This window comes from Adiantum capillus-veneris, chromosome 8 (assembly GCF_014529385.1).
Source record: "Adiantum capillus-veneris isolate H3 chromosome 8, ASM1452938v2, whole genome shotgun sequence".
Taxonomy (NCBI): Eukaryota; Viridiplantae; Streptophyta; class Polypodiopsida; order Polypodiales; family Pteridaceae; genus Adiantum; species Adiantum capillus-veneris.
The window spans coordinates 96,505,266-96,577,354 of NC_140938.1; the positions used below are offsets into that span (position 1 = coordinate 96,505,266).

Below are 72,089 nucleotides of genomic sequence, written 5' to 3' on the forward strand. Positions count from 1 at the left end.
ATTTCAATTTCTTCTTTTCATTACGTACCCCGTACATAAGAACTTTATCACCAACCTTGATGTCTTTATCCTTTAAATGGCTATCAAACCACTTCTTTCTCCTATCCTTCTCCACTAGAGAATTTCGCACAGCTAATTGCCTTTCTTCATCTAGCCTTTCCAGGATATATAATCGCTCCACTAAGGGGTTACCATCCCAACCTTCTTGAGAAGCTACTCGAAGACTAGGAATGACAAACTCCCATGGCATAACTGCTTCTTGGCCATACACCATCTTAAACGGTGTGCAATTAATAGCAACTTTATACGCAGTACGATAAGCCCATAAAGCTGATGTAAGCTTTAGGTCCCAATCAGTGCGATGAGCCTCGACTGTCTTTGTCAAAATGGAGATGAGAGTTTTGTTGGTACTCTCAGCTTGGCCATTTGCTTGGGGATAATAGGGTGTAGACTTGTGGTGAGATATCATGAAGTTTGATGTGAGTTCTTTTATTACTTCATTTATAAAATGAGTTCCATTGTCACTCACAAGTTCAAAGGGGCATCCAAAACGTGTGATAATGTTCTCAAAGAGGAACTTAGCTGTTGTTTTTGCATCCGCCTTTCGTGTTGCTTTTGCTTCAACCTATTTGGTTACATAGTCGGTAGCGACAATGATATATCGTGATTGCGTGTTACGTGCAGCCGGACTAATCGGTCCTACAAAGTCTAAGCCCCACTTTTCAAATGGTTGGGTTACCTTGATGGGATGTAGAGGCATCCTATCCCTTCTTTGTGGCTTGTTGAAGCGTTGGCATTCATCACATCCCTTTGCAAAAAGTGATGCATCCTTAAACAGAGTGGGCCACCAATAGCCTGACTGTAAGATCTTTCGGGCAGTCAACTTTCCTGAAAAGTGACCACCCGCTACGCCCATGTGTGCCTCTTGTAGAATATATAAATACTCATCCTCGCGGGCACAGCGTCTAAGAACATCATCTTTTCCTCTCTTATAGAGAGTTCCAGCCAGTAAGCAATAGGGTTCGCATTCCTTGATTAATTTTCGAGCTATATCTTTTCGCAGTTCTTTGGGTGGAAAACCATTAACTAAGAAGTTAACAATCTTTTCACTCCATTCAGGCATTGTCTCAACAATGAACAAAGGAGTATCAGGCAATTCATCATCAACCCCCGTAGGAGCTTCGCCATTAGGGATACGAGATAAATGATCCGCCATGACATGTTTCCTCCCAGGCCTCACAACAACGGTGAAGTCAAACTCAAGAAGAATTAACAACCATCGTGTAATTCGACCTGTGGAACACGGCTTGTTTACCAAATATAGCAATGCTTGATGATCAACATAAAACACAAACTTGGTAGCAAGAAGGTAATAGCGAAATTTCTTTACTGCGTAAATCATAGCTAGACCTTCGCGCTCTATAGTAGTGTAGTTCATCTCGGCATCATTTAATTGGCGACTTGCAAAGCTAATAGGGTATTCCAATTTATGTTCTCCTGGTTTAGTTAGAACACACCCAATAGCAAAATTTGTTGCATCAATATGCACATGAAAAGGTACATTCCAATCGGGTGTTCGCAGGATTGGAGCACTTGTTAGGGCCTTCTTTAATAACTCATAAGATTGATGGCATTCTTCCGTCCAGTGAAACTCGATAAGAAGCTTGTACAATGGATGCGCTATCTCGGCAAAGTTTAAAATAAACCTTCGATAATAACCAACATGGCCCATAAATCTTTGAACTCCTTTATAGTTAGTATGTGGTGGCAAATCGGCAATGGCTTTAATCTTACTCTCATCTGTGGATATCCCGTTCTTGGACACTATATGCCCTAGAATGACTCCATGCTTAACCCAAAATTGGCATTTGAAAGGGTTCAATGAGATGCGATAAAATCTGCACCTTTCAAATATTTTTCGTAGATATAACAAATGCTTCTCCCAAGAAGAATAAACACAAAGGTTATCTAGGAAAGCTTCACAAAACTCCCTTAGAAATTCTTTAAACACAGTGTTTATTAATCGTTGGAATGTAGCAGGGGCATTTGTTAAGCCAAAAGCCATAACACGAAATGCAAACACTCCAAACTCTGTGATAAAAGCAGTTTTAGCTTGGTCCTCTAATGCAATTGTGATTTGATTGTAACCAGAGTACCCATCTAAAAAGCTATAAGCTTCCTTGCCCGCAACTCTTTCAAGCACATGTTCTGAATATGGCAAGGGATAATGATCTCTCCTAGTGGTTGCATTAACTTTCTTGAGGTCCACGCACACTCTTAGTTTCCCATTCTTTTTTGGCACAATGACTATTGGAGAAACCCATTCTGAGTGCTCAATAGGGTATATGAATCCACATTGGATAAGTTTTTCAATCTCCTCTTGTACAATTTTGGCGTACTTAGGATTCATTGGATAGGGTCGTTGCTGGACGGGTTTAGCAGTGTTGATCATGGGAATTGTATGTTGCACCACAGAAGGTGGAACGCCCTTCATGTCAGGATATGTCCAAGCAAAGATATCCTTGTATTCCTTGAGGAGCTCCTTAAGTACAGCCTCTTCAGTTTCGGTAAGTTCTTGAGCAATAAAGACTGGTTTAGACTCCTCACCTGGTTCTGCTAATTCTATCTCTTTAACTACTGCTGGACCATCATAGACTCCACTGCTTCCATTGGTAGGTATTCGTTGGGCTTTGGCATACACAACCTTTCGCTCCCCCGTGGTATAAGATTTAAAATGTTTAGGAGCCGTATGTAAGTCAGCAGGCTCTTGTCCTGACGGAGACCTTTCTTTTAGTTCTGCCTCCTTTTGTTGTTGTGCTAACTCTCGGTTTTGACGTCTTATTATAGTTCGACTCAATTTCGGCTTTGTAGCCTCCAATTGAGCGAGGTCAATGGGTCGCGGGCTGCACCACATGACACTTTGGAGATGTTCACCCCAATTGTCTACTAGCTTTCGATGAGCATCACATGCCCCTAGATAGCTAAGCCATTCTGCAGTAGATCTTTCCTTGTTTATCCTAGCTCTCACATTTGCTCGATATCGTCGTCTCTTATATGACCTTTGTTTCTTGTTAAGGGTTTGATTTTGGCAAATGTTTGAACTCGACTCGCTTGATAGGTCTTCGCTTGTATCTTCTTCACTCTCATATAAATTACCATAGATGGTCGTACTAGACCTTGAGTGTTCAGTTTCTATACTTGGCTCACTCGATGTTTCTTCAGGTTCTGAATCCATTTCTTTTTGAGATTTCGTTTTCGATGTGTATTTGCCTGAAGCCTTTGAGGAATCGTCGGTTTCACTCTCAGGTAGGTGTGCCTCTTTCTTATCATCGGATGTTACATGCGCTACACCTAACATGTTTACTGGTGCAATGTGTGGTATCTCTTCCCCATCTGGTGTTACCCAGGTTGTTCCTCTAGCTCCCCATGTATCTATAGTTGCCGCTAGGTGTACCCAATCAACATTGTCTGACTCAGCCATTCCGGGTAGGATATCCATATAAGGAGAGTTCTCCCCAATATCCGTGTCTTCGTTACATGTGTAACAATACTGTAATGGAGATGAGTGAATTGTTGTGTTTGATCGATTATCAATGATGAATTTATTTCCTAGAGGATGCGTTCGACCACTTAAAAGATCAACTCGAATGACAGAGTCTTGGAACTGTAAGTAGACGTGGTTTTTGGACCATTCATGCACCATTTTTGCTTCCCTCATGAATGGACGCCCTAAGATCATCTCAAATGACATAGGATGCTTGGAAAAATCCATAACAATGAAAGTCTGCCTTACCTTGTGTCCCAAGACCTTGATCCTGAGATCCTTAAGCATTCCAATAGGCGTAACAATAGATCCATTAGCCATTTTTACCACTACGCTTGTGGCTTCAAGGTGAGGTCGCCCCATAGACTCCCAACAACTCTTTGTCACCATGCTGACTCCCGCACCACCGTCAAGGACTCCCTTTACAGTTAATCCTTTAGTAGTGATTGGCAGAGTAGCATTAGATTCATCACCTTCAAAGTATTGCCCCAACTTGTTAACGGGTACTTCAATTACAGATTCATGTCCCGCTAGGTCAGATGGTGGTGCTAAATGTTCCTCATCATTCATTACCGAGTCAGGTTTGTTCATATGTGCAAACTGTGTAATCCGGCCTGTAATTCTCCATTGAGGAAAGCTCGAAGAGCTGAGACTAGCTCGGGGTCTTTATATAGTTTGGACATGATGGTGGTTCTAACTTCTGAAGACATGAAATCCATCAATTTGGCAACATTTAATGGCATCTTGTGGGACGTAGGACCCTGACAAGAGAATGGTGAAGATGGAATCTCCACTTCCTCAAGGGGGTCGGGTATTCCCTCACCAAACATTCTCTCTAGTAGGAAAGGTGTGTGTCCACTTTCAGATGTCCTACCCTCACTCTCTTCCCGAATGACACTGGGTATAGCTAACGGCATGTAGTTCTTGTGAGGTTGAACTTGTGTGGGAAACACTGTGTCCGACATCTGGATATGTTTGGGTTCAGGTTCTAATGTTCGTTGAGTTTCGTCCACCAAACCCCTCAGTTGTTGGACTCGTTCAATTTCCACTGTTGGGTTTGGATAGGTTCCAATCTTTCTCTTGCAATCCTCATTGTTTGTCTCTCGTGGCTTATCTTGGGGGTTCGCAACTGGGTGGTTTAACTTTGAATACTCTTTTGGTGTTCGTCGTAAGTCCCTCTCGTGATCCTCCTCACTGGCTTTTTCCTTTGTAGTAACAGTTTTGGTCTCCGTGGTCTCTATCGAATCTGAGTCATCCTCAGGGTCATTCATATACACGGGATCCTCTCCTGTCCCTATGTTAGTCTTTGAATTAGGTTTTGAGCTAGAAGCATTAAGGGATTTCTTTCTTCGTGTTTTCTTCTTTCTCGCTCGGCCAATGGATGCAGCATCTCTCTCTTCAAGGATGTAATTTTGCTTTTGGAGCATCGACCGTGTGAGTGCATTCATTGGTGCTATGTTTATAGTTGGTGGTGTCCCATCAACAATCTCTATTATGTTCAATGGTGTGATTTTCGGTGCATTTGGATTGTTAGGACACTGTGCGATCAAATGATCTATGCCACAACGATTACAAGTGAGTATTGACATTGCCAATGCACTCCCTTGACTTTTTTGCATTAGTGCAGCATTCTTTTGCATTCTAATGGGGCACTCAGCTACTCGATGTGGTCCACCACATTCGTAGCACTAAAGAGGTGGTCTCCTGGCAAAACTATTAATGTTTTGGCCTCTTGCTGCTAGCGCAGTAGCTTGATATACCGGTTTGATTTGTCCCCAATGGTCTTCCATATAGTACATGGGACACTCCTCAAGCATGTCGACTCCATAGATGATACTAGAGTCTATGTCCTCTTCGCAATCTACATAAGTATTAGATGTCTCGCAACCTATTTGGTTCATAGGTGTAACTCTTGGATGAGGGGGTTGCGGTCCTAGCACTGGAGGTGGCAATGGCGTGGTTTGGACCACATTTTGGGTTCTAGGGACCATGTGCTGTAATGGCAACTGTTGATCCATGGGTGGGGTAGGCATCAATGCAGGAACTCGAGGTGAGTCTGCCCAAGCTATAGGCGGTCTATTTTCCATGATGCGTTTAAGCATTAGGAAATCCTTCGCTTGATGGCCATACCTACCACACGCGTTACAAGTCCCATTAAACTTTACTCTGAAAGTAGGGCATTCACTCGTAGTATGTGGGCCCAAGCAAATTGAGCACCATTGTTGCTCCCTTCTTGGATACATATGAGTGTTTTGTGGAGCACGATTACCCCTAAGGCTTTCTTGGATGGCCTTGGTGAGATCTGCCAAAGTCATCTCAGATATCGTTTGCTCTTTCACGATTGGCTTTATCTTCATTGGCTCATGCCCTGACGCTTGTGAGCTACTAGACTTCGGCTCAGCAGACACTCTTTCTCCTGCAATCATTAAATTATCCTCCAATTGGATTGCATTCATGGTGACTGCTTCCCAAGTAGTGATACCTCTAATGACTAGGCCATTATAGATACTTTCATGTCGTAGTCCCCTAATGAATCTATTGAGCAATTGGTTGTTGTTGAATCGCTCGTTTGGATTGCATCGAGAATTCAAATTCTTTAGGCGACTAATGAAGTCTCTCACGGATTCACCTTCTTCTCGTTGGGCTTTCTAGAGCTGAGAGGCTACACCCCAAAGTACTCCCTCTCGTATGTATTCTTTTAAGAACAGTCTCCTAAGAGTAGAGTAGATCGTTTTCTCTTCTACTCTTAAGGTTCTATACCAATCTCCAGCCTTTCCGCTTAGGGTCAAACTCAAAGCCTTACACTTATGTAGCTCATTGTGCTCTTCCAAGGAATCACACACATGTTCAAAGACTTCCATATGCTTTCTAGCATCTCCGTCTCCATTGAATTTCTGTGTGAGCTTAGCTACTTGAACTGCCTTGCTCCTAGGCTCTCTATCAGGTGCACTACGCATGTTTTCCGCAATAGAGCGACCGATAGTTTGAGCAAATGCTGCCAAATCTCCTATTTGAGCAGGTATAATGGGTGTATGTGCTCCTGGAACCACATGTGAGATGGGAGTTGGCCTTGGCCTTGGCATACGCGCGGCTCTTGGGTCCCAAATTTCGAATGGTGGTGTACCAGACGATGGTCCAAAGTTTACAGGCGTGGCCCTAGGCATAGGGGGTGCCTGATATGGCATGTTATTATTAAATGGCATGGCTCCACTTGTATAAGAGCTTGGATAATTCCATTGTGGATTGTAAGCTCTTGGAATAATCGGAGGTGTAGGAGCTACATGAGGTTGAGGTACGACAGGTGCACATGATTGATACATACATGTAGGTATAGTTGGGGGCACTGTGCTACTAGGCATAGGCGCAGTGTTAACAAATGAACTCCATGGTGTACTTATTGTCATGCTCACCACTGGGATATGCATGGTAGCCGTAGTGTCATTAAGAGAAAGATGAGCTAGATCTGGGAAGGTAAAGCTGCCACTTGTGGGCTCAGATTGTACTGAGGCTCCTGGCGAAACAACATATGGAGGATCAATGGGGCTCACTGAGGGAGTCTCCATTTGTGACAGGGTTGGTTGGTTGGCCTTTCCCGTATCCAAGAATCTCATTAGGCCTGTTGAAGGCATGTTGATCCCTGTGTTCTGTCTTTCTAACTCGACAATCCTATGGAGGACATCACAAACTTTCTGTTGTTGCTCATCTATGCTAGTAGCACCCGATGTGGATTGTAGAACATCTAACCAACCCACATGATAGGTGTGTCCTGTGTACCGATCAGTTAAAGCTTCTGCTTGTAGGTCATACTCCCAATTTTCGTTTAGGAATATCCCATCTAGGCCTGGCGTGCTGGAGGTTTCCCTTGAAGTGGAAGCATTATTTCTCCCCATAGCTTGCCCCTCCGTGACTGCTACCTTGGGAGCACTCGGTTGCTCGGCTGGCATGATTGTTGTCATAGGAGCCTTTGCTTTTAGGGCTCGACTTTGTTCTAGCCTTTGTAGGTTCTCAATTTCCCTCTCCCTTGTTGCTTGCATATAGCGTTCGATCTCTTGTACTTCGGCAAGACTCCTACCATCGGGTAGTAAAACCTCAGAGGGAGATAGTCCTAAAAGATCAGGAGGTGCAATGGATGGAACATTCACATGCACACTCTCAAGAAGCATAGGGTCCATTTTAGGCATGAATGACGAATTTACTTCCCCACTCCCTTCATTTATTTCATTAACCGCATGTTCGGAGCGAGTAGCTCTACTAAGGGTCTCTTTTAAGCGGCTAAACACGCTAGACCCGGGCCGTGGGCCCATGGCATGCATGTCTTGACTTGAACTATCAGGGTTTGTTGTAGGATACCCCTCCATGACTTCGTAGTCAGAGGAAGAATCACTAGACGCGATATGAGGATCTTGGGTCGCGCTACCTTGAGTCTCGGCCGAAGGTCCAGAACCTAGGGTGGAGGAATAATGAGTGCCCGCGTAAATGGAGGCACTACCAATATGCCCGTGCTTTAACACTCGTCCAGAGCGTAGGTTCATATGACTTGGATCCCCTAGAAGTGTCAGTGAGGGCCCGTGAAGGCTGCTCACCTAGTAATTTTGGGTGTTTTGCAACCCAAGTCTTTTCTTATTTATTTATTTTTTGATTTTTTGGTCTTTTTTTTCTGACCCAGCTATAGAATAGAATGTATGATAGCTCAAAACGAGCGTCTCGGTCAGAGGGACATGCCGTGCTTTACAGCTCTCCGTTTGGTCACTTTATGCCCTCGAAATCCCTAAAACCGTCAATTTCTAGTAGGGAACTAGGCCCAAATTAGAAAGTCTAAGGGTGCAAGTGGGAAGAGAAGGGAGGAGAGTGGAGGACTTGCCCCACATGCTCTCATTCCCTCTTGAGGGGGTAGGGTATATATATAAGAGTGAGTCTAGTGTATATCATAAGACTGAGGACTGAGGCCTAGGCCTGGGCTTGGGCTTGGGCAAATGATCCCGATCCCGATCAAAATTTTAGTGTAGCCCCCCAGTCACTCACGCTTAAATATTTTCGGTTTTTTTTATAACTTTTTTTTTTTTTGGCGAGGACCGCGCGCGGTTTTGGTCACACACACTGTCACCTACCTAACCTCCCAGTCAACAGCTCACAGACAGCTCACTACCTTATCTACTTACTAACAGTGCTACTAACCACTAACTAATCTACTAACTAATCTGTTGACTGCTCTCCTAACTGCTTGCTGACAGTGAGCTAACTGTCCACCTACTTCCTCTCTCACTACCTTACTGTGCAAAGACTGTGTGCAGGCAAACCTTGACAGAAAACTGTGTACAGACTGTGTGCAAGCAGAAATTGCTAACTGCCTTTCTACTTATTCATTCACTGCAAACAAGCTAACGACTACTAATCGTGCAAAGACTGTGTGCAAACAGAAAACACAACATTATGCAGAAATCACAGAACTTGCAGACAACACAGAAATTAACAACTTGCAGAAAAACAACTCATTCCTCTTCCTCTTCCTCTTCTTTCCTACTACAAACAACTCGTAGGAGAAGCACAAAGTGCCTCTTGGGCTTAGTGCAGGGCGATTCCCCGGCAGCGGCGCCAAAAATGTGCGCTCCTTGCCACACTGTCGAAGCAAGGGACTTGCCGATACACCGTGTGCGAGCCACAAATGGCTCCAAGCACACAACAAGACTAATCTAGCAAGCTCAAGAGAGGGCAATGGTGTGTCACTCACCGCTCTATGCTCCTGCCGTGGAGGATTCCTCGCCGCGATGAAAAAGAAGCTGCAGTTGTGCCGCGCTCAACCGCTTCGCCGCCGTCGTGCCTTCGTAATGCTCGATCGCACACACACTCTCCCTCTCTCTCTCTCTCTCTCTCACATACACACACACACAAGGAGGTGAAGAAGAAGAAGATGGAGATGGAGATGGAGCAAGAGCACTCTTCTATTGCACAAATGAGAGAATGAGTGAATTTTAGGTTTAGTTGGCTTTTATATGAGCTCACCCCATTCACACTTGGGCGCCCATGCTTAGCCAACTAATCCCTTGAATGTCCCGGTTAGAGTGCGCCTCTCATCGGCGATCACTTTTACCCTTTTCCTATTGGTCCGACAAGCCCGGTACCTGACTCTACCAAATACATAATACACGTCCGTCGTAGGTGATGGGGTGTCCGTGAGCCGTGAGGGTTAATAGGTGGTAACGAAACAATGTCTGAAACCCAATTGAATGAAGACCTAGGGTTTATGCAGTTGCTTCAAGAGGATGGTTGGGGGGGCTCATTGAATGAGAGTCAGTCAATTGAGAACATAGGATTGAGCCAGCCGACCATCCCTTTCCAGCCGAGTGTTGTTCCGGGTGTTTTCTTCATACGGCCAAGACCCCAACCTACATCAGTTTCCCCGTTGATTCCCCAAGGCTTGAGGCCTCCTCGCATGGGGGCTTCTGTGACCATGCCCGCATTGAATGTTAGGCCTTCTCTTCTGTCCACTGCCTCGTCTATTGTTCCATTGCGTCCTCCTATGACCTCATCTAGCGAGTCGACCAAGGGGGCTGAACGCCCTCGTGTGGCGATACCAGTGTGGGACGAGACCGCAACATCGACCTTGCTTAAACACTACGAAGATCGATGGTCTCATGTGAACAAAGGTAATTTGAGACCGAAAGACTGGGACGAAGTTACATTGCAATTAAACAATGAGGTCACTGGCACCTTTACACCAGAGCAGGTCAGGAACCGCATAGACACTCTTAGAAAAAAAATATAAAAAAGAAAAATAAAAAAAAACAACCACTGGGGGGGTAAGGTCCACATGGGAATACTTCGAGGTGGTCGACACTTTGTGGTCATCCACTCCACGATGTGTGGGGATTCCTGGAGCCTTTGATAGTGCTAGCTCGCAAAGCACTCATGCAGGGAGTCAGGGCACTCAACAGGGAGACGGCTGCAATGATGGAGAGGATGAGGGGGAGGGGGAGATTGGTGGGGAGATAGAGGGCGAGGGTCGAGGCGAGGGTGAGATTATTGTAGAGGAGACTGCGAGTGTGACAGGTGCAGCGGATGCGGGGGATGCAACACGAATCCCTCAGGTCGAAGACCTTCCTGGAGTTAAAGCACAAAAAGTGAAAGAGCCCAGACGCACATCGCTAGGATCTATTGCCAAAGTGCTCGGAGAGGGGATGAAAGGGATGGCCCAAACAATGAAAGACTGCGAGAAGGAGCGGGCTGCTCAAGAGGAAAGATTGTTGAAGCTCAAGATGGACGAGGAGGCTCGACGAATGGAGATGTACATAAAATTTCAACTGGACCTCGCAAAGATTGTCACCAAACCCAAGGTACTTTACTAATCGCCATAAAATTGTTTTGAGTGAGGGAGTGAGGGAGGGAGGAATCAAATGGAATCAGAGTTTTGCTTGGTATTATTCTTTAATGCGTTATTTTGTTTTTTGGAAATATAGGATGGATGATAATGATGCAGCTGAACTGCTTCTTTTGTTGTTGCTAAATTTGCATCTTGTTTCCCCTAGTGAGGAAGACCCAGGGCAGGATCGTAGGAGGCATAGAATGCAGTCTATGTATTTTTGTTTGATTGGTTGTGTAGTCTGTTGCATTGCATCCATGTTTGGTTTGATAGAGGAGGGTTTGGTTGGGATGGAGCCACGAATGTGGTGGTGCTTCCTTAGGATGGTGACATTTTGGAATGTCATCCACTCAGATATTTGGACATCAGGGCGACTAAACTGTCAAGCTATTTTTAGGATGTATTATAGGATGTCTTACGAGGCATTTCATGAGCTGAAAGAATTGATCTTGCCCCATCTCCCGTGTCCTGATGTGCATGGATGGTCTAGGGTTCCCATCCAAGCTGATCAAGCACTTGGTTGCGTGCTATGGAGACTTGGACATGGCTATTCTGCAAGAACATTATGTCAATTATTTGGGATGGGAGATTGTACCATTAGAAAGTACACCAACCTTATCATTAGGGCACTCACCACTCATGAGATGCTTGTCCGGACCCACTTAGAGACGCCTTCGGGAAGGCGATTAGCAAAGATCATAGAAGATTTTCAGGACATTACGGACCTACCGAACATGTGTGGTGCAGTTGATGGCACTCACATAAAGCTTGCACGTAAGCCTCAGGGCGACTTTTTTCCTGCACAGTATGTTAGTCGCCATGGATTCCACAGCATTCTTCTTCAGGGCATTCTTGACTCCATAAAAATATTTTGGAATGTGGTTTGTAGTGCACCAGGAGGCACACACGACTCCACAGTCTTCAAGGGGTCTGCAATATATGCTCAAATGAAGCGGAACGAGGTTTTGAATACGCCTCTTCTAGAAGTGAGCGGCTTGAGAGTGAGGCCGTATATTGTGGGGGATTCAGCGTATAAGCCAACGAGTTTTCTTCTCAAAGATTATAAATCCAAAGGTGGACAAGACCTTCCTCACAAAAGAATGTTTTTGATAGACATATTGCGAAGGGTAGGGTTAAGGTTGAGAATGCATTTGGTATATTAAAAAACCGATGGCGCATTCTCCACGACCTCAATGTAAATCTTCCCTTTGCTCCCTTGGTTATTAGCGCTTGCTGCGTATTGCATAATTTTGTGCAATTGAAGGGTGAACCAGAGCCTTTGGAGCAAATGGAGCCACACCCCAATGTAGAGGAGGCCTTGAGGTGGCGTGCGATGAAGCGTCAGTGCGCAACAGGCCTTAGAATGCGCACAGCACTATATACGGATTTCAATAGGCGAATCGCGCAAAATTGAGAGCGCGAATCTTTATGTGTGCATTGATTGGATGAATCAAACTGACTTGTTTTTTTGTGTGTTCTGTAGGAATAGCTGGATCTGATGGTACGCTTTTTTATTTTTGCATTGTTGCATGTTTCTACGTGTGTGCATATTGTATCATGTGCTTGATTCATATACTTGTTTTGCGCGTTTTATGGCTTCATGTTTTTCACTGTTTGTTTGTGTGTGCTGTTTGATTGATGTATTTGCATGTCATTAAAAAAAAAAAAGCATTATATCCTTTAAAGGCTTGGGCAACCTTCGAGGAGAATGTGTGCATGGCCTGTGGAGGGGCTGGATTCAAATCCCAGGTGACTTTGACGGAGTGGATTCCCCCCATAGCATGCGTCTACGCAACTACAAAAAAAAAAGAAACTCAATAAATATTTTTTAGGGAGATCAGGGGCTGATTGTCTTCGTCCGGCCACTATCCATGTGCTCAAATCCTCTGGCGGCCGGACGGCCAGCCACCAATTGGGCGCCGACCGGCTATCATGTGCTCAATATTGTCGGCCGGCCGGAGTATATTCTTGGAATAAAGGAGCCGTCGTACGGCGGCCGTCCGGCCTCATGTGCTAAGTCTATCTCTCTCTCTCAGTCTCAGCGCGAGCTGCTCCACAGCCATAGTGCAGGTTGAGCGTTGGTTCAGGGTAGCGAAAGAGAAAGGGGAATCTTATGAAAAATGAAATTTAGAAAAAGCAAGACTAGTTGAAATGGCCTCGTCACTAAATGACACCTCCCCAGGGAGGTGGGATCAATGGCCCACAGTAGGCATCGCGAGGCGGGTGCAATCCAGGCCGTCCGATCGACATTTAAACTAAGTGTGAACTAAGCGTGAACTCGAAGACATGTGCACCACACCAAATTTGGTGTGAACTCGGTGTGAACTCGACGTGAACACGGTGTGAACTATGTGAACTGGGAAGGGCCTGCACACCACACCAAATTTGGTGTGAACTCAATGCGAACTCGGTGTGAACTAGGTGTAAACCTATCCGCAATGACGTGATCTATAAACTTATCCCACACACACCTTTCAACAAGTGCGCGTTAGCTTAGTGGTTAGAGTCAATCTTGTGGGGGAGAGGGTAGTGGGTTCAAGTCTCGGATCCGAGAAAGCGGTAATCTTTTGCATTCTGTATGCAATCCAACGGTCACGATCAACCGGTGATCGTGGGATCAAATAATCTTTTGCATTTCGTATGCAATCCAACGGTCACGATCAACCGGTGATCGTGAGCCATTGATCCCACCTCCAAATGGAGGTGTCAATTAGTGACGAGGTTCAAAAGGTGGTCTTTTTTACATTCCACTGCAGCTGCTGTCAAGGGTAGGCCGCGTGATTTTATCACTTGTTCTTTTTGAGAAAATTGGCTTCGCCTGCTCCGCCTCCCGCTTGCAGCAGTTTTGCACTATCCCTCCCCTCCGCCCCCTGTTGCACCTCCTCTTTGAGCCACCTCCCCCGCGCGCGCCCCCCCCCCCCCCCCCCCAAAAAAAAAAAAAACACATGCACGATCTTCTCTCCTGCGCCCAAAAGCGAATATTCTTTTGTAATGAGAGATTTTCCCCGAACTGGTTACCCCCTACTGCTGGCTAGCGAGCGAAGAGAGAGGGAGGTCGATTTGGGGAAAGGAGCCTACGTTTTGGCAAGATGGGGTGCCAGAAGGAGAAGCGCCAAGGGAAGAGATCGAGACAGGGTTTGAGAGAGGGGCCGAGGGCGGATTTGGGGCTGGCTTGCTTTTTCTCCCTGGTTGAGATGGTAGAAAGGGGTTGTGGAATCGGTAGGGCCTGAAGATGTGTTGTGCAATGGTGAGAAGGGTGGAGCAAAGCCTCCCCTTTGTGTGTGAGAGCAGACGAGGTGTGTGTTCGCATAAATTCCAGACAGCTCAACTCGTGGTGACGAGAATTTTGAAGGAGAGGTCACACCTCACCCAGTTTTGTCTTTATTTGAGTGTTGTTCTAAGAAGTAGGCTTTGTATAGAGATTGTCAAGGTGTGTATGCTGAGTGTGCGCGTCGGGCCGCACTTTCCCCAATCATCTTTTGGTGATCTTGCTGGTTTTCCGGTAGTGCACCCAATAGCCGTGTACTAATGGTCGTTTTTGCATACAGGTTGTGAAGAGCCGACATGGTTATGTAGTCTCCAAGGGCAACTTCGAGGAGGAGTCTATATCGAAGTGGAGCTTTAAGGCATACATTTGCATTGACAGGTACTTCAATGGACAATCAGGACAAAGTGTCAAAGCTTGGATATGGCTTGTGCAATAGGAGATGGAGGCGTTACAGATCTACAACGACCAAGCTAAAATAGACTATGCATGGCAAGGTCTCAAGGAAGATGCACGGAGATACTTTTGTACACTTTCAGCAAGAGAGTAGAGGAGTAAGGACTTGATAAAACAAGCCTTGCTCATCACTTTTTGGCAAGATTGAGATGGAATTATGCGGTCAACCATTGACAAAGAGAGTCTCTCAGATACTGAAAGGTCATTGGATTCTACCAGTGATGGGTATACAAGTGATTCTGAGAATGATTGGGGTGATACAAGCTCCATGTTTGTGGAGGATCTTGGGATCTGGAGTGCGCTGTTGGACATAATGCGTAATGGGGAACATCATGTGAGAAAACAAGGTGTTGAAGAAACCGAGATTCATGATGAGGGGGTCTCCTTGGCCGAGCAAGGCGATGAAGGTCTTATGTATGTTGATGATGCTCTTGAGACACATGGTGATGTAGTCATGGATGGGGCTTGTATGGTGGTTGTGGATGCGAAAACATGCTCTTATGGTAGTTTGTCCTCTTGCGATGAATTGACCATTGATCATGCTGGGTTGCCTTCAGATGATATCACTTTGAAGCAGTATCCGTGCATTTGGATTCTCAAACGTCCACTAATGCTGAGACTTTTGCATGCACTACTGGTGTGGTTGATGAGGAGACAACAATATCAAAGTTTCTTGCTGTTGTGGAAGATCAGGGTGACCAGTTAGAAGATATATGTATCAAAAGTGAGTTTGTTGTTGTCGTCCATACTGCGCCAAAAGGTGGCTGACTAGGATGCATGCAGACAGCTTTGTTTTGATGTCGACGTTGATGACTCTGGCCTTGATGCTGAATGGGGATTTTATGAGCCCAATATTGAAATGGATGCGTGTATGACCTTTAAGGTTCAAAGGGCCGAAGCAAGGATAGAGTCCTTGAAGCTTCAGCCTTCAACGACGACACAATTACCAGCAATGTGAGATGCTGGAAAGTTGTGCCTTCTTGCTGGTTCCTTATGTTCTCAGCTCAGTTTTAGTCATGTGTGCATTGTTGAAGGTCAAGATTGAACGTTTTTGTGAATCACAAGATGTGAAATGTGTATCAAAGTTGCCAAATGAGCAGTGTGAATGTAAGGAAATGGTTCATTTTGAAGCCATTAGCTACATCATCCAGAAGTTTTCCATGAAGTCTTTTCTCTGCTTTGGTTTATGGAAAGATGAATGTCATGAGCAGTAGGTTTTGGGGGTGGTTACACAGTATGGAAAGCAGTTAGTGCAGCTTGTATTCATTCAGAAAAGGTGTACAGATGGAGGGAAGAAGGGTAGGCAAATATGTGGCCTATAGAGGCTACTGGTCCTACAGGCCCTAGCAGTCAAGGGGGAGCAACAGGAAAAAAGGATCTACTCTCCAAAATCAGCATCTGCACAGCTCATGTACAAATTTAGGATAAGGCTGTCTGACATAAGCTTTTACTTTTTGATTTTGAATATGGTGTCTTCGAGAGATGAACCTTACACCAATCAAGCTGATGTGTCAGGAGGCAACACCGTAGTAGACATGTATCAAAAATGCGAATTACTAGCATCTTAGTCGGGCGAGCTTTTGAGAGCTATGGTGAGGAAGAGAAGCATGAAACTTTGGTGGAAAGTGCAAATGCTTGCAGCAACCTATTTGACATTAGACAAGGATGTGTTGTATTGGGAGGAGGTGACCAAGCATTGAACTGTTTTGAAAAAATGCAGCTTGAAGGCATCACACCAGATTCCATCTCAAATTTGTTTACATTGAAAGCTTGTGGCATTCTGGGGCACTACTTCAGGGCCGAAAGTGATATGCCGAGATTGAAAGAAAGAACCTTTTGTTTGTAGATGCTGCCATCGGCCATGCTTTACTTGACATGTATGCAAAGTGGGGTTGCTTGCCTTATGCTCAGGCATTTAACATGCTTCAAATCCAAGATGTAGTTTCTTGGCCTGCATTGATTACTGGATACTCTTCAAAAACACGATTAGGAATCGACACGCCCAAGCGAACTTCGTACGACCTCAACAAACAAAAAAGATATATGGTACTTTCCTTGAGTGATACAGAACACTGCCAAAGCTCTGATATCAATGTAAGGTGCAGCGGAGTGAATGTTTGAACTTTGTTCAAGATGAGTGTTCCAATCTGTACTCAGGGTTCCTTTTATTCTTATGGAAGGGAGAGCCTTCCGTTCTTAATGAGAGAGTGCAATGGACACAAACAAAGTGAATGGACATTGTGCATGAAAGTGTATGAGATTGAGAGATAGAGAGAGAGGAGAATACGACACCAGAGAAGTAAAATCCTCCTTCGAAGGCCCCACTCTCGTTGGCGAGAGTGGTTTACTATTGATTGCACAAACTTGTACAAGTGGATGAATGAGAACCGATGCAAGCTTAGGATATATCGATGTCGACGACGGGGATGACAAGACCGACTTTAAAGCTGAAAATCGATGCACTTTATCTGTTGTCCAAAAATGCCAGAAGGCTGAAAATTGATAATGCAAAAACGTTGATTTTAGGCTTCTTCAAAACGTTGTATTTAGGTTGAAACTGTTGTCCAAATAGCTGGTTTGAGGTTGATCTTGATTGCTGAAATCTTGAGGCTATGGCGTTGCTGAAAACCCTAGGAAAGGGGGGCTATGATGTCTTGCTGAAAACGCAAAGTGCTCGCCTCTATGGCGATGATGACTTGCATGAAAAACGCAAAGTGTGGGAGTCTTATGGCGATGATGACTTACATGAAAAACGCCAAGGTTGGGGGTTGTATAGCGATGAGCTTTGCTAAAAACGCCAAGGGTTGGGAGGTCGTGCTTGAGAGGAAATCGTCACAAGAGGGAGAGTGTCCTGCTTGAGAGAGAGGTGGGGAATCTGTTGCTTGTGGCTTGTGTTCTCCTTCCTCTATTGCCAAAATTGTGCTAGCCTTGGTTTGCTTATATATTATTTTACCGAATTTGTCATACTCAGTTCCCAACACAAGTCACTTAAAATAATAAGTGAAAATGTCAAAAATAGGAAAAATAGGTAAATACATTGAAAAATTTTCCTAAAGGATTCTAATGGAAATGCTTACGATCATGTTGTGTGCAGCTAGAGGATATGCATCTACACTAAGTACTTAGACATGCACGGTTTGCGGACAGATTCACAAAAGTGTGAGAACACTTGCTAATCTAGATTGATTGGACTGGCGGAACCCTTGTTATGAAGTAGTTTGTCCACGGATACATAGAGTTGGATGTGTCACGTGACATCTCCTCTTTTTTAAAGTGAGGTACTGATATCGAGCTGCATGGCTTCCTTGTAGTCTGTCAATAACTCTGGATAGTTCTTGAAAAACTCTTCGTTGATCCACACTGCTTCGTGGATCTCTCTATCCTTAAACTTCAAAAAGTATTGTCTCACTTGCTTCTTCGAACCATGTCGAAACTGATGCAATAACACTTCCTCTGGCTCCATGACTTCAGCTTCATCAATGATCTCTGGTTCTTCTTCTTCCGAAATGTCCTTTGGAGGTGTTCACTGAAACACTTTCAACCAAGAAACACGGAAAACATTGTGTATTGACCATGAGTTAAGCAACTGCAATTTCATTGAAACCTCATTTATCTTTTTAATGACTGAAAATAGATCATACATATGAAAAGACAACTTGGGACACTTCTTTCCAACTTGCTTAAGACGTTGCTTCATGATTCTTAAATACGCCCAATCCACTTCCTTCATCGAAATATTTCAATGATGCTTATTAGCCTGCCCCGAATAAGATTCCTGAGCCTTGCTTAGCCGAAGCTTTACACTCTCAGAGATCTCATCCAATGACTAACTTTCAGCATTGGCATAAGGCATTTGACTGACTGAGCGAGTCAAAAGTGACTACTGTGGATGAAAAGCCGATGAAAAATTTAACTTAGTGTCAAAATTTTCAAAGAGTGCGCGTAAAAAATTGGACGTGAACTTAACATCTCAATCTGAAACAATTGATTTTGACAAACCACAGAGGGGTACCAATGCTTAATGAACAACTATGCTACATCTTGTGCAGTGACTGTGGCTTTACAAGGAATCAACATGAAAAACTTGTTGAAACGATTAACAACTGTTAAACATTGAGTGTTCTTTGAATGCAAACTTGGTGGAAGGTTAGTCACAAAATCCATGGAAATATCTTGAAAAGGTCCATCGGAAATAGGTAGCGGAAGCAAGAGGCCTTGTTACTTACTCCGAGGAGCTTTTACCTTTTGACACATAGTGCACTGAGTGACATAACGAAACACATCCTTTTGCATTTTAAGCCAATAAAAGAATCTTTTAATTTTTTTCAAAGTAGTGTTCAATCCCCTGTGTCCACTTGTAAGAGAATCATGTGCATCATGCAATATGGTTGACCTGAGAGAGGGCAACACATATAAACGTTGACGAAAGTACAACAAATCATCACGAATGAGATAGTTTCTTGGCCCTTGGGAAGCAAGAACTTGCAACCAATGCTTACCAAACTCGGAATTCGCATACTGATTCTCAATGCTGTCGAAAGACACACCCTGAACAGAAAATGTGGATCTTGACTCAAGAGCCAAAATCTGTCATTTGCGACTCAATGCATGTGCAACAGGATTAGCTTTTCCAGGCACATACTCAATCAAACCTCCAAATTGCTCAAAAAATTGTGACCGCCGTGCTTGGCAATCACTCCAATGTGCTCTAGGCATAGACTGGAGCACTTGAGGGCTTGATGATCTGTGCGTACTGTAAGCACTCTACCATAAAGAAAATGCTTCCAATGCTTAAGAGAGTCAATGACAGACAAAAGTTCTTTATCATAAACTGAATAATTCTTTTTCGCACTATTGAGCTTCCGGCTAAGGAAAGCTATAGGCTACCATGCTGCTGAAGCACAACGCTTATGGGGACATTGCTCGCATCCGTCCATACCTCAAAGGGATCATCTCAAGAGGCAAGGATAAGATACAGTGCTTCTGTCTCTGCAACTTTGAGAGCTGCGAAAGCCTCAATGGTTGCTTCCGACAAGTCTACGCGCTGACGGCGACTCTTGACCCCTTTCAAAACATCACTCATAGATGTAGTAATGCGTGCAAAATTCTCTATGTACGAATTATATGCTGACATAACCCAAGAAAAGAACGCACATGATATGTAGTTTTGGGCAAATCCCAATTACGAACCTGTTCCACCTTCGTGGGGTCTAGCTTGATGCCTTCTACAGAAATGATATAACCCAGATAAGTGACTTCAGTAAGAAAAAATTCAGACTTCTTAGTTGCAATGTACAACTGACACTCATCGAAACGGGTTAGTACCCTTTCGACATCCCTTTCATGTTGTTCCCACGATGCAGAAAAAAATGAGAATATCATCCAAAAAGATGAACACACATACATCGACCATATCATCGAAACGACCTACCATGAGACGGTTAAATGTACCCACGGCACCTGTCAATCTAAAAGGCATAATAACATACTCCTATTATCCTGGCTCGGTGCGAAAAGTAATCTTGAAGATGTCGCCTTTGAATACCCGTACCAGATGGTGTTCACACTTGAGATCGACCTTACTGAAAACCTTTGTTCCATTGAGCCTATTTAGGATATACTCAATACAAGGCATCGAAAACTTTTTCTTGACGGTCCTCTTGTTTAATGCCCTGTAATCAACACACAAACGAGACGAACCATCCTTCTTACGAACAAACAAAGTAGGAGCAACAAAAGGACTTACACTAAAACGTATGAATCCTCTCGCCACCAACTCCGTGAGTTGTCGCTCTAACTCTTTCTCCTGTGTCTTATTCAAACAATAGGGAGCTTTACTGAGAGGTTGGGTCCTCTTCATAAGATGGATGCGATGGTCCTCCGGTCGCTCGGGTGGGAGACAAGGTGGAAGATCATCCTGCAAAAAGAGATGTTTAAACTTGGTAAACAAATCTGAATACTTAGCTGGAGCTTGAATGCTCTGGAAAACTGGAGCAACATAGATGAATGCCGCTTGTGCTCCTCGTCATAATTCACGCTTAACCTGCACATGAGAGATGAGAGGCAACGAATGCAAGCTCTCCTCAGCACAAATGATAAGGGGAGAGTCAGTCTTGGCATTTAAAGTGACAGTGTTAGCCTCCCAATCAATGAGAGTGTTATGCTCACGAAACCATTTTATGCCCAAAAGCATATCACATCCTGAAAGAGGACCTTGAGAAGTCTTGTTCTCCTTAGGCTTTCCCTTATTGTGCTTCATCTCTTGGGAGAGAGCAATCACACTACCGCCTTGTTGAGATCCGCGGGGTCAAAGACTTCTACATCAAACTTGATATATTCGTCTAATTCAAAAAGGAAAACCTCTTTGCGCTCATCATCCGATTTGCGTAATTGAGTGCCAAGCTGCAAAACACCGTTATAAAAATACATGACTGGCATATCATGTTGCTTGAGATTGCGCCAATCTTCTTTTAATCGTGCTAGGTACTGAGGAGGCAGAAACCGTCTTTTAATCGTGCTAGGTACTGAGGAGGCAGAAACCGCGCCTTGAGCTTGTTTTGGAAGTCGGCCCAATTGAAGGAAAGGGACGCATCTCCGTCGGCTTCCTCTAGGTGCGTGGCTAGCTGTGTCTCTTGCCATGCGTGGTACCGATTGATGGCATCACCGGCAAGGTACATAACTGCCGTCAAAACCTTCCTATTTCTTGTCTTCTTAGTTGTCGCAAAATAAGCATTAAATTGATGCAACCAAGAATGAATAACACTAGCGTCCATCTTACCATCATACTTACTGAACGTCAACTTCTCAGTGACGGGGTTGTTGGAGTTAGAATCTCAGCTTGCACCACTTGATGAACCACCAACTTCTTTGACCAGTTTGGGTTTGGAGGTGAGGACATGTAGTACCAAGTCATTCATGCGTTATTCTCTCTAGGCCTCACGCTCTAACTCCAAAGTAGCTTTCTTCAGCCGCTTCCCTTCTTGCGTCGGCCACCAAGCACGCTTGCACAAGCTCACGCTCAATAGTAGCCTTTCTTTCTTCGGCCACCAAGCGAGCTTGCTTCAAGTCGACATTTCTTACCGCTTTTTTTTCTTTCCATTCCTTGGTCACCAAGCGAATGCGATCCTATTTGTCTTGGTGATCACGCTCCGCGGCAATGCAAGTCGCCTCTTGCTTTGCCATCATGTCCATCATTGACTTAACCAAATCTTCCATGGGGTTTGGTGCAATTTCTTGCGTAGATGGCGAAGGGGGAGGGTCAGGAAAACCCCCCTATTGCTGAAATTCTTCTTCACTACTTTGTTGCCCATCACTCTCATGCCCGGGTTCCATTCCGCTTCAGGTGATGACCTTGCACTGAAGTTGTGGGTACTTAAGTTCACGAGGAACTTGGGTTCTTGTGGGTCTTGGGTTCTTCGATTCTTGAGGGTCTTGAGTTCTTGAGGATCTTGAGGTTCTTCTTTTGCTTGCAATCTGTGTTAGAGAAGGATCTTCTCTTCACCCGAGTTCTGCTCTTTTTCGCAGGCGCACCCCTTGGCGGCCTTGCGCTCACACCAAGGTTGCTTTTTCCCACCTCACGTCGATTGGCCGGTCGCTAAGTGCACGGTCTGCTCTCAATGAGTGAAAAAAGGCACAAGGGGAGGCTGGACAAGTCCTTCTTTCCTGGGATTCTTGTCACTCTTCAAAAACACGATTAGGAATCGACACGCCCAAGCTAACTTGGATTCGTGCGACCTTAACAAGAAAAAAAATATGTGGTTCTTGTGGTTCTTTCCTTGAGTGATACAGAACAGTGTCAAAGCTCTGATACCAATGTAAGGTGCAGCGGAGTGAATGTTTGAACTTTGCTCAAGATGAGTGCTTCGAGCTGTGCTTAAGGTTCCTTTTATTCTTATGGAAGGGAGAGCCTTCCGTTCTTAATGAGAGAGTGCATTGGACACAAACAAAGTGAATGGACACTGTGCGTGAAAGTGTATGAGACTGAGAGATAGAGAGAGAAGAGAATACGACACCAGAGATGTTGTAAAATCCTCCTCCGAAGGCCCCACTCTCGTTGGTGAGAGTGGTCTACTATTGATTGCACAAACTCGTACAAGTGGATGAATGAGAACTGATGCAAGTCTAGGCTATGTCGATGTCGACGACGGGGATGACGAGACTGACTCTAAAGCTGAAACTGATGTACTTTATCTGCTGTCCAAAAATGCCAGAAGGCTGAAAAATGATGATGCAAAAACATTGATTTTAGGCTTCTTCAAAACGCTGTTTTTAGGCTGAAACCTGCTGTCCAAATCACTAGTTTGGGGCTTATCTTGATTGCTGAAATCTTGAGATTATGGCGCTGCTGAAAACCCTAGGAAAGGGGGGCGATGATGTCTTGCTCAAAACGCAAAGTGCTGGCCTCTATGGCGATGGTGACTTGCATGAAAAACGCCAAGGCTGGGGATTGTATGGCGATGAGCTCTGCTAAAAACGCCAAGTGCTGAAGGTCTTGCTTGAGACGAAATCGCCACCAAGGGGGAGAGTGTCCTGCTTGAGAGAGAGGGGGGGGGAACGTGTTGCCTGTGGCCTGTTTTCTCCTTCCTCTTTTGCCAAATAGTGCTAGCCTTGGTTTCCTTATATATTATCTTACCCAATTTGCCCTACTCAGTTCCCAACAAAAGTCACTTAAAATAATAAGTGAAAAATATCAAAAATAGGTAAAATACACTAGAATATTTTTCCTGAAGGATTCTGATGGGAATGCTTATGGTCATGTTGTGTGCAACCAGAGGATATGCATCTACACTAAGTACCTGGGCATGCACGGTCTGTGAACAGACTCACAAAAGTGCCAGAACACTTGCTAATCTAAACTGACTGGACTGAACCCTTGTTATGAAGTAGCTTGTCCACGGACACATAGGGTTGGATGTGTCACGTGACATGTGGCTTACTAGAAAAATTCCAAGAGGTGTTAAATGTATTATCTGCTTGTGATGCTATACCATGCAATGTACTATTTGCAGGATATGTGGAACATGGACATTGTGAGGAAACCTTGAGTTGCTTCACCCAAGCTCAGACTGAGAGCATGTCTTGCAGGCCTATCATACTGTTTTCATCTTGAATTCTTGCAGCGTCATAGTAGTAGCTCAACGGTACAATAAGGAAATACATACTTTCATTGTCATCGAAAGCTATTAATTGCATATGCTTTAGTTTCTCTGTATGCCGAGCATAACAAGGTTGAGGAAGCAAATAAGGTACATAAAGTGCATGAACGGCAGAGCATGAATGCTCTACGAAAGGGTTGGGCAATGATGATGCAGTCAAATTGGTTTGCATCCAGATGTGTCACCGCGCAGGGCGATTCAATTTCAAAAGCTCACAATGTTAGTGAGATACTATGAGAAGATGCCATTTTTGCCGTGTATGAAGCAAAAATCCGCTATGAATGAAGAGGAGTAGAGTATTTACGATGGGGAATTCCGAGCTGTTTTCACTCTTATCAGAGATAGGGATGTAGACATGTGTTGTTGTAGGTTGCTCGCACCTGTATGGTTCCTTGATGAAGATTTTTGCCCTGCCTTGGGGTCATAGGTTCTACCTACCTCTGTGTTTGATGAAAGATGCCATAGGAAACACTCTAGTATGGGTTATGGAAATGATAAATATATTCCAATTGGTAAGCTACTGCCGAGCGTGAGAGCCCTAGCGGAGAGGGTCTGGCAAAGTATGAGGGGAGGAGTTTTATGATGATTTGTATGCTTTATGTAGCACAATAGCAGCTGATGATTCGTGGGAGAGTTTCGGCACAGATACCATATGTATGTTTATTATAGTGTATTTTGGAAGGTTATCCTTGGAAGCTATGTTGAAGAGTTTCTTGATGTGCAGGCTCGATCAGTGATAGGATTTGACGCCCATCTGCCCTTCTTAAGGCATTTTGCCGATCGTATGAAGGCCAAAGTTTTTTTTAGTCTGTCATTGGAAGGGCTTGTTCAAAAATTATCCTTCTATAGAGAAGGGTGAAAAAATAGAATACATGTCAATGGAAGGGCTAATTAAAAAACATTTTATATATATTAATGCTCATTTACAATGTCTATATGTATATTGGTTATACTCATTGACAAAATATAGTATCTTGCCTTGTAAATTATGCGAAATTTTTTCATTGGAAGGGCAAATTGAAAATAGACCCTTCTATAGGGAAGGGTGCATTTTTCTACAGCCCATCTTTTGAAAGAATAGGTTGCCCTTCAAATCCTAACACTGGGCTCGATGCGGTTGATGAATTTGGGCTTGCGGCTTTTGCAAAGAGGTTTTGTTTATATTGTTGGCGCAAGGAGTTGAGGGTGAGATGGTGTTTTACTAGCAAGAGTTCAGGCCCGGAGTTTTATAGAGAAACGTTTGATTTTCACGATTGAGAAAGGAAACCTAGCGAGCAAAGAGAGAGGGAGGTCAATTTGGGGAAAGGAGGCTACGTTTTGGCAAGTTGGGGTGCCAGAAGGAGAAGCGCCAAGGGAGACAGGGTTTGAGAGGGGCCGAGGGCTGTTTTGGGGCTGGCCTGCATTTTTTCCCTCCTCTGAGTGCCTCCTCGTGGTGGCCGGTTGAGATGGTAGAGAGGGGTTGTGGATTCGCTGGGCAATGGTGAGCAGGGTGGAGCGAGCCTCCCCTTTGTGTGTGAGAGCACACCAGGCGTATAAATTCCAGACGGCTCAGCTCCTCGTGATGAGAATTTTGAAGGAGAGGGCACATGTCACCTAGTTTTGTCTTTATTTGATTGTTGGTACTGGTGTAGAGGAGGTAGGCTTTGTATAGAGAGTTTCAAGGTGTGCATGCCGGGGTGTGCGCGTTGGGCCGCCCTTTCATCAATCACTGCTCGCTAGGTAATAACTAAATACTCTTTCTTGCAATTATGTGAAAGCCGTTGTCGGAGTGCGCGATTCTTCGGGGTACACCGGGAAAGCGTCAGGCTTCTGGCTATAGACGGATGATAAGAGTAGTCTCAAACCAAAGAAAACTCAGTGCAAATAGGGATAATTAAAGAGCAATAGAGCAACGAGACAAGATTGATGCGATTTTTGAAAGAGATTATCACAATTGGAAATTGAATTTGTGGCTCAGGGCTGCTAGAAATGGCAAAGTTAACACATAATAGATGTCGCCAACCAACATATGCTCAATTTTTGATTTCTGGAAACTATTACAAATCAATAACATGCATCGATGTTGGTATGCCTATTGACTTGCAATCCCCAACCACAAATCCCCACAGTTGAAGCAGCCATGCTTGCGCCATGGCACATCCCTTTTCCCATTCACATCTTTAACAAAAAAACCATTAATGGATGACCATTTTGTGCCTTCGGCTCTTGAGCGCACTACATTTGGTGTACATGTTGACCAAGGCATTGCCTAGCACATCTTGTTTCGCCAATAGCCCGACAACATACAATTTCGACCAAGTGTTACCAAGTACATCTTGTTACGCCGACAACTCCTACCTAGCAACCAAGCATAACTAGGCACATGTTTCTCCAGTAGCTGTCGACCAAGTGGTCACATTGGAGAAAGCACCACATTTACCATAGATAATGACCAAAGAGATAACCACATTTACCATGGATAATGACCAAAGGAATGCTAAACGACATTGCCTAGAGATATCCCATCAAGAACTTTGTGTGCTTTTGTAAAAGCATCACATATGGCATACATATCAAATAAAGAATCATTAAGCACGGTCTTTGCTTCGACAAATGTGTCGCATTTGGCATGTTGATAGTCAAGGCAATCCAAAGATCAGCTTGTTCTGCCCAGATATCAACTAAAACAGTGCCAAACAAACCTTAACTTCTTATGTACTAATTTTCCCTGCTCATGGATATCTTAGACTGCATTGAAAACTGAATCGGTCATAACTTTAGAACTGAATTCCCAATTTGAGCACAATAAAGCACATACTCTAGCATGTGCTAGTTGCTATCACCGGGAACCCAGTTGAGTTGAAGCAAATCACTCAATCATGTATCTTAAGTTCGGTATAAAGACATCATATTCGACCCCTAGAAAATATTAAACTGTCCATAACTTCTCTATATGGACACCGATTGATGAGCCGTAAAGACAATCTTGTAGAGCATTTCAAGCACTTCAATGTTGGCTTGTTAAGCTGCATTTTTACAACATCGTTGCATATTGATCAGTAGGCATCAAACCTCATCTAATGGTCCCAAAATCCACAATTAGCATACATTTTTGTCAGCCTAATATCATAAACAAATCTGGCATAAATCATACTGTTGACAAAGCTTGAAAAAATATGCAGATCCTCATCTTTCATCTCGTGTCTGCGAAGTGACGAGAGACCGTGCTAACTCAGTTGAACTATAAAAGAATATGAAAATTAATCACATCTAGGTACAAACAATGAATTATTTTCATTAACATCGCATAGCCTTGCTATATACATAAATAACCATTTTTAAATGTTGTTTAGCAACACTTGTAATCTTAACATGTTGTTCTAAGTACTCGATATTTTTTGGCCAATTAAATTGTTCTTGATACTACGTGCTCAAAGTGGTCTTCAAAATGGATGTGTCAAACACTTAGGAACTTTGTCGTGACGCATGGTTGAAATAGCAAGTACCAATGTCAGTCCTAGAGACTCATACTCTCTACATGTGGAATATGTCTAAATAAGGATGTCTAGAAAAATGACATCCATCAAGTACGAGGTGTACTTGTGTGTGGAGATAACTATAATTAATACTTAGTGACATGAGTGAGAGGGACCCTCATAAACCTTACTCCACACTTGGCTAAACCAAACTCTATGAGTTCCTAAACCATGTTGATCCTCTTGTGACACATGTGGCAAATGAAACCCTAGCATGTAGGTCTATAACTCTATATTACATAAATGTATCTGGGACACTACAACCCAAAAATCTTTGCTCCTACATGACCTTGTCATGTCTCTGAAGAGAAAAATGGATGAAATCATTGAAGCTTATACATACTACTTGAAAAAGTCAATCAAAGCATATTCAAAAATGAAATAAAACCAAATCAAATGCGTACCTAGATGTTGAACATAGTGTTCACTCACTCATAGTCAAATGCACATGACCAAATGGTCCACGTGAAAAGGCCTAGTAACACTAATTGAGAATATCCTGGACGAGACACATGTATATCATAAAAATAATTAGATAGGATAAAATGATGGTGCTATTTCAACAAGGGGACGTTGGACAGAGTTAGGGTCTATCTTTGAATGTTCTTTGAAAAATATCAACACGTCAGATGCATTTCTTCTTTGTTCCCGCTCTTTTAACTTAATCCAACAATCTACTTTAATCCGAATAGCCCTCATAACATCTTCGTCCGGGTGGTGAAAAATTTCTTCTGGAAAATAAGCTTTCTGGCGGCACTCCAAAAATCTACCAGCACGTCGAATAGATAGCCCAATGCATAAATGTCGCTCGCTTTTGTGTATGCATTTGTGCACCGTGGATCGTATAGTTTTAGAGCAATCCACGGTCGCTTTGCCGTCTCTGCATCCCCTGTTCTCTGTGCCTCCAAAACTGTAGAGTACGACTGTGCGCTTCGATGCAGATAATTAATTGCTGTTGAGATGTCGAGCTCTACACCTTGAGCTGGCATCCACTACGGGTCTTGGCCGCTTACGGCATTTACTCACTGGCGCGTTAGGTGACCGACACGGAGGATCTCTGCCAGTGATTCTACAGCTGGACTACACTTATAGTGCCAGCATAGTACGCTTCTAGTGAGTTCACACTTAGTGACCGCATGTACATATGTGCTACTTTTCAGCTTTAGCACTTAGTCATTTTGTACTCTCTTTTCTGTGAAGAAGAAGAAGAAGCTTTCCATCTCTGTGTGCTTTGTGCTTGTCTTGTGTAGCTCTCTTGCATCCTCATTCTTTACATGGTATCAGAGCCTGGTGCAGGCAAGAGAGGCTAAGAGAGCAAGAGCATCACAATCCCTTCGTTCGCACAAGTTTTTGAACAGGTCTCCAAAGTGCAGTATACAGAGATTTACTGTACAAGTACAGTGGTTGTATGTACGCTTGATTGTGGACACTCGTTGAGTGTAGAAAGCATTACAGGTACCACGATAGCAGGTTCAACAGATTTGCAGGTTTTTGCAGATTGCAGCTATTTTGTCTTAGTGCTTCAAGATGTTTGACGGTTTCAGTCAGATTGTTACTGAGAAGCTTGAGAAAAATAACTACCCTGCATGGAAGTTCAGAACAACAAATTTCCTAAAAGGAAAAGGTTATTGGGACTATGTAGAAGGAGACAATGAAAAGGAACCAGAGATTCCCGAGGCAAATGCTACAGCAGAACAAAGGAAAGCTTTGAGGGACTGGAAACAAGGCCAGAGCAAAGTGATGTATTGGATTTCTATGAGTATCACAGATGGCATGATGGGCTATCTACAGGATGCTGAAACCCCTGCCATTGCATGGAGAAACTTAGGCAGAGTGTTCGAGGTGAACACCAAGGACAGGAAGCTTCAACTAAAGTCGGAGCTAAATCAGGTTAAGAGGAACAACCTCTCAATCAATGATTATGCCTTGAAGATCAAGAGTATCATTGAGGCTCTTGGATCTATTAAAGTCTCAGTGGAAGACGATGACATTGTCCGTGCATGCTTGGATGGTCTAGGAGATGAGTATGTACATTTTAGGTCTTCCATGAATACAAGAGACGACATCCCCGTGTTCCAAGATTTGATTTCTATGCTTATTCTTGAGGAGAAGAACCTTGACACATCTTCTTCTCATGGCATAAATAATTCTGAACAGGCCTTCTATTCTAACTCCAACAGAGGTAGAGGTAGAGGTCGTGGTCGAGGCCCAAGGGGTTGCAGGGGCCAATTTTTGGAAGGTCAATCAAATCAAAACAATACAGGTGGCAGGGGAAACCAGTCTCAAGGCAGGGGGAGTCAAAGAGGTCGTGGTACAGGATCAAGCAGGCAGCAACATACTCCAGATAGCAGAGAATGTTGGACTTGTGGTGAAAGAGGTCACATGTCACGTGACTGTCCAAAGGGAAAAGCAAGTGGAAAGAGAGAACAGGGCAACTATGCATCTACTAGCAAAGATGCAGATGACAGCAAAAACGAGCGCATGCTTGTTATGCAGCATGTAATGAATACAATGACTGCAGAGAATTCCACCCAAGATGATGTTTGGTATGTGGATTCAGGTGCCTCTAATCACATGACGTCTTGTGGAGAGTGGTTTAGAGATATGCGCAAACCAGATGTGTCAGGCTATGTGCAGACAGGAGATGACAGAGCTCACCCCATTGCTCATGTAGGGGACATACCTCTAAATACGAAGAGTGGGAAATCAAAGTACTTAGCAGATGTACTTCATGTCCCAAACATTACAAAGAATCTTGTTTCTGTTGGACAAATGGTTGAGCAGGGTTTGCAGGTTCGCTTCAATCCAAATGGCTGTTATGTAGAAGATTTCCAGAATGGCTATAAGCTGATCACAGAGGGCAAATGTGTGGGTAGAATGTTTACGCTGAATGTAGACATGCCTGAGGTAAAAGCTGCATTATTTGCACAGGGCACAGGTGTTGTGGCTGATGTTGACATTTGACACAAACGCATTGGCCATGTCAATGAGTAGAGATTGCGCAGCATGCAATCAAAACAGATTGTAAAAGGTTTGCCCAAATTCAAGGTGGATGGTATGCATAAAGTGTGTGCAGCATGCCAGTTTGGAAAACAGTCAAAGGGCTCATTTCCACATGAGCGCAATGTATGTAAAAAGCCACTTGAGGTGGTGCACACAGATGTTTGGGGTCCAACCGATATTGCAAGTATACATGGTTGCAGGTATTATGTCTCTTTCATTCATGACCAGACAAGGAAAGTATGGGTTTACTTCATGCGTAACAAAAGTGAAGTGTTTGGTCACTTTCAAGACTTCAAAGTCATGATTGAGAAGGAGACAGATATGCAAATCAAGACATTGAGGTCAGATGGAGGGGGAGAGTACTTCTCCAATGATTTTTCAGATTTTCTGCGAATGCATGGTATACGCAGGCAGTTTACAAGCAGATATACTCCACAACAGAATGGGGTCGCAGAAAGGAAAAACAGGCACATTGCAGAGGTTGCACGTGCATTGATGAATGAGAAGAACATTCCTCATCATTTCTGGGCTGAAGCCGTAAATACCGTTGTGTATATTATGAACAGGACACCTACAACTGCAGTGCATGATGTAACACCTGAGGAAAAGTTTACAGGTACAAAGCCTGATTTGGCACACTTGAAAGTGTTTGGCTGCATAGCTTACGTGCATGCACCAGATGAGTTGCGTAGGAAATTGGATCCTAAAGCAGAGAAATGTATTCTTGTGGGATATTCCCTTGAACAAAAGGGGTACAGGTGCTACAATCCTACTACACGAGAATTACAAGTGAGCAGAGATGTAGTCTTTTATGAGATGAGCAACTGGTACAGTAATGCACATGACGCTATTGGGGCTGATGTAAAAGGTGATGTGGTTGTACAAAATGTGAGGCCACAGTCACAGGTTTTGAGTGGACCACAAGAGTCCTCTTCTCGTGGCTTTGTTGAGAAACCATGGAATGGTAGACTACGTACGCAAGTTACTCCACCAACAGGTACAGGGAATGTATCACGAAAAGGAAAGGAAAAGGTTGATGAACCTCCCTTTATGGCTGATGCATCATCATGTTTTTCACATGTAGACATGGATTCAGATGGTTCTGAACAAAGTCTTGATGAGGAATTTGGAATTCCGGCTGTCAGGACACCTGGTGTAAGGAAAGTACAAGAAGATGCTAGAGGGCAAAGGAGTGACCTAGGACCGCGCAGATCTAATAGAGTCAGAAATCCAGTTCAAAAATTGACTTATGATGGAAAACCAAGCATAAGACTGATGGTAACATTGAGCGTTACAAGGCAAGGCTGGTCGCAAAGGGTTATGCACAGACGTATGGCATAGACTATGAGGAGACCTTTGCTTCAGTGGCAAAGATGACGACTGTGAGAGCTGTCATAGCAGTGGCTGCATCTAGAGGATGGATTATGCATCAAATGGATGTAAAGAATGCCTTCTTGAATGGTGAGTTGCAAGATGAAGTGTATATGGATCAGCCACCTGGTTATGTCGATCCAGGTTACCCAGATTATGTATGCAGACTTCTCAAAGCTTTGTATGGTTTGAAGCAGGACTCTAGAGCATGGTATGACAGGATTGCCAAGTATCTTGTCAGTATTGTTTTTAGGAGAGCTCATGCTGATCATTCACTCTATGTACGTGAGAGTGATGTGGGGATTGTGGTCATTACCATATATGTAGATGACCTTATTATTGTTGGTGACAATGCTATGGAGATTGACCATGTGAAGGGTCTTCTCAAACAGGAGTTTGAAATGAAAGATTTAGGCGAGTTGCGCTACTTTCTTGGCATTGAGGTGATCAGGACTCCAGAGGGTGTATGGCTATCATAGAGACAATATGATTTGGACATGTTGTCAAAGTATGGTATGGTTGATTGTAAGCCAATTTCTATTCCCTTGGATGTGAATGCAAAGCTGAGTGCAGAGAAGGGTGATGTTGTTGAGAATGTCAACATGTACAGGAAGATTGTGGGTAGTCTAATCTACTTTACTATCACGAGGCCAGACTTGAGCTACACAGTAGGCTTGGAGAGTCAGTTCATGCAGCTTCCGAGGAAGCCACATTTGGATGGAGTGCGATGCACACTTACGTATGTGCAAGGTACTCTTGACTGCGCATTGTTCTATTCAGCAGATGCACCATTAGCATTGTATGGGTATACAGATGCAGATTGGGCAAGTAGCATTGTTGATAGGAGATCTACGAGTGGCTTCATGTTCTCTTTTGGGAGTGGTGCTGTTACTTGGAGCAGCAAAAAGTAGCCTACGGTTGCCTTATCGAGCACAGAGGCCGAGTACAGAGGTGCAGCAGTTGCGGCGTGCGAGGTAGCTTGGCTACGCACATTACTTGAGGACTTGGGAGTGCAGGTGGACCAACAGATTTTCATCCATTGTGACAACCTCAGCAGCATGCAGTTGGCTAGGAACCCAGTGTTTCATGCCAGGACCAAACACATAGAGGTCCATTACCACTACGTTCGAGAGCGAGTGTTGGCGGGCGACATCGACTTGGTCTACGTCAGCACAGAGGAGCAGATAGCGGATATCTTTACCAAGGCCCTCGGAGCTGAGAAGCTTCGACGTTTCCGGACTATGCTTGGACTCTGCGACATGCAGAGCTCGAGGGGGAGTGTTGAGATGTCGAGCTCTACACCTTGAGCTGGCATCCACTACGGGTCTTGGCCGCTTACGGCATTTACTCACTGGCGCATTAGGTGATCGACACGGAGGATCTCTGCCAGTGATTCTACAGCTGGACTACACTTATAGTGACAGCCTAGTACGCTTCTAGCGAGTTCACACTTAGTGACCGCATGTACATATGTGCTAATTTTCAGCTTTAGCACTTAGTCATTTTGTACTCTCTTTTCTGTGAAGAAGAAGAAGAAGCTTTCCATCTCTGTGTGCTTTGTGATTGTCTTGTGTAGCTCTCTTGCATCCTCATTCTTTACAATTGCTGCATGCTATGCTGACGTTCTGAGCATCATCCCCTAATCAATGATATCGACACGGGGTTTATTCGAGCGAGTAAAGTCCAACATTATGTTGAACGGGTGCAGGTCACTGTGCACTATCTCGATCGAGTGGGCAGCCCCAACGCCAACGATTAAGGCGTGACAAATGGCTAGCATCTGCTCGATCGCTGCTTTGATCCGCGTCGTGTCTATTTCTTGTACATGAAGATTTGCTGCAGGCAATGACCTCCAGCCGTGTTGTAGCATGTGCATGTGTCGACTGAACAATCCGCGAGCGAATGGTAACCGACACATCATGTCGCCCACAGTACCCCATTGTAGTATGGGAATATTGTGATCCAAGGAGCTTCGGTAGTAAAGCCAATGCACCTTACAATGGAGGGGTGAAGCGTTTGTATTCCTTACTCTGTCTGAAAGCTGTCAAATTTCACCTCACCTCCCTCCCTTATAACATTTTCCCACATATGTAATGTGGTCTGGAAAAAAAGAGATGCCTTTGATGGTGTACAATGTGTACACACCAACGGACACTGCTCTAACCCTCATACCTTCTACCGAGGCTTCGTGAGGGATGCCGACAAGATGAGCGCACGTGGCATTCAAAGCCGTGCACATGATTGTGCTGGTGCCACTAGCATAGGATCGACCTCCCAAAGCTGCTTGCACATCTTGGGAAAATCAAGTAGTGATGCACTAGTAACTTTGGGGTTTCCTTTGCAATCTATTAAACCCCTTGGTCAGACTATGTATAAAAACTGCTCAAATTAGCAGTCAACATGGTGGACAACATAGTCTGCTAGGTCTAATAGTGATTGGAATCAACTTGGAAATTGAGCTTATCCACTATCTCTTGGAAAATTGTGGACTTCTTTCCTTGAAAGTTTAACTATGATGAGATCAAATTGTGATCCTCAACAACAACTTGGAAAGTTGAACTTGTCCACTATCCTTTGGCAGATTGTGGACTTTTTTCCTTGAAAGTACAATTGTGGTGAGGTCAAACTTTGATCCTCAGTACCTATGGAGTGATCGTGTATTAAATGGTTCATATCCTTGAAAATACCACTCCTAGAGGTACAATTAGTGCTGCAACTAAGCAATAGATCTTTGCAAGTTGGACTCTTATTCACAACTAGATCTTGAATAAATATTCTCTCGCTATGAATAGAGATAAAATATGTCTAACACCCCAAATAAGGTAGTCATACTAAGTTTTCTTGGGTGTTCAAACAAGATATTACTTACTCTGAGACTTATTCATGTCATCTCATGGATTACCTGCTTTTGATAGCTAAGCCATGCCTACTTTTTATAATAGAAAACGTCATTTGTATTGGTTGCACCTTGTGCATAGAGCCAATTATGTAAAGTGCGGTTAAAGATAATGCTAGTGGTGGAGAAATCCAAAATCACAAGGTAAACATGTGGAAATCACTTGATAAAATCTTTCACTATGTAGAGAAGAATTCTTGGGACGAAAGTAAGCTCACATAATTTCAAGTAGCCTTGCTGGATTGGAAGAAGGCATACTTCGCAGGGTGGGGTGGACAACATATCACTCATTACATGGTGAGTTAGAATGATCCATCTGCAAATAACATTTAAAAATCTCTTCACCATTTTGCTTTATTTCAATGCAGTATATATTGTTCACCCATGGTCCATATTTTACCAAGACATACGGCTCTTGTCAATATGGTCCACACAAGGCATGGAAAAGACCCACTGCATGTCAAGAAGATGTTACTTTAAGCACACTAGACATAGGGGAGGCAAGGATAGAGCCAATAGCCTATTAGTAGACTTTACACCAATGGACTTATAGAAGACTTATCCATAGATGAAGGCAGAAGGATCTTCTTAAGATCTCAAGAATTACACGTTCTTTACAACACATCCACAAAGAAAAAAAGAAAAGGGATTGGGGAAACTCAAATGTTCGGGAACGCCATGTGAGGTGGAAACAATCACGAGTCTAGAGCAAGAGAAGATGGACCTGAGCATGTTGCTTTTATCCTCTTTTTGCACGTCCTTCTTCCTCACTATGTACCTCTTTGATGTTGAGAGGCCGAGGAAACTGCCTTGTACGGATTCACCGCCCAACCTTCCATATATAGTCCTTGGCCTCTGAATCCCCAGTCCACACTGACAACCAGCCTCTTGGCTCAGGCCCGTTTTTGTCCTCGAAAACAAAAGTGAAAATTTTCTTCTTAAGAACACTAATGTTTTCCATAGCAGTACCTTCTTCAAGTCGATCCTTCCATTGGATTAAAGCTTGATGATGTACATAATGACGCATACGTAAATCATGATAGTCGAGAATTTTCTCAGGTTCATGCGGTGGGGTAGGAGGTTCAACGAAATCGAACAGAATCTGTTGGTCAATGACATTGTCGTCCCCATGTAAACGTTTACGTAAACGGCTTACATGAAATACCGGGTGGACACGAGAGTGTGTCGGTAACGGGAATTTGTAAGCACGATCACCAACTTGCTTGAGTATCTTGAAAGGCCCACAATATCTTGGAGATAATTTAGGTGTTGGCCCAATCTTCATACTTTTTAAATGCTCTGGCACACGCAAAAACACCTCTTCCCCTTCCTCAAAGGTAACTTGCCGATGTTTCTCGTCAGAGTACTTCTTATACCAATCGTGCACTTGTCGGGCATTTTGACGAGCGAGTTTCAACATATCCATATGGTCTTGGATAAAATCCTTAACCTATTGGAGTTTTTCGGTTGCCAACCCCACCGTAACTGGCGACCTAGGTTGAAAACCATACATTAGCATGAAAGAACTAAATCCAAGCATGACATGCTTAGCATTGCTGTAAGAAAACTCAAGAAGAGATATATACTCTTCTTAGTCTGTTTGTTTCTTGCTAACATATGCTAGTATCATATCCTCTACCACTTGGCTAACTCGTTCAGTTTGACCATCCGTTTCTGGATGATCTGTTGTACTGAGGCTGAGTTGTGTACCCAATCGTTTAAACACATCCCTCCAAAAATGACTGTTAAACTTGGAATCACAATCACTCACAATGTTACTTGGTAGTCCATACAACTTGTACAGATTGTCCACAAATAACTTAGCTAATTCTGGAGTCTTTATGGTCGACTTGGTTGGAATAAACTTGCATAGTTCAGTCAACCAGTCTACGACCAGCCATACCGAGTCATGACTTTGTAAAATGGTTGATAAACAAACAATAAAATCCATAGAGATACTTTCCCATCTACCATTAGAAATCTCCAAAGGATGTAAGAGTCCTCTTGCCTTCAAGCGCTCTGCTTTGTTAACTTGACATTTCTGGCAATGCAAGATATAGTCTTAAACAAAGCCATGTAAACCTGGCCAGTAAAACTGTCGTCTTACGACAGCATAAGTCTTTTAGTGCTTGAGTGCCCTGCACTTGGACTGTCATGAAATTCATAAAGACGTTGGCATTGAATGTCCATGTCTGTGTCGGTACACAAACTCTTCCCTTGTGGAGTAGGTAACCATTCTCGATGGAAAAATTCTTCCATCTCTGCAGTTCATCACTTGACGGAGGAGAATTATGTGTGGAGGTTAACAAAACACTACCAGCATTGGAGTGAGAAGGATTCCTCATTTGCACATGGCTCCACACTTTTTAGTATGCATCATCATGTTGATATTTTCCCTTCAGAGAATCCAAAAACTCACTTCAAAGTTCTGCAAAAGAAAGAGAATTGATCTCAGGCATACGACTAAGAGCATAAGCCACTACATCGTATCGTCCTTTACGATACTGGAGCTTTGGGTCATACTTGTGAAGAATCTCAGTTCACCTGGCCTTTTGACCCTTCAGGTTTGTTTGTTGTGTAAACCATTTTATGCTGTTGTGGTCAAACAACATCTCAAATTGAGCTCCATACAAATAATGCCACCATGTCTTTAAGGCAGACACTATTGCATAGAGTTCGCATTCATAAGCAGAATAATTCTGCTGTGCTGAATCAAGCTTCTTTCTTTCAAATGCAATTGGACTCCCCTCCTCGAAAGTACTTCTCCAATAGCATGGTTACTGGCATCTGTTTCCAAAACGACTGGCTCCAAAGGATCCACAATAGCTAGAATAGGAGCTGTAGCTAATGCATCCTTGAGCGTATCAAAAATTTCACGTTGAACGTCACCCCACTAAAAGGTTTTCCCTTTGGCCTTTAGTTGGTCCGTCATTGGCACAAGAATATGAGCATAAGTTTAAACGAACCTGCAACAAAAACCTGCAAATCCCACAAAAATATGTAACTCTTCCAGATTTTTAGGAGCAGGCCACCTCCAAGTGGCATCCACTTTGGAGTGATCCATGTGCAGCCCATTAGTTCAGATAACATGTCCTAGATAGTGAATTTATTCCTTTAGAAAATCACACTTTGATTCTTTGGCATATAAGTTGTTTTCTCTTAGCAATTCAAACATGTGCCTCAAATGTTGTAAGTCATCTTCCTCAGAAGCACTGTATATGAGAATGTCATCCAAGAAAAATGATAAACTTGCCCAAGTACGGTCTCAAGACGCTATCCATGAGTGTCATGAATGTTGTGGACGCATTGGTTAACCCAAAAGGCATAACCAAAAACTCGTAATATCCAAACCTTGTTCGGAATGCAGTTTTGGGTATATTGGAAAGGTGAATACGTACTTGGTGATAGCCCAACCGCAAGTCAATCCTTGTAAAAGTACGAGCATGAGTGAGCTTATTGAACAACTCATCTACGCATGGTAATGGGTATTTGTTCTTAATTGTGACTTCATTTAAACCACGTTAGTCTACGCACATGCGTATACTACCGTCCTTTTTCTTCACCAATAGGATGGGCGAAGCCAATGGTGAAGAATTTGGTTGAATAAAACCTCTACTAAGATAGTCAGCAAGCGCACGTTCCACCTCACCATCCTCATAATGACTCATTCTGTAGGGTGGTTTACGGACTGGTTTATTGTCTGTAACCACGTCTATGCCATGTTGCACAGATCGTGTTGGCGGTAATCCTGATGGTAAACCAGTAAGAAAAACATCTTGAAATTTCATTAATAAATCATTTAGCTGACTAGCAACCTTTGCTTGTTTAGAAGAGCGAGAAGTAGCCATTGCTGGAAGAGATGAGAGAGAAGCATGCGGCATTGAGGAATGTTCAACAGATTCAACATTTGAAAGAAAATGACATAATGAGTAACACAAGAAAACTTCTTCTATTTCATTGTCAGAAGTGAGCTTTATAAGCTCTGTCGTACATATCAGTGGTGAGGAAGGAACATCCTTCTCTCCTAACAACAACACATGTGCGCCATGGGATTCAAACATTAGAATGTTGTACTCGTAGCTACGCTTTAGTGATGGTCATAAGCTTTGCAAGCACTCTCTACCACATACCACATCTACCCGCTCCATATTCATAACCTGGAAACCCAAGGATGTGGAATAGCCTTGAATTTCCAATGGTACAGCTCTGACTTGACTTGAATTTCCAATGGTACAGCTCTGACTTGAGTATCCCATACTCTTCAGCATCATAGCCGTTCATCATTGCGGCCTTGTAGCGATGGGAACTCAGAGTTTGGGGCAATTTGAGTCTTTTCACTAATCAATAGTTAATGAAATTGTGAGTAGCACTGTCATCTACTAAGATAGACACCTTGTGCCCTTGAAGAGATTCGTGCATATGCACTAACTCATGTGGACTTAAGGTCTGTTGCCACATGGAAGATGTGATACAACATTCATGCACCACCTTGGTGTGTCTTACCTCCACCTTGGAGAAACGTGAGGAAGACTCAAGAGGTAGCAACTGCACCGTGTGCACTGCTTTCTCCTTGCCTTGAGCAATAGATTTTCTTTTGGGACAATCCTTTTTGCCATGGCTGCTTCCCAAGCATTGAAAACATAACTTCTCTTTTTTAGCCTTCTCAAATTCCTCAGGAGAGAGATGCCCTCGAGACCCCTTGGGGTTTTTAGCTGCTTCAGAGTTGGCTACTATAGATTTTCTTTTATTGTGCCCATGCTGTGTGCATGTCTTACCATCTGTATTAGCAAGCACGTGAGTACCATGTGATTTCTTCTCATCTAGATCATCATGAATGTGAGCTTTCACTATGGCCTCATCAAGTGTTTTAGGGTCCTGAGTCTTGACATGCTTCTTAAGCTCTATCATCAGACCACAGATAAACCCACGTACTTGTTGAAAGGTGTCTAACCCTTTCAACTTGAGGATAAAATCTCCACAGTGTGAGATATATTCAAGAAATGATGGGTGTTGGCGCATGGAACACGTGTCCCAAGCTGTCCAATTTCTATCCGCCTCATTTGTGGGCAATAAATCTTTTATAAACATAGCCTCAAAGGCTGTCCAACTCGGTGGTATGATATTCTTCTCCTTGAGAGACATCCACCATTTATAGGCCTTGCCTTCTAGAGTCAGACTTGTCTACAGTGCCCTAACTGCATCCGGAGTACATCGTAAGGCGTGAATTCCGTCCCACTTGCTGAGAAAGATATTCACCATATCCTTATTGCACTCTTGATTGTATCCCTTAAAAGTTGGTGGCTTTGTATTTTCAACAACTTTTCGACCTCCTTCACATTGAGAGAATGTAGAGAATCAGGAGGGGGAGCTTGTCTCTGATCAGGAAGACCATGCCCCTGATCGGCTACGTGCTCATGCATGTGTGTGTCAATAGGACCCTTGGCCTGCTAGTGCATAAACTGCACCACTAACATGGATAATTTACTGACATTTTCATTTAGGGATGAAAAATTCATTTCCATCACCGATATATGTGCTTGAAGTGCTCAAAATTCTTGAATATCGAGCAATTCGTAAGTGTCATCTCCTTCCGTAGCTTCGCGGGTACCCTACGTGAGAGTATCCGGCGGGAGCCATCATTGGGAGGATTGAGCGTATTGCGCTCGAAGTCAAAAGTCATGTTGATATCCGAATCCATGGCGACTGTGCAGTGCTAGGAAAAAAGCAGAAGAATACCTTGATTCCAAAGAAAGTTCGTAATCGTAGAATGCACTGCCAACGTTGATAATTAGCCGTGGTAATCAGGCCCCGCAACCATAAGTCGAAAATGTATGAATGCCGAGAAACCAAGCCGTGCTGGTATTGTTGAATATTTGAAATCTGTGAGTTGCCTTTGGTCGTCAACGATGCGATCCGAAACGAGTTCTCCAAGCTGCACTTCTTGATTAATTGTTAACTAATCCGATGCCGAGTTCGATGACGAGCTGGTTACAACCGACGCCTTTTGTAGACGTTAAAGTCACTTCGAATAAATATCTTTGAAATTCAATCTCAATCAATAAGTAAACACTGCAGGCTACACATAATTTCCTGTTTGCTTGAAATTAGGGAAAACTTTGGCCGCTGATCAGCACCTTGCCGAGCTTTGACGGCAATTTTATGGAAACGGGGTGTGTGCCGGAGTGGGCATGCACCCTTGCTTGATTTCAAAGGTCAAAAATACCACTTGGAAGGCCCTTGGTGTGTAAGCCTTAAGCTTGTTATGGTGGCACAACGAACAGGTTGCACCTGTGAGAGAGAGAATGAGCTCCCACTTGCTACAGTGCTCATATGGTGGCACTCCTATGTCGAGAAAGCCTCAGCTCGGTGGCGTGCAACAGTCAAGCCTGGCCTTGCGGTGTTTTGATTTGGTTGAAACACCTTGTTCCTCCCTCCTTAGGGTTGCTGCCCATGTTGCAGCTTCGACTCCCCACTCTGTGTAGATAGCTTACCCGCCTTGGTAGAGAGCTTACACACCTTGCCTCCTCACCTCATGCAACATGCAAAGAAAGTGGGTGGTTCCACGCCGTCTTCTCCCAAAATAGAACCATGCTCTGATACCAATGAGAGGCACAGGGAACTAACTTGTACAGATTCATTGCTGAACCTCCCATATATAGCCCTTGGCCTCTAAATCCCCAATCCACACTGGCAACCGGCCTCTTGGCCCAGGTCCGTGAACCCTCCTGGGTATGCCCTTGGCATGACAAATGTGCAACCCCCTTGGACGAACTCTTTCCTTTGTTGATGGAAACATCCCCACGGGTATCAAGCGTCTTATTTCCCTCTAAATTAGCCTTTTTTTGTATGGATCTAAGCTCTTTGGGTCTTCAACTCCTTCCACCAGATCTTGATCTGTGTAGGAGAGGAAATAGGAGGCTCTGAGTGCTTAGCACCCATAACCAATGCCAAAGACGCGTAGTGTAAATGTTTTCTCTATCAGAATTAGACTTTGTATGTTCAATGGTAGAGGATACGTACCACACAACAAACAGTGGGAACTTTGTATTATCCTCAAAGTATTTCTTGTGATAAATTATGATATGAAAAACAATATTAAAACATTCATGAGTCATAAGTGAGGTGCATTCAATAGAGTCAAGTCCTTGAACTATTTCTACAAACATTTTTTGTGGTTGAAATAACCGATGTAGTGAGACAACACTACATCCTTGCCTTGTACTCCAATGACAATGCCTTGCCTTGATCCTCCTGCTCTTCTAAGGAAACTATTGTCGTACACAAGGATGTGTCAACAAATAGATTGATCTCAATATTGCATCACAACCATCTCCAAAACATCAAAATGCCTAAAAGAAATTAATTACCATCATTTGATTCTCATCCATTTCCTGCATGGACCTTTCCGACAAGTGAATAGAGAAACTATTTGCTATTTGGGATATAGGCGCCATAGGGATGCCCATGTTTTCCAAGCCAAGTGGTCTTGTGATCAATTGAAACTACTCCTCTATTGGCAATTCAACTTCTCCAAAACCATATTAGTGAATTTGTGAATTATCCAATTCCCACTTTCAAAATGAGCTTAAGATTTGACAAATTTTAGCCAAAGTTTTGAGAGCATGGCTCAAAAGATCTTTTTGGTGATTCCCAAATTGGCTCTAACGTCTCAAACTCTCTAATATAGTGTTCTCTAGACTTTGCTTCATTGAAATGTATCACCTGAACTTGATCCGATAGCTGCTACATACATGGACCTTTGCTCATAGGATCCACCACCGAATCGTGGTTATTGACAAGAAGGGAGCTCCGAAGTAGTAAACTGCTTGGAGTTCAAATCCACACCACTAGCATTCCCTGCTTTGCATGCAGCTGCTCAAGAGAAAAATTGTACTATACTATTGTTGCTAATCTCAACTACACTTGCATAGGCTACCACTTGCATGCTGTTTAGCAAGAGAAGTTCTTTATAGGCCACAATATTGGCCATATTGTCTGTAAAGTTTTTGCTATCCCATCCGGTTGTTGAATGGCCAGTAAGTGAACTGCTGCTGGAGACTAATAGGTGTTGACATAATGGTATGCCTGTCTCTAGAAATGCCATTACTCCGTAGTCCATGTTCTTCGGCTTCTCTAGCATCAAATCTCTTTGTGTGGAAAAAGGAATTAGCTTCCTCTTCTACTCTTTGACTATTCTTTTGATCCTGGTCGGCAGCATAGGCACCTGCATGATTGACTATGTCAGGACAATGGTAGGACCAGGCATGGCCAAGGGCCAGGACATACATGCAGTCAAGGAGGTCCCTATATTTAGAAGGCCGAGGGCCTATATAGGGCATGGCTGGGTGGTGATGAGCATGTTCCTGTTCCCATGTCCTTTCACTAGTATCAGAGCAAGGTGGGAGGAGGAAGACGAGAGCTATGGAGGAGGGTAAACCTACGTTGCATGGCTTTGCATGTAATCTCTCTCTCTCTCTCTCTCTCTCTCTCTCTCTCTCTCTCTCTCTCTCTCTCTCTCTCTCTCTCTTCGTATGAAGAGGCATGGCTGCTCGAGTTTCTTCTCTCCCTCAAGCTCGTCGAGTTCTTCAAGGCAACATAGGCGGGAACCAAGGCTAGGAAGGGCCGAGTCTGCTCATCGAGTAGCCGGCATCGTGGGTAACAACCCTTGTCGAAGGGGGACGTCGAGATCTGACCTCAATGAAATCACGTGAAGAGGAGATCTACAGGGTTGCACAGCCTATGGGAGTGTTTTTCATCACCTGCACGAAGCCTCGAATGCAACGCAGAGCTCGCTGGGATTCCGTCTCTTGATCGGCGCTGCAGACAGTCATCGCCATCGCCATCACTTTTTCTTTGCTTGGTTTTCCACTTGGGGGGGCTGCCCACAGTCAAAGGGTGGGCACCCTTCAAATGACTTAAGAGGACATACACACCCCCACTCAAAGAGGAAGTCGCGGATAGTCGGCATGTCCAAGAATAACACGAAGCATGGCTTTGAATACACACCATTCCAATTAATACGTTGGCATACATAGTACGGAGAGGTCGTGCATCTTGACATATCCAACAACCACAAATTCAAGGATATTGAAGAGCCTTGGAAAATCGAGTTGGGCAAATAATTGGCAGATCGTCTTCTTCCAACATTGCTATTGGGCACGATGGCTGAATGCAAAGCAAGGCCTAAAACATTTAAAGCTCGATATCAAGGAGCAGAAATTGCATTTACAAAATGTCCGAGGCAAGCAACAATTGCAATCACAATTGGGAAGCCGCGACAGGGATGGTGTTGTTGATTGATTCGAGATGCGTTGATTGAGGTAAATTAAGCATGTCGGGTGCTTCTCATCAAGGATCTTGGTATAGCGTTCAAGGCATATGACAATATGTTTCAAGTTTAGCCATGCATAGCATGGTAGCGGTCATTGAGAACCCTTGACATGCAAATGTTTGTAAATCTATCAGCTTCAACCTAGCAATGGATTCAAGGAAAGCAAGGCTTTTGGTTATCCGCCATCACCAACAATGTGGAGCCATGACCTTACTGTCAATAATCGCTTCATATCTGATGGAGATGGCGCTCTAGACATTTCCAATGGATGGTAAGTACAATAAACTTGAAATTGATGTTTCTTATTCATTTCAATTTTGCAGAAGCTTTTGCATTAGTCAACACAAACTCCAAGAACATTGCTTCTGATGGAAGGGGAGCTTGTTCCAAGAGATGTTTGTCTAGGGCAAACGTCAAGGTGTAAGTATAACTGACCCTAAGTGCCAACACAGTTGTTTAGCAGTACATGCATGTACAGGCATGGCTCGTGGCTTGAAGATAAACCTATTACTGTATGGTCAAAGTACTCGGCTAGACCGATCATTAACTGCAATTCTAAGCAGCTATCAAGAAGCTATCAAGAAACTCGCTCGGGCTTCACTTCTAGGCCAGTTGTCTGCCATTCATGCAATCAGGCAAGCATGATTTGACATCATGGGAGCAAGGCTCCATCTACAAATCCTCAAAATACTAGTAATCATGCCATGCAGATACAAGGTACATACTTTGCAAGAAATTTTTATTTTTATGTTTTGCTTTTCAATACATTGTACAATTCAACAAGGTCGATTATTTGTGACTGCTCGACAAGGTCGACTTTCTTTTACTACGACATTTGTCTATGAGAAAGAGTATCTGTAGATCTGAGGCATGGTAGCATCCAAAGTGGGTCTACTGAAAAGCATCATGCAAAGACAAGAATTCCATGTTCGGCCTATGCTATGAGCATACAAACTTGGGACAGACTTGACAATATGCCAACAGGTTATTTCATGAGAAACAGACGGGCGTATATGATACAAGGGACGTATCTGTACATACGACATACCCACTCGTGCAGCAGATATGGCTACGCACCATTTTTAAGCGATTTTTTTTCCACGGAATATCAGGCCAACTGGTTAGAGCAACGACCATGTTAGCCAAGTTTAAGTTTTTCTTGTTTTTCCCTATTTATACTTTACTCCGCAATTACTGTCATTGTGCAAAGCAAAGTGCTTTGGCAATTTTATACGAAGCAAGGCTTCGGAGAACTGGAAAAATAGGGAATATTAGTTCAGAGAATCCCTACCATTTTAAACTGTGCAAGGCACTTATGATTTTGGCTTTTATGTTTGAACTGTCACTGTATCCAAGGGCTTACAATTCTGCATGCAAGGCATGCTAGCGAGGTGGATTCAATTCTACTGCTTCATGCATTACGCTTCCGCTATCACACTAGTAACTCTATCACAAACAAGAGTCAAGGTGCCACTGCTAAGTCATTCTCATACAACGACCCCTACAAGGGAGGTAGGTCAGGATGTATATGTGTTTTTTTCTGTTGCCTCTCTCGATGAGAGCGTCATACAGACAGATTATTGTATGCTTATAGGATAAGCTACAAATCAGGCATAAGATTCCTAAGAGCACACATTCTGGGAACACACTCTAGAAATTTAAGAAAAGTTCCTCAGCCTAGCACGCTCTTCTTCTCTCTCTTTTGCTTATTTCTCTCAAGAATAATGAAAACTTTCTAAGAAGCTTTTGATACATGTTTTGTTTGGGAGTCGGCGTGAGCCAAGGTGCTCTAACTCTCAGCTAAAAATTGGCCAAGATGCCATTCACATTAGTTTTCATCGGTTTATCGATTGAACACTAATTGCCATAAGATCTAGGAGCTACACACAGGCTGGCTAAGAGTTAAGAGCCATTGTCAGATTTTGGGTAGGACCCAACTCCAGACATTCCTTGGGTGATTGTTCTTATGATTGAACAGATCTGCCCAGTGGAGTACACATCGAATACATCGATGTTCATGGACGAGCAAGAGTCTTGTCATTTCGGAGGATTAGGGTGTCATTATTGCACTGTATGTTTCTAGTGCGATGTTCAAGTTGAGTTTTTGATACTCTTGCACTTACATCAGCTGATCTATACAATGGAGTCTAGAGACAGCAAACAGTTGAGACAGCATGGCTATTGATACGAGCTAGGCATCTCACTTTTGTGGATTTGTTTCTCTCTCTATAGCACTACAAGTGTCTATGGCATCACAGTTTTGGGGTACGACCTAGCGGGTGCTTACTAAATCACTCCATACGCATTGAGGATCATAGTTTAATCTATTCCCATTATACTTTCAAGGAAAGAATTTCGCAATCTACCACGCGGTAGCGGAAAAATTCAACTTTTCAAGTTGATTCTCATCATTCTCTACACGGTTAACTAGGTTGGTTACCGTTACCTGCTAGTTGAGCAGTTTTCACAAAGGGTCTTACCAAGGGGTTTGACCACGTAGATTCTACCCAACGGGTTTGGATTGCGAAGGCAACACCCAGGGTTTCTAGTGCAATGTTGCTTGTTTTTTTTTCACAGGTGGGAGATGTACTACTGTGCATTTGAGTATGGATAACTTAACTTTCAGTTCAATCCCTAGGCCATGTCAAGGGCAGGTCGAAACAAGTATTTTGGGCCGTAGTGTCCAAAGTACATTATGCTGTTATGAATCCACTTGTAGGATTTGATTTGGAACATGTTGTCACATGGGATACAACATGGTCTAGGAACTCAAGTAGTTCGGTTTAGCCAGTGTGGAGCAATGAATGAGGGTCCCTCTCACTCTTGTCGCGGAGTGTTTAGAGTTACCTTCACACACAAGTACATCTTGTACTTGAAGGATGTTCTTTTTTCAGACATCCTTAGTTGAGACATATTCCACATGTGGCGAATATGAGTCTCTGGGACTAACACTCGCGCCCCCTATTTCAAATATGTGTCATGACAAAGTCCCTAGGTGCTGGTCAGATCTGTTTTCTAGACCATTTTCAGCACGACGTATCATGAGCAATTTCAGTGGCCAAAAATTGTCGGATACTTAGAATGACTTGTTCAGCTACAAGTGTTGCTAAACAACATCACAGTTGGTTGTTTATACATATAGCAAGGCTATAAGTTCTTAATGAAAAAGTTTCATTGTTTATACCTAGAAGTGATCAATGTTTCACCTTCTATTGTGATTCAGACGTTTCAGCAAGGCTTGCAAAATATTGCAACTGAAAGTATTTAGTTTCTTTTCAGAACTATTTACATTCCTTTTTAATGTGTGCTAGGCGCATCACATTTGCCATAAGTATTGGCAAGGATCACCATGGATATATAGATTTGGATCTATTTTTTGCTAAATGCATGCACACTAGGTGTTATGGGTCCTAGTGTCTAGCAAAGGCTGATTTGGAACGGCATGCATATTCCTCAAGTTGTTGCTTATGAAGCATTTTGCACTCTATGTGTAGTATCTCTATGAGATACTTTTGGGTCTACTAATCCCCAATAGAGGTCATGGATCTGTTTGGGTGTTTGTGGATTTCTTAAGTTAATCACGATGGTTATTCTGGACATTGTTGATTCCCCAACAATGTTACACGATATTGTGATTCCCATTTACCAGTCATTTGGGACGACTGTTTGTAAACCGTGAGGGAACACATATCAGTATTGTCAGTTATCCAAGGGAATAGGCAGATTACAAAGTCTAATCTGGTGCTGAAGGATATGGAAAGTGCATACGTTAGCACCAAGCACTCCAATCAGTAAGCATTTATTACTCTACTTTGAGTTTGCTTACTATAAGTTAAAGCATGTTTGCGACTAGGTGTAGTCTCTTCATGTATAACTCAGGTTCTCAACCTCGAACACTCGTTAGGGTGGGGTTATTTACTGATTGCTTACTATAAGTTAAAGCATGTTTGCGACTAGGTGTAGTCTCTTCATGTATAACTCAGGTTCTCAACCTTGAACACTCGTTAGGGTGGGGTTATTGGGAACAAGTCAAGGACTTAAACTTGGATGATGAGTTATGTCAGCAAGGTACTTTCATGGAAAGTGACAAGAGGTACTCTTTTTGGTACATCTTTGTTGTGATAAACTCGTTTACCATGCTCATGAGCGTTCTAAATGGAGTCTACACTATGTTTGGATAGGAACCGATACCATCAAATGGTTACAAATGGACAACAATGTAGAAAATCAAGATGTTACTCTTGGTTTCATTGAACCTCCTACTGAACCTGGTTCCGCTCAAGTGAACCGTTGGATCCATGAGGAATGTTACGGTAGAAAACATCAGTGTTCTTATAAAGATACCATCACTTGTGTTTTCGTGGATGAAAATGCTTCTCCAAGGGGGCAATAATGTCAGGACAATGGTAGGACCAGCCACGACCAAGGGCCAGGACGGACATGCAGTCAAGAGGGTCCTTATATTTAGAAGGCCAAGGGCCTATATAGGGCATGGCTGGGTTGTGATGAACATGTTCCAGTCCCCATGTCCTTTCAAACTACTTGACTTTCACTGCAGTGTTGTTGCATCTCCTTGGAGCTACACATTAACCAACTCTTGCGGGCACCATATTCTGCGTTGAATTAATCATGAGAGATGTTTCTGTTTGTTTGCAGATCGTTCCAAAATGCTTGCCTCATCAAATTTTCGGATAGGCTATCAATAGAGTTGGACAAGGAGTGCGATTGAAGCCAACGGCTCATCAAACCATGAGTTGCACTAGTCACAATATTCCCCAATGCCTATCCCTAGACATTGAGCTGTGTGCCACTAATCCCCTCACACTCTCTACTAAAAGTGCAAGCAGCTAGCAATGAAGTCGTTGGCTTAAGTACTTATGGATAACCATCATAAGCTTCGGTGTGATCAATCCTACCCTCATGTCCACTTCAATGTTTACTCTTTCCATTTCTTTGGCCTCTCTCGTTTGCATCGCCAACAACCTGATAGCATCAACAAAAAATGTGTTGAACACGCTTGCAAAGGCAATGACTTTTGGTGATTCGACTCCAGCTTAGACCAATTGATCATCAATTGAAATCTAATATCTTCTATTTCAATAGCACTAAAACAAAACTCTGCCCTGGGTTGATCACACCAAATATCTGATCTTTTTGGAGTGCTCATCACGATGACAAGCATTTGAAGTACCCTCTAGCTTGATGAGTTGCAAAATATAACCAGGGGTTTGAATGGTCTCCGATACTCCTTTTCTGGTTCTGCCCCGCTTGTTGGTGCACACACAGACAACATAGAAAATAATTGGTGTGAATCTTGAGAATTAGGTATGGGGACCTGCTGCATATCATTTCCATGAACATTGAAGGATGGCTGAGGGCACAGGGTTGTTGAATCTGCATGAGCTATACTGGGAGCAGTATAATTTTGCCCATAACTCGCTTGAGTATCTTGAAAGGCCCACAATATCTTGGAGATAATTTAGGTGTTGGCCCAATCTTCATACTTTTTAAATGCTTTGGCACACGCAAAAACACCTCTTCCCCTTCCTCAAAGGTAACTTGCCGATGTTTCTCGTCAGAGTACTTCTTATACCAATCGTGCACTTGTCGGGCATTTTGACGAGCGAGTTTCAACATATCCATATGGTCTTGGATAAAATCCTTAACCTATTGGAGTTTTTCGGTTGCCAACCCCACCGTAACTGGCGACCTAGGTTGAAAACCATACATTAGCATGAAAGAACTAAATCCAAGCATGACATGCTTAGCATTGCTGTAAGAAAACTCAAGAAGAGATATATACTCTTCTTAGTCTGTTTGTTTCTTGCTAACATATGCTAGTATCATATCCTCTACCACTTGGCTAACTCGTTCAGTTTGACCATCCGTTTCTGGATGATCTGTTGTACTGAGGCTGAGTTGTGTACCCAATCGTTTAAACACATCCCTCCAAAAATGACTGTTAAACTTGGAATCACAATCACTCACAATGTTACTTGGTAGTCCATACAACTTGTACAGATTGTCCACAAATAACTTAGCTAATTCTGGAGTCTTTATGGTCGACTTGGTTGGAATAAACTTGCATAGTTCAGTCAACCAGTCTACGACCAGCCATACCGAGTCATGACTTTGTAAAATGGTTGATAAACAAACAATAAAATCCATAGAGATACTTTCCCATCTACCATTAGAAATCTCCAAAGGATGTAAGAGTCCTCTTGCCTTCAAGCGCTCTGCTTTGTTAACTTGACATTTCTGGCAATGCAAGATATAGTCTTAAACAAAGCCATGTAAACCTGGCCAGTAAAACTGTCGTCTTACGACAGCATAAGTCTTTTAGTGCTTGAGTGCCCTGCACTTGGACTGTCATGAAATTCATAAAGACGTTGGCATTGAATGTCCATGTCTGTGTCGGTACACAAACTCTTCCCTTGTGGAGTAGGTAACCATTCTCGATGGAAAAATTCTTCCATCTCTGCAGTTCATCACTTGACGGAGGAGAATTATGTGTGGAGGTTAACAAAACACTACCAGCATTGGAGTGAGAAGGATTCCTCATTTGCACATGGCTCCACACTTTTTAGTATGCATCATCATGTTGATATTTTCCCTTCAGAGAATCCAAAAACTCACTTCAAAGTTCTGCAAAAGAAAGAGAATTGATCTCAGGCATACGACTAAGAGCATAAGCCACTACATCGTATCGTCCTTTACGATACTGGAGCTTTGGGTCATACTTGTGAAGAATCTCAGTTCACCTGGCCTTTCGACCCTTCAGGTTTGTTTGTTTTGTAAACCATTTTATGCTTTTGTGGTCAAACAACATCTCAAATTGAGCTCCATACAAATAATGCCACCATGTCTTTAAGGCAGACACTATTGCATATAGTTCGCATTCATAAGCATAATAATTTTGTTGCACTGAAGCAAGCTTCTTTCTTTCAAATGCAATTGGACTCCCCTCCTGGAAAGTACTTCTCGAATAGCACGGTTACTGGCATCTGTTTCCAAAACGAGTGGCTCCAAAGGATCCACAATAGTTAGAATAGGAGCAGTAGCTAATGCATCCTTGAGCGTATAAAAAATTTCACGTTGAACGTCACCCCACTAAAAGGTTTTCCCTTTGTCCTTTAGTTGGTTCGTCATTGGCACAACAGTATGAGCATAAGTTTAAATGAACCTGCAACAAAAACCTGCAAATCCCACGAAAATATGTAACACTTCAAGATTTCTAGGAGAAGGCCACCTCCAAGTGGCATCCACTTTGGAGTGATCCATGTGCAACCCATTAGTTCAGATAACATGTCCTAGATAGTGAATTTATTCCTTTAGAAAATCACACTTTGATTCTTTGGCATATAAGTTGTTTTCTCTTAGCAATTCAAACGTCTGCCTCAGATGTTGCAAGTGATCTTCCTCAGAAGAACTGTATACAAAAAAGTCATCCAAGAAAAACGATAAACTTGCCCAAGTACGGTCTCAAGATGCTATTAACCCAAAACGCATAACCAAATACTCGTAATGTGCAAACCTTGTTCGGAATGCAGTTTTGGGTATATCGGCAAGGCGAATACGTACTTGGTGATAGCTGAACAGCAAGTCAATCTTTGTAAAAGTACGACTATGAGTGAGCTTATTGAATAGCTCATCTACGCTTGGTAATGGGTATTTGCTCTTAATTGTGACCGCATTTAAACCACGGTAGCCTACACACATGCGTATACTTCCATCCTTTTTATTCATGAATAGGATAGGCAAAGCCCATGGTGAAGAATTTGGTTGCATAAAACCTTTGGTAAGATAGTCAGCAAGATCATGATCCACCTAAACATCCTCATAATGACTCATTCTGTAGGGTGGTTTACGGACTGGTTTTTTGCCTGTAACCACGTCTATGCCATGTTGCACAGATCGTGTTGGCGGTAATCCCGATGGTAAATCAGTAAGAAAAACATCTTGAAATTCCATTAATAAATCTTTTAGCTGACTAGCAACCTTTGCTTTTTGAGAAGAGCGAGAAGTAGCCATTGCTGAAAGAGATGAGAGAGAAGCATGGGGCATTGAGGAATGTTCAACAAATTCAAAATTTGAAAGAAATTGACACAATGAGTAACACAAGAAAACTTATTCTATTTAAAAGAAAATGACACAATGAGTAACACAAGAAAACTTCTTCTATTTCATTATCAAAAGTGAGCTTCATAAGCTCTGCCGTACATATCATTGATGAGGAAGGAACATCCTTCTCTCCTAACAACAACACATGTGAGCCATGGGATTCAAACATCAGAATGTTGTACCTGTAGCTATGCTTTAGTGACGATCCTAAACTATGCAACCACTCTCCACCACGTACCACATCTGCCCGCTCCATATTCATAACCTGGAAATCCAAGGATGTGGATTAGACTTGAATTTCCAATGGTACAACTCTGACTTGAGTATCCCATACTTCAAAATCATAGCCGCTCATCATTGTGACCTTGTAGTGGTGGGAACTCAGAGTTTAGGGAAATTTGAATCTTTTCACTAATTAGTAGTTAATGAAATTGTGAGAAGCATTGTCATCTACCAAGATACACACCTTGTGCCCTTGAAGAGATTTTTGCATACGCACTAACTCATGTGGACCTAAGGTATGTTGCCACTTGGAAGCTGTGATATAGCATTTATGCACCACCTTGGTGTGTCTTACCACCACCTTGGAGAAACGTGAGGAAGACTCAAGAGGTAGCAGTTGCACCGTGTGCATTGCTTTCTCCTTGCCTTGAGCAATAGATTCTCTTTTGGGACAATCCTTTTTGCCATGGCTGCTTCCCAAGCATTGAAAACATAACTTCTCTTTTTTAGCCTTCTCAAATTCCTCAGGAGAGAGATGCCCTCAAGACCCCTTGGGGTTTTTAGTTGCTTCAGAGTTGGCTACTATAGATTTTGTTTTGTTGTGCCCATGCTGTGTGCACGTCTTACCATATGTATTAGCAAGCATGTGAGTACTATGTGTTTTGTTCTCATCTAGATCATCATGAATGTGAGATTTCACTATGGCCTCATCAAGTGTTTTAGGGTCCTGAGTCTTGACATGCTTCTTAAGCTCTATCATCAGACCACAAATAAACCCACGTACTTGTTGAAAGGTGTCTAACCCTTTCAACTTGAGGATAACATCTCGATAGTGCGAGATATATTCAAGAAATTATGGGTGTTGACGCTTGGAACATGTGTCCCAAGCTGTCCAATTTCTATCCGCCTCATTTGTGGGCAAGAAGTCTTTTATAAACATAGCCTCAAAGGCTCTCCAACTCGGTGGTATGATATTCTTCTCCTTGAGAGACATCCACCATTTATAGGCCTTGCCTTCTAGAGTTAGACTTGTCTACGGTGCCCTGAATGCATCTGGAGTACACCGTAAGGTGTGAATTTCTTTCCACTTGCTAAGAAAGATATTCACTGCATCCTTATTGCACTCTCAATCGTCTCCCTTAAAAGTTGGTCGCTTGGTATTTTTCAACAACTTGTCCACCTCCTTCACAGTGAGAGAATGTAGAGAATCGGGAGGGGGACCTTGTCCAAGATTAGGAAGACCATGCCCCTGATTGGCTACATGCTCATGCATGTGTGTGTCAATAGGACCCTTGGCCTGCTAGTGTATAAATTGCACCACTAGCGGATAATTTACTGACATTTTCATTTAGGGATGCAAAACTCGTTTCCATCACTGATATATGTGCTTGAAGTGCTCAAAATTCTTGAATATTGAGCAATTCATAAGCGTCATATCCTTCCATAGCTTCGTGGGTACCCTGCGTGAGAGTATCCGGCAGGAGCCATCATTAGGAGGATTGGGTGTATTGCGCTTGAAGTCAATAGTCATGTTGATATCCGAATCCGTGGCGACTGTGTAGTGCTAGGAAAAAAGCAGAAGAATACCTTGATTTCAAAGAAAGTTCGTAATCATAGAATGCACCACCAACGTCAATAATTAGCCGTGCTTATCAGGCCCCACAATCGCAAGTTGAAGATGTACGAATGCCGAGAAACCAAGCCTTGCTGGTATTGTTGAATATTTAAAATCTCTTAGTTGCCTTTGGTCGTCAACGATGCGAATCTTACCAATTGGGAGATTGTTGTCGGGAATAACCACAATGTATCTGATCCGAAACGAGTTCCCAAAGCTGCACTTCTTGGTTAATTGTTAACTAATCGGATGCCGAGTTCGATGACGAACTGGTTGCAATCGATGCCTTTTGTAGACGTGAAACTCACTTTGAATAAAGATCTTTGAAATTCAATCTCAATCAATAAGAAAACACTGCAAGCTATGAAGAATTCCCTATATGCTTGAAGTTAGGGCAGACTTTGGCTGCCGATCAGCACCTTGCAAAGCTGCGATGGCAATTTTATGGAAAAGGAGTGTGTGTCGGGGCTGGGCATGCACCCTTTCTTGCTTTCAAAGGTAAAAAATACCACTTGGAAGGCCCTTGGTGTGTAAGCCTTAAGCTTGTTATGGTGGCACAACGAACAAGTTGCACCTGGGAGAGAGAGAATGAGCTCCGCTTGCTACAGTGCTCGTATGGTGGCACTCTTGTGTGGAGAAAGCCTCAGCTCGGTGACGTGAAACCATCAAGCCCGCCCTTGCGGTGTTTTGATTTGGTTGAAACACCTTCTTTCTCCCCCCTTAGGGTTGTTGGCCACGCTATGGCTTCAGCTCCCTCCTCTGTGTAGATAGCTTACTTGCCTTGGTAGAGAGCTTACACACCTTGTCTCCTCACCTCATGCAACATGCAAAGGAAGTGGGTGGCTCCATGTCGTCTTCTTTGAAAATAGAACCATGCTCTGATACCAATGAGAGGCCCAGGGAACCACCTTGTACGGATTCATTGCCGAACCTCCCACATATAGCCGTTGGCCTCTGAATCCCAGTCCACACTGGTAGTCGGCCTCTTGGCCCGGGTCCGTGACCCTTCCTGGGTATGCCCTTGTGCAACCCCCTTGGAAGAACTCTTTCCTCTATTGATGGAAACATCCCCATGGGTATCAAGCATCTTATTTTCCTCTAAATTAGCATGGATCTAAGCTCTTTGGGTCTTCAACTCCTTCCACCAGAGCTTGAGTTGTGTAGGATAGGAAATAGGAGGCTTTGAGTGCTTAGCACCCATACCCAATGCCAAAGTCACGTAGTGTAAACTTTTTCTCTATCAAAATTATACATTCTATGTTCAGTGGCAGAGGATACATACCACACAATCTTGTAATGACTTTCATTGCAAACAATGGGAACTTTGTATTATCCTCAAAGTATTTCTTCTGATAAATTATGATATTAAAAACAGTATTAAAACATTCATGAGTCATACTGAGGTGTGTTCAATAGAGTTAAGTCCTTGAACTATTTCTACAAACATTTTTTGTGGTTGAGATTACCGATGTAGTGAGACAACACTACATCCTTGCCTTGTACTCCAGTGACAAGGCCTTGCCTTGAGCCTCTTGCTCTTCTAAGGAAACTATCGTCCTACACAAGGAAGTGTCAACAAATAGAATGATCTTAGTATTACATCATAAACATCTCCAAAAACATCAAAATGCCTAAAAGAAATTAATTACCATCATTTGATTCTCATCCATTTCTAGCATGGACCCCTCCCACAAGTGAATAGAGAAACTATTTTCTATCTGGGATATAGGCGCCACATGGATGCCCATGTTTTCCAGGCCAAGTGGTCTTGTGATAGATTGAAACTACTTCTCTATTGGCAATTTAGCTTCTCCAAAACTATATTAGTAAATTTTGGAATTATCCAATTCCCACTTTCAAAATGAGCTTAAGATTTGACAAAGTTTAGCCAAAGTTTTGAGAGCATGGCCCGAAAGATCTTTTTGGTGATTCCCAAATTGGCTCTAAAGTCTCAAACTCTCTAATATAGTGTTCTCTAGACTTTGCTTCATTGAAATGTATCACCTGAACTTGATCCGATAGCTGCTACATTCATGGACCTTTGCTCATAGGATCCACCACCGAATCGTGGTTACTGACAAGAAGGGACCTCCGAAGCAGTAACTGCTCGGAGAGGATGAGGGAAGGGAGAGATGAAGGGAGGAAGGGATGGAGGGGAGTGGGGGTAGGGAGGGAGGAAGGGAGTGATTAGAACATTTAGGAATCATAAGATGAGTGGGCGAATGATCGGACCAGAAGCAAAACCGTGTGCCCACTATGAATGATGTAGGGGGATTTTTAATCCAAATGTGATAGAGTTTTGAGTTGTACACAGTGGTTACATCATGAACGTGTTGTGTGTAGCCATGTGATTGGATCTCTCTTTCCAAGTAATGATATTGATTGTTTGTGGGGTCATTGTCTACATTAAAGTCCCCCATAACAACACTCATTCGTCCAAGATGTGATTGTTGTACCAAGGTACAAAGTTGTGACACCAACGAGGCTGATGAGGTTTTTGGAGATTTGTAGACTAATATGATTTCCCATTCAAGGTGTTCATGGATGTCTAAGAAAACTTGAATAATCTCTATTCCTGGAGCAAGCAGTGTGTTTGCAGATTGCAACTTCATGCAAGTCTTGTAGTAGATTGAAACACCTATTTTGTTGTGGTGATGGACATGATTAAACTCTGGTGCAAGATCATTGGAAGGATTTTTTTGTTTTGTTTCTTGAAGGCACAAAATGTCAAAACTTGCAAAATTCAAATCCTATTTGATATGGTAGAGATATTTTTGACTAGAAACGATGTTTAATGATTGAATGATATGATGTGTGTGTTTGTATGCGAATGGAAATTTTGTGAAGTATTCCCATTTGGCTTCATTGCTGAGGCGATCAAGCTCATCAAGGACATTCTTGTCAACTTGGATTTGAGTTGGTTGGATTGGATTGAGAATATGGAGGTTTGATGGATCTTTGATGCGAGAAAGAGGTGTGTAGACTAATCCATGTGAGTTTATTGATTTTGGATCAAAGGCCACTATTCTCATTGTCAAGCCTTGAGATCTATGGATAGTGCGTGCGTTCGCTACGTGGATTGGAAATTGGGTTTGAGACACAGTGTTCAATGCATTTTTCCCAACCTAAATTTCTTTTGTTTTTTGAAAAATTGGTGTCCATTGGGGGTTAATGGAAAGCGTGTTAAGGTGTTGGTACACATGTCATTGTTTGAAGCCTACTGAGTGATCAAAAGACTCTATCCATGCAATAGGGGATGGAGGTTTGATTTCCACAAGTTTCAGAATTCCATCTGCACCATTCACAAGACCATTCGACATATCGATATTCCCACCACAAATCTCAACAATGATTCTTGCTTTAAGCTCCAAGGTTGAGGCTAAGCCTGCAGTGTTTTGTGGGTTGTTTGGCACTACAAGGTTTTTTGAGCAATTTTTATGATGGTTGTCCCTTGCATGGATAATGTATGCGTGAGCAGGCAATTTCTAAAAAACAAGGCGGTTATGTGTGTCCTTCAAGTTATTGGTGAAGTATAAATGGGGTGTTGTCAATTTGTCAAAGACCTTATTGCAATGGTTGGTATTCAAGAGTAACAAATCCTCGCTTGTGTGTTTCACTTTGCACGCTCTATTGAGTACAACAATGAAGTCATTGTCTGATTGACGCATTGTTTTTGTCAGCTCATAGCATTTTATATGGGTGTGCCAAAACGAAGGCGAGAGTAATTGCAGAGAATCTTGTGGCTCGCTAAATATCCAGTGGTCTCAAAGTGGGCTTGCTTGGCATAAGTCACCACAGAAAATGACATCTAGCCTGCCAAATGGCTCTATGTGATTGTGCTTGATTGATCGTAGTCTTGTGTCTATGATCCGCAAGAGTCTATTTCCAATCAAAGATGCTTCATCAAACACAAGTAGTTTGAGGTTTTATAGAGCTATGAGAGTTTGGCAAGAATTTCAGAAGAAAGAGAAGTATTTGGTTGGAAGACAAGGGGCAAGCGCAATGCTGAGTGAATTATTGTGCCTCCAAAGTTGAAAGATGCTTTTCCTGTATATGCTATCAGCAATGTTGAGGGGAGTTCAACATCTAATTCAAGAGAGTTATTGTAGTGGCGGATCAAGCCTTGAATGATTGCTTGCAAAGTGAAAGTTTTTCCTGTTTCTGCACCCCCAGTCAAAAAGAGATGGATTGGTTGAGTTGGTTGCAAGCGTTTCCTAGTCATGTTTTCATAAAAAAGGGAGCGTTGCTCAATGTTCAACTTGGAGATAAGTGAGTGGTATTTCTCATTACACAATGCCAATTTTTGAAATGTTGGCAAGGATCTTGTGGTGGGCTTTCTTGTTTGAATATCAAGGGACAACTCATATTTGTAAGGCTCGTTATGCTCAGATCTTGAGGATGAGGGCAATGAAAGTGTTTTAGTGCTTGTTGCTTCAAGTTCCAACTTACTATATTTTTGACGATTCCCATCTATAATTGTAAAGTTTGTGGCATATTTGTCTTTCCAACATTCAAAACTTCTCAAAGGTTTTCTCATCGCCAATAAATGGGAGGAACAATAAACAAAGTTCATGGTAATGTTGCTCTTGGTCCTTCTCCACATTGAAGTTAGCATACCGAATGATTCGAGGTTTCTTGGATTCATGAGTGGAGCCACGTACGTATTGGTAGTTGCTTGCGTAATCAGCCAAGCATATGTGTGCTAGCTTATTCGAGCACTAAGTGTATTTGGTGACAAGGCCGTAAAAAAATATTCTTGTATCATCAGGATTCAAAGTGTTCAAAGTGGCTCTTCGTTTTAAGAGAAATGTGCGTTGGCTTTCGAAGTCTACATTGATAAACACAAATTGTCTACTTGCACTATGTAAGGGCAATAAAAGAGAAATATATGTTGCTTGTTGTGATGTCATCTCTTGTGTATTGTTCAAAGTGTTGCCAATTTTTTTCAATCAATCTAACGTTGGCACATATGTGTTCTTGCAATCTTGTAGTATGTTCTTGACGGTTTTACTTGCGGTTGAGTCATTCTTAGTCATATATGATGTGCAATATGCAGCAGTGCCATGGCCATTGAAAAAAAATAGAATGTCAATGTTTGCATCCCATAGAAGACACAGCTCTTTGTTGAAGTTGTTTGTGTAAATGTCCTTTGGATCTCTTTTCAAGAGCAGTGTTAGCTCTGTGATGGTTATAGAAAGGGATTGGTTGTATACTTGTTCACTCATACCCAAAGAGGTCAACCATTCATCATATGACGCAGTTGAATCATGTCCAAGAGCAAGCAATCGTTCTTCAATGCATTTTTTGTTGGCCAATAGTGTTTCTTTCTCTATTTGGGATAATGTGGGTGGATATAGCACCAATGTTTTCGAGAGGGAGGACGCGGGAAACCAAAGCGACACATGCTTTTGCGTTTTTTGCATGTTTTGTGATGAAAGTAAGTTTGTACGCCTCTAAGAGACTCATCTAATACATTCATGTCAGTAGTGATATGTGTGTAACAAAACGTATTGTAACATTTTTTTGGTGCACTACCAAAGAGAGGTGCATTTTTTACCCAAAGCAATCCATGATCATGTTGACTCCCTTTATTTTGAAATTCAGTCACAAAAAAATAATCTACTAATTCACCAAGGATGGTATTGTTGCGCTTCAATTCCTGCTTCATGGCTTGAAACCTATGCACATAGTATCGAGCTAATGTGACAGGATCGCATCGGACAAGTGCATGAATGAATGAATCTTTGTTTGGGTAGTCTGACTCTTTCATATGAGGATTCAATCTCCACAAACAATCACTCAAAGGGTTCCATCTTTGCTCCGCACATGAAAATGTAACAAAGAAAGTTGGCTGGCCTAATTGACGGTTCATTGCAGACACAGTTCGCTTAAGTTTCACCTTGTAATTGATTGATGTGCGCAGTGATTGAAAGTCATGATAGCCTAGCTCAGACGAAAGTAGTTGTTCAATGTTAGTGCTCTCTTGAAAATCTTTTGCTTGCAATTGTCTGCCGTGCAATTTTCCCTTGCATAGGCATACCCAAATGGAACCAAGGACTTTTGCAATAACAATTTTCATTGTTTTGAAGAAAAGATTTTCAATGTTGCTTGCAAATCATCTATCTACATTCTTAAGCTCTCATTGTGCTACTTTTTGATATTTTTTCTTTGCCAACACATGATACTTTCTTCTTTGACCAAAAAAAAATGTTGGGAATGACAACTCCTCACAAGATTCATCATAAAAAATGCTTAGAGGACTAAATCCCTCACAAGGGGATATACTTGCAACTTGTGAATTATGGTCCACAACTTGTTGTGCATAGTAGATACCATGTACCAAAGTATCCGTAGGATTACTCTCATCGTCAACATCTTCTTGGTGTGGTCTACAAGCAAGATCAACATGGAGTGTGAAAGAAGATGACCAAGATACATCAATTGTAACACCATGATCAGTGTACAATGGAGTGGCCAAAAGGTCTCGACCAAAGCCTAAAGAACACAGTTTGGACGCACAATGCCACTCAAAATAGCATGATCATATTCAAGCTTACGTTTGATTCTTTACAAGGATAGAAGCTTGATCATCAGAAAAACGTGGCAACACCCTTTGAACTAGTGACATATCTGCCATTACATTCACAATTCTCCCACGCAAACCAAATTGACCTTAAAAGTTTAGTTCTCAAATTTGTGCGATGGTATGCGCAAGGATACAAGACAACTCTCTACTAAATTCAATTTTTCTACGGTAGGCCCATTTTGCTATTAAAGTGAACCCCTCTTTTAAAACAAAATGATGGTTCTTCTTGTTTCTTCAACGCAGTCTTGCATGAGTACACATTTGCAAATATTTCTTTTCACTAGTGAAAATTGATTTTATTTGCTTGAGAAGAAAAAATTCCACCTTTGACATGCTATGCAAACTATGACGAAACATGAGAGAACCACACGAGGCACAAGTGAAAGCAGGGATATCTTCAATCGTCTTGACATACAAAAGAGTTCTACTAGATGAAACATTAGACCTTCTTTGGTGAATTTGCGATGATTTGGACATGTAAACTTTAGTCTTGACTTGTTTGACACTAAAGGAGTTTGGAAATAATTGCAAAAACATAGAGGCAATTTCTTGGACAATAACATCATGAGTTTCGACAAGTGTTGCTAGACACAAGGTAGCTTCTTTACTCCATATACAACATTTACGTTTGGGTGGATGATCTCCACAAGGATACGATATAAAAAACAGCCATGTAAATTCAACACTACAAGAGTTGGACAAGTGGATGAAAGATGCACAATCACGTGCATCGAAAGAATGGACTTCACTTAAAACATCACCTTGGTAAAAGTAGAGTTTGCACATTGCAAAGAACATCTTGCAAACCACACTCACCAAGTTCACACTTAGCATCATTGATGAATGTCGACTACCTAAAAGCGACGTCAAAAATTCTTTTTGATTAAAAGAAGGTGATTGTACATCTACAATCCAAGGGTCAACCCAAAATTTTAGAATGTCATCATTTTTTAATTCTATTTGTTCTAGAATTTCAAAAGAGAGGGCCAAGTGAAAAACATGTAGCAAACTTAGCAAAACATCCTTGTTCTCTGGAAAATTACAAGTAAATATAGATCAACATATAGATTTCTACCATCTGTGTGCAAAATGAGATCATATGCCATAGTTCCAAAAAGTTAAACCTAGATATCAAGGAGACAACCTATGTGCCTTTGAATGAAGTAACCTATCTCACCTTGTCAATAGTGAACCAACTAGCCTTTTTGAAGTTCAAGAGTGAAGATTTTAACTCTACCAAGCTTTGATCAAAGAGATGTAGGAACAGACGAGAAAATCCAAGAACAGAATCAACTACAACTCCTTGCAAAATAACAGAAACATCCTCTTTGTCTTGGGGATATAATTTAGCGGGCAACACGGGCTGCTTAATGATTGTAGATTGTCTACCACAAGAGTAGAAAAATGGGTTGCTAGCTTACCGACTCACATTTAGACCTTTGCACGTACCACATGAATACTCGACATCCAAGCTATTCACACTCACAATCTCCAACGTTCCAAACACCTACAAATTCAACAATGACCATGAACTGAACATAAATGCATTCTTGATTAATATATGCACACACAACAATTACCTTCTTCCCAAAGCCTAAGTTTGAGACTCGTTTTAGCAAGTATTCTTGGAAGACAACAACCAAAGAGAGAGGAGGCGGGCACAAGATAATAGCATCAACAACACTAAGGGTGTTCACCACAAGCTGATAGTCAACTCGTCGTGTTGGGACAAAGAGAAGCTACCATCAACATACAAACATGAGAAAAGATACATTTGTGTTGCAAAAAAACTTAATCAACACTCACACTAGCTCGATCGCTTGTTGAAGGTCCATGTGCCACAGTCAAATGAAATCTAGGAGTGCCATCGCTTCTAACAGCGTTCTCTATTTTGACAACAATAAAAGCAACTGTTGAAACAAATTGAGCAGCACTTGCGCTTTGAGAGAGCAACTCTTTGATTTTTTGCTCAAGATAAAGCTGAAGACAGCAGTCAAAAGCCTCAGCTTTGACAACCAAAGTCGTAGCATCTGCATACAAAGCCCACAAGCAAGTCTCACCGTCCTTGGAAACAACCCTTTTTACACATGCCCCCTCAAGGCGAACAAAGTCATTGACAACAAAGGCCTCAATAAACTCTGAAAGGTAGATCTTAGTCACAACAAAGGTTACTGTATGGCGAGATTCCCTGTCAAGAAGATCCGTGCATAGATATCTACCATAGTTAGACTTGGGAATTTTGTAAGTGCCGTACTTACATAGGACTTTTCCTTCTAGAGAAAACCTAAAATTTGCAGTCTCAGACAATTCAAAAATTACCAAATTTCTCAAAGCACGGGTTATGGTCAATTGTGAGTTGAAAGATTCAACATTAAGCTCCTCTTTCCCTTCTCAAATGCTCTTAATCAAAGAAGATGAGAATGATGAATCTGCCAAGCATGTAGAAGCTTTACCTAACAAAAAGCATTAGATAAGTAAGGGAGTGAAGTCTAACCATATAAACAAGCTATGAATTTTACCTCTAACAGAAATCAAAGCCTTTTTTATAGCTAAAGATGAAGCCTTGTTCAGTTTTGCTCTAGGGCTGAGTTTCTTGCCAAGCGGAGATTCAGATGACTGATTTCTGTTTCGAGATAAAGGTGACACGACAGTAGCTGTATTGTTATGACTACCAAGGTTTTTGTTAATCACAACAAGTGATTCTAAGTCCGGTGGCACACCCAATGAAAAATCATCGAAGTTTACATCTACATAAAATTGCTCATGTCAATGCTCTAAGTCATATGCTCATCACAGCTCATAAAACAACGAAACAAATGCATATACTAACCATCCATAGGAATATCCATTGAGGTAGGTGAACTTAAAAACAGAGCTTTCAGCAGAGAAACTCAGAGCTTGTAGAATAGCACAGCCGGTGTACATAAGAGTGCTTGTTATATAGGAGAAGGAGGAAGAGAATAGATAAAGGTTGTATCTTTCTATGATGAGGAGAGTAAATGTATCACGCTCAACATGGACAGCTTTAGTAAAGAGTAGTGATAATAAGAGTAAGTAGTATACAGTTATCAAGAAAAGAAGAGCCAAAAATAACTTCACGTATCTTTTTCATGATTAGTATACAATTATCAAGGAAAGAAGAGACAATAATAACTTCACGCTTCTTTTTCATGAACAGATTTAAAAAAAAATTCTTTTACTTTTTTTTCAACTTGAAAATATTGGAAAATTGAAAACTCAAATTTTAATTATGGTAATTTTTAAAAATATGAGAATGATGTTTTAAATTCAACACTGCTTTTAAAAATTATAAGAAATTATTAAGCAATTATTAAGCTATTATAAACTTAATCAAGGTAACAATTGATTCAAAAAGAGTGAAATTAACATAATATGCATTTTTACATTTTTGCAATATTATTTACCAAGATCTTTACACCATCATAACATTTTTAAAGAAACACAGATAATTCAAATGAAAAACATTCGAAAGCCGCAATTAATTTTGAATATTACTCAATCATAACTATTTACGTTGCCAAAAGCTAGAAAGAAAAAAATTAAACATCGATGCGGTCTTTAAAATTGCCTGCAAGGTACCAATGTGATACATTAGTCATTGCATTAACACAACAAGAATCATCAGATCTTATGCATGAAGAATTTTCTAACTGCTGCCAAAACAAATTCGGACCTTGTTTAAACCATAAGCTCAAAGAAAATAACCAAATAATGGCATGAATCCATAATTGTCATGTGTTCATCATCATAGCTTATCTTGTATACCAAATCCCATCCGTATCTAAAGCCTGCTCATTCTTCTCTATTTCTATTTGAAACATCTTAAGATGTCCAGGCAGCAAATGAGACATCATCGCAAATTTTCCGTCGTGAAAAAAGAACAAGAATACAAGCTTGATTTGTTTAATTGCACTCGTAAAACATAACAAAAATCCTAAGCTCTTAAGATAAAACTTGAGAAGAATCATAAAATTAAACCAACCCTATCCCACATCGACAAGTATACACAAAAGCAACCATTATGCTGCTCATTCTCAGCTATGTGATACACCAACACGGACTCTACAATCTGGATGAAGTATAGGAGCTCAACTGAGTTTGCAACAGTTACTGTCATAGGCACTCTTGACTCATCCTGAGCTACAATGACCACATTCCACCCGGTCCCAGCACATACGAGAAGCTATGCCTGTTGACAAACTCCAAACAGCCTACAAATATCATTAACATCATGTCTCCCTCCCGCACCTAAAGTTTGCAAGTACATCACATGACAAAAGTGTTATAATTTATGCAACTCATAGAAGAGCATTGGAATGGCAAAGCTTCAACATTGCAACAAGTACACATCTGTATACAACCATCCTCTACCTTGCGGCACTTGTCTTGTACGCCATCTCCAACACCTTCTCCTCTTCCTTCCGCTGAGATGCAGCCAATGCCTGTAGGCTGTCATGGCCGTTTCTACCATAGTCTCTAGCCAATCTATTGTCTGCTCTCCACTGTAGCACAATCCAGTAACCGGCAATGTTTGCAGCATTGACTTTCATCTCACCATGATTAGGGTAGCAAAGCCACATAGAGAATAGTAGCAAGGTAACATCTACGCAATATACGTTGTACATGCCGACACATAGTGAGTCAGAGTTGAGTACGAGACTTGGGGGCTCAAATTAAGGGACTGCCCATTGCACATAGGAGGGATTCCACCTACTTACTCTACTTCCAATCATGGATTTTCCTCCCAAGTTGAGGGCTCAATGGGCCGCCATTCCCATAATGCCTCCTGCTCATCCCGCCACACCTGGCAATAGCCTCTGTCCCAGCAGTCCTTGACGATCTTCCTGTGCGGGACATCGTCTCTTGGAATGCATTGATTGTAGGATATCATGCCCAACAGGCGCAAGGGAAGAGCCGCAGGTGCAAGGCCCGGACTTTCTGCAGTGTTTTCAGCAGACAGGTACACACACACACACACACACACACACACACACACACACACACACACACACACACACACACACACACACACACACACACACACACAGAGAGAGAGAGAGAGAGAGAGAGAGAGAGAGAGAGAGAGAGAGAGAGAGAGAGAGAGAGAGAGACTCAGAGTGGTGATGCTCAAAATTAAATACCTTTCATAGTAGACACTCAAAATGATCAAAGCACGCCTCACGTCATGAAGGTGTGAATAGAGCAAGAAGCACGACAGTGCGGCAGCTGCTGCAGAAGACGAGAAGCAAACAGCACGCTGTCGAGAAATTTGCGGTCTTGCTAGGAAAGCACGGGGCTTATGGCTGTGAGAGTTTGTGAGAGAACTCAACAAAAACTATATGAAGGATTTAAACCATAGATGCCATGAAGACTAGGGTTTGGAAAGAAGTGCAATCATAGAAGACTCACTCTTTCTCTCTTGCACTCACACACACAAAGAAAGAACACAAAAGAGAATGTCAAAACAATACGAAGATGAAAAAATCAAGGCTATGGTCATATCGTATCATGGGTAATATGAAAAGGTTAATAGATGAGTTAATGGCATTCAATCTTGGCTGACCAAATAGGCTACGAATTGTTCTTTGGAATTGTAGTTTTGTGCTTACCATAATATATATATTTTGTCTAGTGATTGGGATTAATTGTGTGTACAAATCCTCTTGGTTCATAGCAAGATAACCATGCTTATGACATAAGAAAAGTTATAGTCTATGAGAGGTAGTATGATGGGATTCGGTGATAGAAGTATTTCATTAAGCCTTTCTGGGCCAAAGAGAAACACTATACGTTGTTGGAAGTGTATTTTACGGCTAATCCGTACGTTAATTCTAATAGATCGTATAGAGTGAAAGCGATAGAAATGATTATCAGGTGGGTTATTCATCTAGGATAGTATGTGAGAAACGTAGATATGAGAGAAGTGAAGAGATGAGAAGTTTCCCTCCCAAGCCCTATTCTTGCCCGTAGGCAATAAGGATACTGCAGGGAGAGATGTATCTGTAGCAAGGAGAACCTAAAATTTGTAGAGAGGATGAATTACTAAGAGTGAGAGAGATAGGTTTGGTTAAGGAGATGAGATTAGATATATATATATATATATGTTGGGTTAGAGATGAAAAAGAAAACAACAAGAAATCAAGAAAACATCAATGTAAAACACATCTTACTTGACAAACCCTTCGGCACCATTACTGATGGAGAGAGAAGAAGAGGGGAGAATTCAAATTTGATTGATACACCAAGTCCATGCCCTTATTTGATTAGAGATGATTTTCCAAGGATAGCATGCAAGGATGGCTAGTCTTCCTCTAGGAGAAAGTGTAGGCTTAGGCTTATGTTAATGGCTAAGTACAATTAGGCATTACTACTCACTCCCTCAAGAATTCCTCTCATCAATGGCTTGAATGCTTGAGTTCCTTTTCAAGAAAGAAGAGGTCCCCTTTTATAGGTGAAGGGAACCTCCCAGGGTTTACACAAGAAGAGAGGAGCCAGTGTGAACAGGAATTGGAAAAGTTGAAAATGAGCTGTTCCTGCATGATGTGGGCAGACTGGGGTCCAGTATTTTGATCATATCTCCTCAACCGTGGCTCCAAATAAAAAAGTAAAAATATGGGCAAAAACTTCAGCTCATTAGCTACGATTTTCATTTAAAAATCATTTTCCAATTTAGATTGGAACCTTGTGTAAAAAATTCATCAAACTAGGATCCATTTCTGGCAGCAAAAGTCTTCCTGTGGTCCCCTTAGCCTAGACTTTCATTTGATTGCAAAGGACACCTCATGCCATATGAAAGCATGACATTGATCTTTGAGAAAGTTTTGTAATCATGCTTGCAATAATGCATTAAAATAAGTATATCTTTGAAATCATGCCACCTAGTGTCCCACTAGGATTTGATTCCCTCCTAGTAGCTATTTAAAAAGAAATATAAGAAAAATACATAGAATATATATATATTGGAGTTTACCCTAGATATAGGATCTAACTAGGATGTGAGATGATAATGAGATAGTAGAAATAAAGAATCAATGCTTTTTGGCCCAAGTTAAAGAGGAGGAGCTATTGATGCTTTTCCCATAGTATTTTCTGATGGTAAAGTAAGAATAGGATACCCTTGAGAAAAATAATAGGATGAGGTAGAAGGCTTGTTATTATACTTAAATATGCATATGTACATTATAGGAAAGATAATTATGTATCTAAAAAATTACAAGATAGATCTTGTAGCATGCGTTCTCACTATGTACGTGTCACAGCACGACATCCACCCCCTCTAAACCTGCACATCCTCCGGTATGTGCCACATTATTTCTTTGTAAGATCAGCCCTCTTGTATATCTTCCTTGCTTTCGTCTTCACTGGATGATTCCAAAGCTTCATCTTCACTTTGATCTTTACCTGTGGTTTACTCTTCTTCCTCATCAACATCTTCTGGATCATTGTCTCCTCTTCTCTTAAACATTTTGATCCTTTTTCCTGCAATGGGAATCTTTACTTCTGTACCATCTAGTTCAGACAAGCTGTAAGTAGCATTTTCATGCACATGCTTTACAACATACGGTCCAAACCATCTTTTTGAAAACTTACGCATGACTGTGTGCTGGTTATCAAGGCTACTATCATACACCAAAACCCAGTCACCTTTGTTAATTGCTTTGCTCCTGAGTCGATGTTGCTTATCAAAGTAGTCCTTGTTTTTCAACTTGCATTTTTGAGTTGTTCTTTTGCAGCTTCAATGTCTCCAGGACTTCTCTCTAGCTGCCTTATACGCAGTGCAAGGAGATCTTCCCTGCTAAGCCCCTCTTGCCAAGGTAGTACATTCCATGTGGGAATTGTATCTTCAATCGGCATCACTGGCTTTTGACCATACATTAGCTCCGCAGTCATGTAGCCAGTTATTGAGCTATGTGTTGTACGATCACCCATAAAGAATATGGTAACAGTTTTGGCCACTCACCAACTCTTCCTTCACAAGCCTTGGCCAAAGCTTTGATGATAGGAGGATGCCCTCTTTCACTCTTTCCATTGCCTTCAGGGTTGTAAGCTTTAGTAAGAGAAAGATTGATTCCTAATCTAGAAAAGAACTCCCTTGCTTCTTCAACATCCAGTTCACCTCTATCTGCAGTGATTTTTCCCACACAACCATAACCGCAAATCACCTCATCAAGAAGGAATTTACACACAACTTCTGTGGTTTTAGCTCTTAATGCTCTTACTTCAATGTGATTAGTTAGGTCTTCTCGTGCAAGAACCAAGTATCTCATCTGCCAGAGTCCTAAAGGCATTGTGACTAGATCCACAACCCATTTATAGTGCATGGCTAGTGGATATGTAGGGTGCAATCCATCACGATGTCGGACATTTGAATACATTTGACAAGTTACACATGACTCTACAAATTGAGATACATCTTTATACATACCCTTCCACCAATAGTTTTCTTGGAGAAGGTTGCCCACACACCCCTGTGTCCAGCCCATAGACTCTCATGAAACTCTTGCATGAGCTTTACTTGAGTCTCTTTTTTACATATAACCCGTTGTGGTGTAGCACCCTTTTGTTTAGGATGCTTCCACAAGTAACCATCCCTCAAAAAGTACCCATATGCTTTCCTGCGTATCCTCTTGAATTCTTGTTCAGACCAATCATCCTGTTTTGTTAGAGTACTCAAGTAGCTTCCAATAAGAAGCCAATCACCTTCATAAAGGTCTTTCAAGAATGATTCAAATAGATTAGTCATGCAGACATTATTACCTTTGACATGAGAGATAGAATAGAACTTTGTGCCTACATCATCTCCCTCGTCAATCAGTTGTGACTCATCTTCATACCTTGCCCTTGATAGTATATCTGCCACTGTATTGTCTTTACCTGCAATGTGCTTAAACTCAGGATTTAAGGACTTAATGTAGGCAATCCACCGCAACATCGCAGTGTCTAGTGTTGAGCAGCTTGTAATCATCCCAAGAAGTGGTAGACAATCTGTTTCTACAACCACACATGCACCAATTAGGTACTCTTTCCCACTTTTCAAGGCTGTAACCATACCCCATAACTCTCTCTTTATTTGTGGATAGTTTCTTTGGCGAGCACTTAGCACCTTTGCTCCAAATCTTACCACATACTTGTGTCCTTCTTTGTCATCTTGCCCTATTTCCCATCCAATCCCTGTAGGACTGGTGTCTACTGTCACAATTACTAGCCTTTGACACTCATAGTCTACCTTTCTCAAAGTTGGTTCTGACTGGAGCAACTTCTTTAGCTTTTTCATGGATCTTACATGTGCTTCTGTCCATTTAAACTTTTGATTCTTTCTAAGCAGCTGATAAAGAGGATCAGCTACATGTGCATAATGTGGAATCCAAATAACATAGAAGACACATGCTCCCAGAAACCTTCTAACCTCAGTGATGCTAGTGCATGTTTCTTTCATTCTTTGGATGGCATCTACCTTTGATGGACAAGGTTTCCTACCATATGGCCTGCACATGTGCCCCACAATAAGCACTTCATTGACACCAAACATAGACTTTTTCCCTGACAATGTAAGATTCACTTCTACCAACCTAGACAAAATTTTATCACAATCATTTATGTGATTTACCACAAACCTGTGGCATCCCTTGAGATCTAAAGCTTCATCTTTGTCACTTTCTTCACATCCTTTGATAGGAAAATCATCAATGAAAGGCATTGTGATTTGAGGAATAAAGTCATGTAAGACCTTATTCATCCCATTCATCATATGTGCAACTGAGTTGGTTGCTCCCTGTGGCAAGGTACACATCCTTACCAAACCCAAAGGTGTCCTCACGGTTGTCAAGTCTCTAGTTTCGATCGCAAGCTGAAATTGATCATACCCTGAGTAGAGATCCCCCATTGAGTAGATTGCCCTCCCTGCAAATGCCTCTGCAAACTCATCCACAATTGGACCTATACCTACATTTCTAATTGTAATCTTGTTCACTGGTTTCATATCTTGGATGAAGCGTAGAGAACCATTCTTCTTCGGAACTCTGAACCACCTGTTTGAGTATGGAGCACAAGAAGGCTCCAAGATTCCCATTTTGATTTTCTCATTCAGTAGCTCTACTAACTTTGGCAAATGAGCCTTTGGAACCGGAATAGGCCGCAGATTCCAAGGCACATGAGGTATTGTGAAAATTACCATAGGAGCTACAATAGAAGGATCAACACATCCTATCTCATGTGGCTCAAATGAAAAACCCTTACCATGCTTTGAAAGCATTTCTTTGAAGCACTTTGTCTCCTCCTGTGTTAGAAACTCCTCGCGACCAATCTGCAACTCTTGGAAAGACTCCTTTGTGAAGGTATGCCCAATCTTTTTAGGATTCCTCAAACTTGGTTGTAAAGAAGCCTGCTCAATCTTTTCCCTGTTGTTGGGTGGTAAGGGTGAAGCTACTGGTTTCACCTTCTTTGCTACACTCTTGTATTTAGTTTCAACATGGAATTCTGGGCCAACTGTGTGGCTTTCTTTAAAATCTTCTATTACTTGATACATTTCCATAGAGCAAACTTCCACAACTTCATTTTCAAGATGCAAACTAGACCCTATTATAGCATCAAGCTCACCCATAGTATCTACAAAAGAAACTTGTTCACACAAACCCAAAACATTTTCAGTAGGCTCTAGCAACCCACTCTTTTTCATGCCTATTTGTACATTATGCACATATTGCCTCTCACATCTCTTCAAATCTTCAAGTTTTGTAAAACATACTGATCCATTCTTTGTTACCAAGGAGCTCGTTGAAAAAGCTTCACCTATTTTTGGATCAAGCGAGACCCTTTTTCTTTCTATACCACTGCAATCCCACTTTACAATGGTACTTGGCCAAAACCCATCATTTCTCTATGATCATGAAACTCTTTGCTCACCTTTGGTAGAGGATGTTCTCTGAGGTTGTCACGATTTCTTTCATGGTTTACACAAACTGTGAGAAATTGGACAGCTCGTTTACCATCTTTTCTACGTATCCTAGCATATGCTGTGCCATCATCCATTACCTTTGTTTCCATTCAAACTCCCACAATGTAGGGTTGTCCAAGGATGAGATGATATGAAGATGTATCCTGTACAAAGAAGTTTTGGTCAATCTTTACATCACCTATTGTTACCTTCACACCTGGACATGCTGCATACAATTCATCGGATGAATTGTTTGCCACTTTTACCATCCAGCCATGATCTCTGTCCATTGGCCATTTGCACTTGTTGTAGAGACTCTTTGACATTATGTTTATTTCTGAACCATGGTCAATCAAGGCAACAAATGGCTCTTCAAGATCACCTACCTTGACCAAAGTTTCTGTAGTAGCCCTTGCCCAATGACTTTGTGAATAGTAACTCCTAGGAATATCTTCAACTTCTTCATCATCATTTGAGAAATGCACTTGCTTCACTCTCCCACTAGATTGGTAGCATCCTACCACAGATCCATCATTATCCTTATTTTGCAGTTGCATCCCTTGTGTCTTCAAGGTTTCCCCTTCAACTTGTGGATGAGAAACTTCAGCAAGGGTTTGCCTCTTCCTCTTGATGATGTCAGTGATCTCCTCATGGAATTCACGCTTTGCAATGCCAAGAATTCTCCCAGAGTAAACTCA

The 72,089-nt window shown here is 42.3% G+C and overlaps 1 protein-coding gene and 1 pseudogene across 1 annotated transcript; both read left to right on the top strand.

Moving 5' to 3' along the window:
* Positions 1 to 10,168: 10,168 nt before the first annotated feature.
* Positions 10,169 to 12,315, top strand: LOC147452605 (uncharacterized; annotated as a pseudogene).
* A 1,500-nt stretch (positions 12,316 to 13,815) lies between these two features.
* On the top strand, positions 13,816 to 17,579 carry LOC147452606 (uncharacterized). Its single transcript, XM_086518235.1, has 2 exons — positions 13,816 to 14,258; positions 14,450 to 17,579. The coding sequence occupies exon 2, from the start codon at positions 14,780 to 14,782 to the stop codon at positions 15,326 to 15,328; it is 549 nt and encodes a 182-aa protein (XP_086374361.1). The 5' UTR covers positions 13,816 to 14,258; positions 14,450 to 14,779; the 3' UTR covers positions 15,329 to 17,579.
* Positions 17,580 to 72,089: the final 54,510 nt, after the last annotated feature.

Bases quoted from the DNA above. Each gene is read 5' to 3' on its own strand.
- LOC147452606 (XM_086518235.1), top strand. From the start codon at position 14,780: ATGCGGTCAACCATTGACAAAGAGAGTCTCTCAGATACTGAAAGGTCA.